Source organism: Eucalyptus grandis, chromosome 6, assembly GCF_016545825.1.
Source record: "Eucalyptus grandis isolate ANBG69807.140 chromosome 6, ASM1654582v1, whole genome shotgun sequence".
NCBI classification, from domain to species: Eukaryota; Viridiplantae; Streptophyta; class Magnoliopsida; order Myrtales; family Myrtaceae; genus Eucalyptus; species Eucalyptus grandis.
This window is the reverse complement of record NC_052617.1, coordinates 14,941,238-15,002,185: the sequence shown is the minus strand read 5'-3', so window position 1 is coordinate 15,002,185 and position 60,948 is coordinate 14,941,238. Positions and strand designations below refer to the sequence as shown.

The following is a 60,948-nucleotide window of genomic DNA, read 5'->3' as shown; positions in this document are numbered from 1 at the left end:
CACTAGAAATTTACATAGTTCTGGATGTTAGTATATACTTCACAAAAAGAGCCAATTGCCAAGAAATCCACTATGAATCCAAAGAGTAAAGAATTTACCATTGTTTGATTGCTCAAGTGTTTTCCAACCTTCAATCTCAATCAATACAAACCATTAATTGCTATCTCACATTTTTTTCACAAAGAGCTCATTCAGCAAACTCATAGACAAAACATTCAAATATCCCTCTTATTGCGTAATAATTGAGTAGAATTTCATCCGTTATATATGTAATATTTGTATCAACAAATAAAATATAAAAATCCATTACAGAAACCTACTCAATTTAGAAAACCAATAAAATTAAAAACTATTCAGATGGGGTAGCTCGGCTCAAACTCAAGACATTCTCGGCAATGACACTCATTTTCGAATTAATATCGATTTTCAAAAGAGCATGACATAAACAAATGGTAGCTGTTAGGTTCAAGATGACGATTGCTTGGTGACATCCAGTATGCTCTTGTAATCATATCTTGGAGGTGGAGCAAATCTGGAAGGAGATAAGTTTATAGACAGATCAATCTCCTATGATTTTGACAAAAACAAAAAAAAAAAAACTCCCATGATGAGTATGCAAAGGAAAAAAAAAGGTACATACAAAAGTCAAAGAAAGAGATGGAAGAACTCGAACTCGTCATATTTAAATTCTTCTACCCTTGGAAAAAAAACGTACAGGTGTGGCCTCACCTGATAAAAGAAAAATTAATGGTGCGCAATGATTTAATAGTCCATAAGATTTACCGACACTTGTCGACAAAAACTCTAAATGGAGTTGCTAGCCAGGAAAGAGATTGCGGGAGTCATTCCATTGACTCAATTACATGGAGAGGGTTTTGGTTTTAGTTAGGCCTAAAACTCTAATTGTAGATTAGCAATACATTACAATTTGTATTTGGAACTGTAATTTCAGAGAAAATATTCAAAGTAAAATATAGTCAGTAGGAAAATTGAAAATCATGAATTGGTCCAAAAAGTTAAAAAGAAGAAGAAGAAGAAGAAGAAGAAGAAGTAAAATTAGCTTTTGATTGAAATGTAATCTATAGTATTAAAGTATGACATAAGTTTCTCGAAAACAAAAAAATCCACTTACGGTGCATGTCGAAGTTTCTTATTGATATTAACAAACGCTAGCCACTTTTGATGATTCTTCAAGAACCTATACAAAAGGTTTTGTTACAGTGAGAAAGCGAAACACAAAATCCAGCAAAAATTATTCCTCTGATTATTTTGGAGATGTTGGTGCCGGTGGTGATATTCTAGATTTTTAGCTTAGGATTAACATGAGTTTTCATAGTCTATTTGGATTTTGAAAGGTCAAACCCACGCCCCAGCAATTGATCAAATCTAGTAGTGATTACCTTCTATTGAAATCACGAATAGATGCTAGTCGAAGTCTTGAAGGATGCCAAAGCAAATATAGATACTCTGCGAGTATACGACTTCCAATGAACGGGGGGAACTGAGCCTCAAAGGTACCACAGCTCATTACACCTTCATTCACTTTGTACAGGTCCGGATCAATGGAATATTTGACGACACCACTAACCTCCCTTCGGGGTTGAAACTCATGGTAGATTCTATCCCAATCCCTGGGCGATGAACTAGACCACCTGACTAAAATATCATCAAACTTTGCTGGAAGCTGCTCATAAACTAGATGAACACCACACTTTTCCACCTTTAACCCAGGGTTGGTGATCATAAATGAAATGACAATGTGGTTTGACATTGTCTCCCAATTTGTATCACGTGGAAATTGAGTACTTGACACAACCTAGCCAAAGGCAACCTTAATTGACAAATCTGATGGGAAACTTAAATAAAGGACCTAGCCAATTTCCATCAGCATAGAACCCAAATAATATGAAGTGGTCATTTTCCAGGCCCTGACGGGAGCTGCAATTGATTTGTTTAAAAGATGCACATATGGCAAATCCTCTCCAGCTATTGTCATCCCAAATAAGGGGCATTTCTATGCTCAACAAAGGTCCAATTGCTTGGTAGCTAAGCCACTCAGGTATTTCACATTGCAGACATGGAGACACCACATAATTCCCCTGAATCATTCTCATGGAATAGCAAATGATGTAACGAAGCGACGACAAGGAGTACTTCTGCTGCAAAGTTAAATCAAGATCTTGCGGAAGCAAATTGGAGCAATTAAGAAAGCAAAACCCTGAGTCAGGTATTGTGCATATAATGAATGGGTTTAATATCCTTTCCAATCTGAGGCACTTCTTAGTCGCCACAACGATTATGCTTTCTAGAAGTCTTGGTAACACTTCAAGATTTTTGCAATGGTTTAATATGAGAAATTCTAGGCCAGAGATATGTTCGATGCTTGCAGTTATTGTGGTAAAATTGTTTTTGGCTAGGTCTAAGGAACTCAAGGAGGGTAAGCAGTCAATATCACTGGGAATTTCTCCTTTCAGAAGATTGCAGCCACTCAAATCCAACTCTGTCAAAGAGGACAACCCTGAAAATGAAGGCAACCGTGGACGCCTAGAGTTCAGAGCTCTTCTCAGCGGACACGTTAGTGACCTCCAAAAATTTTGTGGCCTCCTTTTACTAACTTGAAAGCGTAATTTTTTCATATTGTGTAAGGATATCAAGCTGGATGGGGGTGTGTTATGGAACTTTCATTAATATCAAGCTCCTCTAAGCACTCTAAACCCCTAATGCTCTCAGGCAGTTCTTCAAGATTTGAACATCTAGACAGATTAAGAACTTTGAGAGATTTTAGATTACCTACACTATTAGGAAGTCCCATGAGGTTTTCACAGTCAGCCAAGTCAAGTAGACCAAGTCTTTCTAGATTTCCAATTGAAGGATGAACCTGAGATAATGCTTTGCAACCTTTGAGAATTAGCCTCTCTAAATTTGGGACATATATGAAGTTTGGAGTCTCCACGAATAATTTGGAACCATTGAGGTTGATAACTTTCAACTTCTCTAAGAACTGCATTTAGAAAAAATTGGTTGAACAATTTTATTAGCTTGTTAAATATAATAAAGCATCTAATGAAGCATACCCATGCATGAGTACTAATTCCAACCTTTTCCCCTCTCCAGATGCTGTGAAGGAGGTTATCCTGCATATGGAGTTCAACAAGGTTCTTTGGAAGAAAACTTGACGGAAATGATTTAAGGTTGTAGTTGTCCCATCTTAGCAGGCATAGTTCATTTGAAAGGCGCTTAAACCTAGAAGAGAGGTGGATGGCATGAATATTAAGCAATCTTAAGTTATTCATGTTTGTGAATGACTCTCCATTCAAGCGCACTGTTCTATGGTCCCCAGATTGCAAGACTATGGCTTTGACTTTTTCCAGTTCCTTGATAAACAACTCATATAGTGTCAATACATGACTAGCAAGTTTTTTTTTCCCCTATATCAAATAAGCATGCTTGAAAATTAATTTTGCAGATACTCACCGAGTTTTTTGACAGAATATGGCATACATTCTCAAAAAGCCAGACTCGACTTCGTTCTCCTGGCTCTTCAGGAGACTCTCGACGAACAATTTCCCAAGCTATTTCTTGTAGCAAATCATGCATCCATAGTTTGTTGCTCACGATTTGGATAAGAAATTTATTAACAAGGACTTGGATTCCAATATCTGCATACAAGCCGCAATTGTCCAGAACTTCTGCAACGTAAGGTTTCTCCTTTCCCTTGAAAAAACAGGCAATATCTAGGAAAATCTCCTTGTCTTTCTACTGTAGTCCATCATAACTTAACCTAAGCCGGTAAAATTTTTTCCCTTTTGGACATTCTTTGAGTCTGGCCAGTGCGCTCTTCCATTGCATCAAGCTCCTACAAGCCAAAAAGGAACCTAGGACATCAAGGGCTAGGGGAAGGCCATCAACGTATCCAATAACCTGCTTCATGAGCTCATTGAACTCTGCTGGAGGATGATTACTTCTAAAAGCTTTCAAACAAAATAGTTGGAGAGCCTCACCAAAGGATAGTTCCTCCACCTTATATATGGAATTTACTCCATATTGGAGAAGCAAATGTTCATCTCTGGTTGTTATAATGATCCTACTTCCATGTCCAAACCAATCAAAACCTCCTATTAATTTTTCCAACTGCTCCTTTTCATCCACATCATCAAGTATAACGAGAACTTTTTTATGTTGTAGTCATTCTTTTATCATGTTCGCTCCTCTATGATTATCCCTAATTCTTAGATTGTTGTCTTGGAGAATATCACCAAGAAACTGGTTTTGTAGATACACCAAACCATTCTTTTTTGAAATTTCTCTAAAATCTACAAGAAAACAATATCCATCGTCAAATTGGCTGTGGATTTTGTCATAAACTGCTCGTGCAACAGTTGTTTTGCGTATGCCACCCATCCCCCATATGCCAATACTGCATACATCACTCTTGTCCAAGCATAAAGATTCAACTACATTTGCAACACGGGAATGCATTCCCACAAGATCGCCTACAATGTAGGACAGCCGAGGACCCAATTTATTTTCGACTTCTCCAATGATTTGCTGAATAAACTTGGTCTCGTATCTGCAACGAAGAAATGCATATGATTAGTTCCCCAGCAAGCATTGAGGTTGTTTGATTCTAGAGTGTATTCTAGTTCAGATTAACCAATATAATGTAGAGTATGACGGTTATGACATTAGTGACATGCAAATATTAAGGAAAACAAATCATTCCAAGTTAGGGGAAGAGAGGCCTACCCATCTTTCAATTCCATTCCGGCGAGATTGGCTACTTTACTCACTACATCCTTCCACCTCTTTATATTTCTCTTGTCACCCGAATAAGCTTCCTCAGTTTTAGCAAAGGCTATCCCAAAGTTTCCCCTCAATTTCCTTATGTCGGATGGATTGACCTCATAGAAGATTGGTATCACTAATCCTTCGTCGATATCCTTACACTCCACAGCCTTAGCAACTTCTTCTAGGCATCAAGTAGAAGAAGCATAGTTTTTAGAGAATATCACAAGCACAAGTCTTGACTGCTCTATTGCCCTCAATATTTTTGGTTTAATACATTTTCCCCTCTGAAGATCTAAGTGGTGATCATCTCAAAAGGCCACGATTCCTCTTCACCGCAGATGATCGTGCAGATGGTCAACAAAGTTTTTGCGTATATCTTCACCTCGGAAACTCGGGAAAACATCATACTTATATTGACTATGTTTGTTTTCTGGCCTTGGGAAAGATGCCATATCTTCTTGGACAAATTTTGGAAAGATGAGAAATGAATGCACCTTGTCCTTATAGGAGTCCTTAGAAATAAATTGGGGTTGTGTCGACAATTCAACAAGATGAGGAGATTTTACGGGATTATATAGAGGCACTGCATCTGTTAAGGAAATCCCTTATGATGTTTCGAAGATGACAAAATAAATCAAAGGCTACTAACGTGTTTAATGGTTGAGTAACAGACTATGCAGATGATAGAATATGTAAAGGATATTATCCAAAGTCTATCCTGAAGATTTCCAGACTTCTGTGTCAAAGTTTGAAGATTGCCAGACTTTAGTGTCAAAGTCTGTTTTACATCAGAAGTCTGCTCATTCTGAGAAATTCAAGACTGAACGTGAATGAAGAACCAGAAGACAGACTTTATGCTGAAGCTGAACTTATTTAGACTCTGTTAAGACCTTAAAGCTAAATCTGTTTAAAAGCAGAATATGTTTAGACCCATATTATATAGTCTATTGCACTTAGACTCAGATTGTAAAGTCTATTACTCTCAGACTTTACATCTAGATTCGACAAAACGTAACACAAGCCCCAATCATATAACGGCTAGTGATCTGGTTTGGATTTGACATCAAGATTGATTTGATTGACTCAATCTAATAAATTGATGATTGGATCTTGAAGACAATATCATTCTATACGAATAAGCTCTACTTATGGAAACCAAGATTCTATTTGTATGGGCGATCGGAATCAATTTGAGATTCTACTTTTGTCACTCAACGGCTACCAAATCTTCTTGATACAGATTTGTCCAATGGGTAGATTGGAAGACGATCCTCGAGATACTGTCCAACAGCTAGTTTGGAAGTGGAGGGAGTATTTAAGGAGATGAAGGACCGATGAGTAAGTAAGAGACGGAGCGTAGAATTTATAATTCCAAAGTTTGAGTGACCTTCGATCATACACTTGTCTTTGTTGAGCTTAAACGTTTGTGATCGTGAGAGAAATACCAAAAGAGTGACTTAGTGAGATAGTGTGATCTACTATTAAGTGTTTGCACCCAAAGTTGTAATCTCTTGTTGATTGCATAGTGGAATCCAGCCAAGAAGGCTGTTAGCGTGGGAGAGTGGACGTAGGCTTGGATTAAGCCGAACCACTATAAACCTTGTGTTCTTATTCTCTTTCCTGAATCTCTTTATTTTGTTCGTAGTTCTATTTAACTGCTAAAGTCTGATCTCGCTCAAAATCTGCTGCTCTTCAGACTCAGTTTCAAAAGTCTGTTGTTATTTAGGTTTAGGTTAAAAGTAAAGATTTTCATTGCATTTTGCAGAATTTGTTTTTACACCTATTCACTCCCCTCTAGGTGTTCATACTAGCACTTTCAATTGGTATCAGAGTCAAGTGCTCGATTTATAAAAGTGTTTTTACTTTTGAGCTAAAGATCTTTTTTATGGCTAGTATCTTGGCACCAGGACTTATGGAGGGACAAAGCAACACAAGGCCACCATATTTTGATGGAAATGAATACAACGTGTGGAAGAACAAAATGAAACCATTCCTAAGATCCAGAGATCCCTTGCAATGGGATGTTGTGGAAAATGGAATCAATCCCACTGCTGCGTCTAAATCAAATAAGAATGTCAAAGGGAAAGAAAGCAAACCCCCCACTCCTATGTCTCGGACGGAGATGTCCAAAAGAGAAGCGCTTGATGCAAAATCTATTTATTTTTTATATTGTGCATTGTCTCATACTGAATATAACGGAATCTCTTCATGTGAAACAACAAAAGAAGTTTGGGATGCACTTCATGTTACATATGAAGGAACCGATCATGTAAAAGAGACAAAAGTAAACTTCCTACTTGGCAAATATGAATCCTTCAAGATGAAGCAAGGAGAGTTGATTGGAGATATGTTCAGCCGTTTTACAGAAATTGTAAATGGTTTAGCATATCAAGGTCAGCCAATTTCTTCCCCAATGAAGGTCAATAAACTCTTGCGAGGTCTTTCAAAAGATTGGAACCATGTAAAGACCTCAATAAGAGAAACTCAGAGGATTATGCCACTCTCCATTGATGAATTGATTAGCACTCTTCAATCCTACGAAGTGGAACAACTTAATGACGAAGATCCCGAAAGTAAAAAGTCCATTGCTTTAATATCTAATGCTAATTCTGATGATACAGACTCAGAAAATGACATGGACGATGAAGAACTTGCTTTTATGATCAAGAAATTCAAAAAGCTGAGTAGAGAAGGAATGAAATTCAGTGAAGAAGACAATATAAACAAAATGGCTAGAAAAGAACAATAAAAGAAAATGATGAGCAAGGAAATCTATGCTTGATGGCACATTCAAAATCTGAGTCTAACTCAAACACAGACTCAGAATCCGATGAGGAAATTGAGGTAAGCCATTCAAAAATTTCTATCAAAGTTTCAAAGTATATAAATGAGCTCTAGTTAAATATCAAATCTACTCTTAAAAGGATCTCCGAACTTAAAAAGGAGAATTCTCGGCTAAGGCAACAGGATCTTTTTCGAAAATAAAAGTTTGAAATTTTGCAAAAAGATTTTCTACAAATAAAAGAAAGTCAAGATTTACTTGTCAAAGAAAATGATTCTTTAAAAAAGGAATTTTCAAATATTTCGACAAGATTTTCAAATGGTTCAAAAACATTAGAGCATATCCTTTCTATACAAGTACCTTACTATAATAAGTCGGGACTTGGTTTCAATAAGGAAAGTGATTCTCTAATTGATTTTCCTAAAGTTAAAAAGAGACTTAGATAAAGACCTCCAAAGGCATTTTACAAAAATCATTTTCAAAAAGTGCTTGTAAAACCTGTTGGTGGAAATGCCCTCAAGTGTTCAAATTGTGGAGACTTGAAATACTTTGAGAAAGAATGTCCTAAAGTCTCAAGACCTATTAAGAAAAATTGGGTAAAAACAGCATATTCTACTAACTCTCATGGACTCAAGAAAATATGGGTACCAAAGAAAATGTGAGTTATTTTTGCAGGATATAAAGAAGAAAGAAGAAAGAGAATTTGGTAAGGAAGGTAAATTAGATTTGGGCACATAATTCTCATCTTCGACATATCCTTGGTTGATTGAGATTTTATAATGATCATATTTTGTTTTATTGAAGAAAGAATCGTGTGATTTATTTTTGTGATTCGTGAGTTGAGATTTGATTTAATACGTGTGATTATTTGAGATAATTCAGATTATTTTGTCTAATTTTATACTCTCAGATTTAGTCATATTTTGCAAAGTGAAAATCTGTTTTATGTGATGATGCAAGATATTCTTAGATATTCAAGAATTTTATTTTCTCTGTTTTTATCGTACTATAACTAAGTGAGAATTTATTTTTCTAAATATCATTGTGCATAATATTCTTTTTTTGAATACTTTGTTATGATGAATTAAGAAAGAGATTTCATATTTTACTCTAACGTCATGGAAGGATCCAAATTGATGGATACCAAAAAGGGAAATGAGTTGATTGCAGGAATATCTATAAGGGAAGAACGATCCTGAATCTACACAGATTTTGGTACAATCTGAAAAATATCTCCTGCGAAGATTGGTAATGATTTTTTTTTTTTTAATGATATATTTCAAACATATACCATGGGTAAGAGAATTTTTTTTTTATCATTTCGCCTTGCAAAATTCTACATGCATTTATCATGATTTGGATGATTACTTATCATATTGCAAATATCTCTTATCATAAATATAAGGCATTGCAATTTGTACTTAATTTGGCACGTGATAGAAATAACATCTTTCTTTTTGCGAAATGATTCAATAATATATATCTGAGATTTATGCTCAAGGAAATCTCTTTGATCTCAAAAGATATTATTACATATTCATGGATATTCTTGCTATATTCTTAGAAGATATATTATATCTAGCAAGTTTGATATGCAAATCAAAGGAAGATATTACGTGACTTTTTTTGCAAAGATTATTATCTAATATACAAGAAGTTGCAAGTGACAAAAGAATCTTCCGTATGGATTTTGAAAAGCTTGATCAGAAAATTGAGAAGATTCTATACTATCTTCTAGAGGTTCAAAGGTTCAAAAATTCCCTTCCTTGTGCAAAGTTTTTACAAATTGTTAAGGAAATCCCTAATGTGTCGTACGAAAGGTTGAGTAGTTCTAAATTTTAATCTTATAATTGTTATTCAATTTATTTATTTGAAGAAAGGGCATTATATATTACATAACAACTTCTTTATGCAAAAAGTTTGTTAAGTTTATGTAGGCTAAATTCGAGAAGAGCTTGATTGAAGAAAATAAATTTTTACCTCGAATTTCAAAATGCAAGTGATCGTTGCGGATGTTGTCGCTACAAAGGAAATACTGGAAAAATATTCTGCTCAACGTGCACAAGCAACAATTGTTTCTCTTTGCAAATATTGTCATGATCACAGGGGGAGAACGTGAATCTAAAAGAAAGGAAATAATCGTGATCATCTCAAAAAGACAACAAATTGAGGAGGAGCTTTGATCAATTATGGAAAAATCTTTTTGGATTGATCGTGATCTTATTATGGAAAGAAGGAAAAGGTAAATGCATCAGAATTTAAGTTCTACAAAATTCGGTTAGTGCATCTCTTATTACCTTTTGTCATTAATAAATCTTTTATTGATATTATCATTTTATTATAATAAAAAGGGTACGTGAATTTTATGATGCATCCGTGATTTTTATTGAATATTTGTTGATATATATGATTGAAGTGAGCTATATTGCATATCTTTAATATTCGATATACTTTATAAAAGCTGATTTTTTGGAAATTGTGTTTCATGCAAGACATATATTTATCATTTTATATTCTCTACGTGACTCATTGTTATCGCTTTTTGATTATGACAAAAAGGGGGAGAGAATATGAATATGCAAATCCTTTGATTGGTTAATATTATTTATTGCATAATATTGAGCTGCGATTATTTTTCTATATATTGTTATGCTCAATCTATTTGCTATCTTTTGATATCCTTTGATTTAAATTAATATCTTTAAAAGTATGTTTACAAATCTGCATATTTATAGATTGTTTTGTCATCATCAAAAAGTGGGAGATTGTTAACGAAATCCCTTATGATGTTTTGAAGATGACAAAATAAATCAAAGGCTACTAACGTGTTTAATGGTTGAGTAACAGACTATGCAGATGATAGAATATGTAAAGGATATTATCCAAAGTATATCATGAAGGTTTCCAGATTTCTGTGTCAAAGTTTGAAGATTGCCAGACTTTAGTGTCAAAGTCTGTTTTACATCAGAAGTCTGCTCATTCTGACAAATTCCAGATTGAACGTGAATGAAGAACCAGAAGACAGACTCTATGCTGAAGTGGAACTTATTCAGAAGAACCAGAAAACAGACTCTATGCTGAAGCTGAACTTATTCAGACTTTGTTCATACTTTAAAGCTAAATCTGTTCAAAAGCAGAATATGTTCAGACCCAGATTATAAAGTCTATTGTACTCAGACTCAGATTATAAAGTCTATTGCTCTCAGACTTTACATCTAGATTCGACAAAACGTAACACAAGCCCTAATCATATAACGGCTAGTGATCTAGTTTGGATTCCACATTAATATTGATTTGATTGACTCAATCTAATTGATTGACGATTACATCTTGAAGATAAAATTTTTCTATATGAAGAAGCTCTACTTATGGAAACCAAGATTCTATTTGTATGGGCGATCGGAATCAATTTGAGATTCTACTTTTGTCACTCAATGGCTACCAAATCTTTTTGATATAGATCTGTCCAATGGGTAGATTTAAAGACGATCCTCGAGATACTGTCCAACGGCTAGTTTAGAAGTGGAGGAGTATTTAAGGAGATGAAGGACCGATGAGCAAGTAAGAGACGGAGCGTAAAATTTATAATTCCAAAGTTTGAGCGACCTTCGATCATACACTTGTCTTTGTTGAGCTTAAACGTTCGTGATCGTGAGAGAAATACCAAAAAAGTGACTTAGTGAGATAGTGTGATCTACTGCTAAGTGTTTGCACTCAAAGTTGTAATCTCTTGTTGATTGTTTAGTGGAATCCAGCCAAGAAGGCTGTTAGCGTGAGAGAGTAGACGTAGGCTTGGATTAAGCCGAACTACTATAAACCTTGTGTTCTTATTCTCTTCCCTGAATATCTTTATTTTGTTTGTAGTTCTATTTAACTGCTAAAGTCTGATCTCGCTCAAAATTTGCTGCTCTTCAGACTCAGTTTCAAAAGTCTGTTGTTATTCAGGTTTAGGTTAAAAGTAAAGGTTTTCACTGCATTTTGCAGAATCTTGTTTTTAGACCTATTCACCCCCTCTAGGTGTTCATATTAGCACTTTCAGCGTCCAATCTAGTACTTCCATTCCAGGGTCAGAGGAGATGAATGAGTACAAGTGAATGCCCTTTGCCTATACGTCACACAAGAGAGAGAGAGAGAGAGAGCCAAAAGAGATTTTCAGACATCCCCTGGAAGATGAATGTAAAATTTAGCGAGGGCTAGAGGCTTAATCTCAATTAATTCCTTCTTTGGGAACTTCATGATGTTATGTTATGAGATGAACCATCGATTTGCAAAGATGTATGAGCCCAGAAAAGGGTAAAAAGATTAAAGTACAAAACAAAGATGAAAGAGACTCTAAAAAGTCGAACTTCCCAGGCAATTGGATTGTGTTAGGCCACTTCTAAGGGCAGAAAATGGTCAAATCAGCCCAAAATCGATGCGCATTTAACGTTTATGAAAATTTCTGGAAGATGATAACCAAAGGAAATGGCAGTTTACACATCTAGTGCTAAGAAACGGTGAAATACATACAACAATTGACAAACGAGGAACGGCTAGATTCAGAAACAAGCAGAGGACAGATAAAACCTTGAGAATGGAAGAAGCTGGAGTCTCAGCGAAGAGATATATGCAGAAGCTGATCGAAGCTGTCGAGACTCGACTTGAGAGACCACGATCAGCGGAAGCTATTCTTATGAAGGATTGCTCAAGTGAAACTCCCCAGAAAGATTGTTGGTGAGCGGCTATCCATATCGCAATCTAATTAATTTTGCCAATAAAAGCTGGAAACTTCAAAGACGTCAAGAAGTCGCAATAATAAATGTTAGATTCTACCAACCATGAATGCGATACTTTTCCTAACCTAGCAAGATAATAAAAAAAATTAATATGTGAATAAAATTAATTGGTGTCTTACCATGTAAATGTTGATACAATAATCAAATCAAGGCCGGCAATTGCTTTGTTAAATTAGTAACCTTCACGGCATTGGTAAGTTATAAAAAGAAACGTCAGTAGACTATTAAAATAAATGCAGGTGACAGCTATTCTATATTGTTCTAGCAAAAACTAATTCTAAGTAGGCATTTGATCGATTCTTTTCAAGATATCAACATCAATTTTATGTCAACCTAATTGAAAATAAATGCAGGTGACGGCTATTTTATAACCCGTCAATAGAAAGTATTCTCCATGGAAAAGTATGGCCAGATAACAAGGTGCCCATATTTTGATGAAGGGTTTTTCTTAACACTTCTTAAACATACTTTACAGGGACACTTATTAATCATTGCAAATAGCCACTACCTTATATAATCATTTACTCTCTCTTTTTCCTCAGTTTGGCCAACTAGAAAGGGTACACCTAGTTGCATATGACATCGAAGCAAAACCCTGGATGGACTTGGACTAAACCAATCTAATGAGGTCTAAGAGCGTGGCTCCTGACATGTCTCGAGGACGACGAATGATAGGAATTGATAACGTTGATAGAAATTGATAACGTTATGCATCAGATAGTGGGGAGAGTGTTGATGAGTGATATGAGCAAACCTCAATGAGAATGTGAGCTTTATATACTGGGTCATTAGGTTAACGTAACATGTATTAAGTGCGCATGAGTTAAACAAGTCCACAACACGTGACTAGTGTTACCGGACTCGTGTTAAATGAGACATAAATTAGTTCACATGCATAAATTGTTTTTTTTTTTTGTTCGATTAATAGTTAGATAGATATTAGATAAGAGGCCAAGGTGGATTTATTTCTTAGTGTCGTCGAATCATAACAACGAGTTCGTAATCGTTTTAAATTTTCATATGGATTCTCAGTGTGAAAAGTACAAAGAACCCGGTTTCTTTTCCAGATTGCTTTAATGCTTAGTGCGCAGTATAAAAGGCCCCCCACCCGAAATAATTCCCGGGACGCCGCCCAGAAATGGCGGGAAAATTGGATTGGGATTGAGCCCTACCGGGAAGGCGTTGTGCGAAATCATTGCTTAGAAGAGCAAGGCCTTCCCATATCGATCGGAGGTTTAGAGCGAAGATGTGTCGGGCTGAAATCCTAGGGATTGTCGATGACATCGCGGCCCTCGTTTCTGATGAGCTTCAAGTGGTACCGTTCAACTTCCTTTCCCTCTTTCGATTTTTGATCTTGTAATTGTTGCTCTTTCTTCGTCTTCGATCTCTCTCGTGTCAATACGTGAGTGTTTTGTTCACCTCCAATATCCCCCGATTTTTAGGAAGATACATGACACGCGTAGAAATTGACTTCTTGCTGTTGTAGATTCTAACACATATTGATCAATACTAGTTTCTTGCGATGCCTTCATGTTAGGGAAATCCCTTATGATCTTTTGAAGATGAAAAAATAAATCAAAGGCTACTAACGTGTTTAATTGTTGAGTAATAGACTATGCAAATGATAGAACATGTAAATGATATTGTTAAAGTCCGAAGACGGCCAAAAGACTGAACGTAACAGATGTTCAAAGTATATTCTGAAGATTTCCAGACTTCTGTGTCAAAGTCTGTTCTACATAAGGAATTTGTCAGACATAAGAAATTTGCTCACTCTGACAAATTCCAGACTAAACTTGAATGAAGAACCAGAAGACAGACTCTATGCTGAAGTTGAACTTATTCAGACTGTGTTAAGACCTTAAAGCTAAATCTGTTCAAAAGCAAAATATGTTCAAACTCAGATTATAAAGTCTATCGCACTCAGACTCAAATTGTAAAGTCTATTACTCTCAGACTTTACATCTAGATTCGATAGAACATAACACAAGCCCTAATCATATAACGGCTAGTGATTTGGTTTGGATTCCACATCAAGATTGATTTGATTGATTCAATCTAATTGATTGATGATTGGATATTGAAGACAAGAACTTTCTATATGAAAAAGCCCTACTTATGGAAACCAAGATTCTCTTTGTATGGGCGATCAGAATCAATTTTGGATTATACTTTTGTCACTCAACGGCTACCAAATCTTCTAGATACAAATCTGTCCAATAGGTAGATTGGAAGACGATCCTCGAGATTCTGTCCAACGGTTAGTTTGGAAGTGGAGGAGTATTTAAGGAGATGAAAGACCGATGAGCAAGTAAGAGACGGAGCATAGAATTTATAATTCCAAAGTCTAAGTAACCTTCGATCGTACACTTGTCTCTTGTGAGCTTAAACGTTTATGATCGTGAGAGAAATACCAAAAGAGTGACTTAGTGAAATAGTGTGATCTACTACTAAGTGTTTGCACTCAAAGTTGTAATCTCTTGTTGATTGCATAGTGGAATCCAGCCAAGAAGACTGTTAACGTGGGAGAGTGGACGTAGGCTTGGATTAAGTCGAACCACTATAAACCTTGTGTTATTATTCTCTTCCCTGAATCTCTTTATTTTGTTCGTAATTTTATTTAACTGCTAAAGTCTAATTTTGCTTAAAGTCTGTTGCTCTTCAGAATTAGTTTCAAAAATCTGTTTTAATTCAGACTCAGGTTAAAAGTAAAGGTTTTCACTGCATTTTGTGAAATCTGTTTTCACACCTATTCACCCCCCTCTAGGTGTTCATACTAGCACTTTCAATTGGTATCAGAGTCAAGTGCTCGATTTATAAAAGTGTTTTTACTTTTGAGCTAAAGATTTTTTTTATGGCTAGTATCTTGGCACCAGGACTTATGGAGGGACAAAGCAACACAAGGGCACCATATTTTGATGGAAATGAATACAACGTGTGGAAGAACAAAATGAAACCATTCCTAAGATCCAAAGATCCCTTGCAATGAGATGTTGTGGAAAAAGGAATCAATCCCACTGCTGCATCTACATCAAATAAGAATTGCAAAGACAAAGAAACAAAACCTCATGCTCCTATGTCTCAGATGGAGATGTTCAAAAGAGAAGCGCTTGATACAAAAGCCATTTATTCTTTATATTGCACATTATCTCCTGTTGAATATAATAGAATCTCTTCATGTGAAACGGCAAAAGAAGTTTGGGATAGATTTCATGTTACATATGAAGGGACTGATCGTGTAAAAGAGACAAAAGTAAACTTCCTGCTTAGTAAATATGTATCCTTCAAGATGAAGCAAGGAGAGTCGATTGGAGATATGTTTAGCTGTTTTACAGAAATTGTAAATGGTTTAGCATATCAAGGTCAGCCAATTTCTTCCCCAATGAAGGTCAACAAACTCTTGCAAGATCTCTCAAAAGATTGGAACCATGTCAAGACCTCAATCCGGGAGACTCAGAGGATTATGCCACTCTCCGTTGATGAATTGATTGGCACTCTTCAATCTTATGAAGTGGAACAACTCAACGACGAAGATCCCAAAGGTAAGAAATTCATCGCTTTAATATTTAACGCTAATTCTGACGATACAGACTCAGAAAATGACATGGACGATGAAGAACTTGTTTTTATGATCAAGAAATTCAAAAAGCTGAGTAGAAAAGAAAGCAAATTCAGTGGAAGAAGACAATACAAGTAGAATGGGTAGAAAAGAACAATGAAAGAAAATGATGAGCAATGAAATATATGTTTGATGGCACATTCAGAATCTGAGTCTGACTCAGATACAGACTCAGAATCCGTTAAGAAAATCGAGATAAGTCATTCAACAATTCCTATCAAAGTTCTTAAGTATATAAATGAGTTTTGCTTAAATCTCAAATCTTCTCTTAAAAGGATATCCGAACTTAAAAATGAGAATTCTTGGCTTAGGCAACAAGATCTTTTTTGAAAAGAAAAGTTTGAAATTTTGCAAAAAGATTTTCTACAAACAAAAGAAAGTCGAGATTTACTTGTCAAAGAAAATGATTCTTTAAAAAAGGAATTTTCAAATATTTCGACAAAATTTTCAAATGGTTCAAAAACATTAGAGTATATCCTTTCCATACAAGTACCTTACTGTAATAAGTCGGGACTTTGTTTCAATAAGGAAAGTGATTCTCTAATTGATTTTCCTAAAGTCAATGTAAAACTTAGACAAAGACCTCCAAAGGTATTTTACAAAAATCATTTTCGAAAAGTGTTTGTAAAACCTATTGGTCGAAATGCCCTCAAGTGTTCAAATTATAGAGATTCAGAACACTTTGAGAAAGAATATCCTAAAGTCTGGAGACCTATTAAGAAAGATTGGGTAAAAACAGCGTACTCTACTAACTCTTATGGACCCAAGAAAAAATGGGTACCAAAGAAAAGATGAGTTATTTTTGCAGGAAATAAAGGAAGAGAAGAATGAGAGTTTGGTAAGGAATGCATTTTTTTTTATTTGGGCACATAATTCTCATTATACTTGATATTCGACATATCCTTGATTGATTTAAATTTTATTACGACCGTATTTTGTGATTGGTTTGATTGAAGGAAGAATCGTGTGATTTGTTTTTGTGATTCGTAAAGCTGAGATTTGATTTAATACGTGTGATTATTTTTGATATTTTTCTTAGAGACAAATGGATTTATTTGTTTTGATTTTATATTCTCAGATTTTATCATATTTTACCAAGTAAAAATCTGTTTTACGTAATATTAATTTTTTATGCAAGATATTCTTAGATACTCAAGGATATTATTCTCTCTGTTTTTATCGTACTATGACTAAGTGAGAATTTATTTTTCAAAATATCATTGTGCATAATATTCTTTATTTGAATACTTTATTATGATGAATTAAGAAAGAATATTTGTTTATCTATGGAGATTATCTATTTTACTCTAATGAAATGGAAGGATCCAAATTGATGGATACCAAAAAACAGAAATGAGTTTATTGCAGGAAATTCAATAAGACAAGAATGATTGCAAATCTACGAAGATTTTGGTGCAATAAGAAAAGAATCTCAGGTGAAGATTGGTAATGATTTTTTTTTTAAAATCAATGGTATATTTTAAACATATACCATGGGTAAGAGAATATTTTTTTTATCATCCCGCCTTATAAATTTCTATGTGCATTTATCATAATTTTGGATGATTGTTTATTATATTGCAAATATATTTTGTCATAAATATAAGGCATTGCAATTTTGGCACGTGAGAAATATCTATTTTCTTTTTGCAAAATGCACAAATAATATATTTTTGAGTTTTACACTCAAGCAAATCCCTTTGATCTTGAAAAATGTTATTGTATATTCATGGATATTCTTGCTATATTCTTAAAAGATATATATATCTAGCAAGTTTGATCCGCAAATCAACGGAAGATATTGTTGGAGAAATCTCTCTAGAGTGTTTTGAAGCTGACAAAACGTTTCTATGAATCTAGTCTGGAAGCTGTGCAGACCCTTGTAGTTAGAGTATGAAGACTTTCAGATCACCAGACTCAGCACACAAGACTCAAGACTTAAGACTATTCTCATTGACAATTTCTAATCCAGTGACGAAGGCAATCCAGAGCTAAAGTGTTTGGTTAAGGATTTGGTCTTATCGACTGGAGAAGATCTCTTGGCTGGATTTGAAATAACGGATTATTTATTCGAAATCACGATCATTTGAAGATCCGATGATTGACGAAATATTCTTAGAAGGTTCTATTCTTGGAAACCAAGATCCTGATTGTATGGGCGAACATGATTGATGGGCTATCGACATGTTCCTTTAATAGCTCGAATGATCTTCTTAATTGATTCTGTCCAACAGGAAGATTGGAAGAATTCATTTGGTAAGTGCCAACGGGTATGATGGCATAAAGGAGTATAAAAGGAAGACGTTCCAGTTGTTCTAGTGTGTGCTTGATAGAGAAATTTCAGAGTCTAAAGCTCCTTGATTACTAGTCAATTCATATTGAGCGAAACTGTACACGCAAAGAGAATCTATACTTAGTGATACCTTGAGGGAGTGTGGTAGATCTTCTACACCGAGAAATCAAGGAAGAACAGTACTGTAATATCTCTTTGTTCATAGTGGAATCCAGCCAGTGGGCTGTCAATGCAGAAGAGTGGACGTAGGCTTGAAATAAGCCGAACCACTATAAACCTCGTGTTCAATTTTCTCTTCCTTACTTTCAGTCTTACTTTGATCGTTGTTTGTTTATTGACGAGAAATTGTCTCATTTCTATCAACTGTCTAGTATTGTGCGATTATCGTAAGAAATTACTCTTTATACCTATTCACCCCCCTCTAGGTACTTATACTAGCCATATCAATTGGTTTCAGAGCTCGTGTACTCACTTTATTTGGAGTGTTTTACTTCAGAGTAAAAGATCCATGGCTAGTATGCTAGCTCCAGGGCTGGTGGAAGGTCAAAGCAATACCAGACCTCCTTACTTTGATGGAGAGGATTATAACATCTGGAAAAACAAAATGAAAGCATTTCTTCGATCAAAGGATCCTCTGGAATGGGACGTTGTAGAAAAAGGAATCACTCCTAAAGTTGCATCTGTCTCAGAAAGAGGGAAAGAAACTGTTGAGACTAGCGGAATGTCTCAGGAAGAGATAATCAAGAGACAAACTCTTGATGCAAAAGCTATATATTTTTTGTATTGTGCCTTGTCATCTACTGAATATAACAGAATATCTTATTGTGTTACAGCAAAAGAAGTCTGGGATAGGTTACATATCACCTATGAAGGAAATGATCGAGTAAAAGAGACCAGAATCAACATCCTTCTCGGTCAATATGAAGCCTTCAAAATGAGACCTGGAGAATCTATAATTGACATGTTTAGCCATTTTACATGAATTGTAAATGGTCTTGAAAATCAAGGACAACCAATTTCTGATCCCATGAAGGTAAACAAGCTACTGCGTGGACTCTCCAAGGATTGGAATCACATAAAGACTTCAATAAGAGAGACACAAAGAATCATGCCACTATCTGTTGACGAGCTGGTTGGAACTCTTCAGTCTTATGAAGTGGAACGAATTAACGAAGACGAAGATCCAAAAGCTAAGAAATCCATTGCATTAAAATCAAATGATGATTCTGATGTTATAGATTCTGAAGATGATATGGACGATGAGGAGCTTGCTCTCATGATAAGAAGATTCAGAAAGCTGAATAGAAAAGGAAGAAGATTCAACTCAAAGAAACAAAGCTTTCAAAGACAACAGACCAAGTCTGTTGATGATGATGAATCAAACAAAGATGTAGTTTGCTTTGAATTTAAGAAAAAGGGACACATCAAACCCAACTGTCCTCTTCTAAAGAAGAAGAAAGGAAAAGCTGAAAAGTCTTGAAAGGCTCTCAAAGCCGAAACCTGGAGTGATACAGAATGTGAAGAAAGTGATAATGAATATGCCAATTTGTGTCTGATGGCGCAATCAGACTCAGACTCAAACTCTGAATCAGACTTAGACAGTGAATTTGAGGTAAGTAATTTTAAAATTCCTATCAAGGTTTCTAAGTATATTGATGAGCTATGTTTTAGTCTTAAGACTTCTCTTAAAAGGATTTCCGAACTTAAAAAGGAAAACTCTGTTCTAAAACAACAGGAAAACGTGTTGAAAGAAAGAGTTAAATGTTTAGACATGAATGTTTCTACTCTTAAAGAAAGTGAAGAAAATCTTTTTGAAAGAAAATGCTCTTTTAAAAATTGACTCATAAAATATTTCAAAGAAATTTTCAATAGGGTCCGAGAAACTTGAAAAAATTCTTTCAGCTCAAAGACCTTATTTCAATAAGTCTGGTTTAGGTATGACAATGGAAACTATTCCCTTGATTGATTTTCCTAAAGTAAAAGAAAGAATTAAGCAAAGACCCTCAAGAGAGGCCTACAAAAATCATTTCAAGAAGGTTTTTGTAAAGTCTGTGGGTCGAAATTCCCTCAGGTGTTCAAAGTGCAATAGCCCGGATCACTTTGAAAAAGAGTGTCCTATGGTTTGGAAACCTGTTAAGAAAACATGGGCTAATACTGTTTATCTTACTAACACCAATGGACCCAAGAAAATATGGGTACCAAAGAAAGCTTGAGACTCTCTTTTAAATGCAGGTCTCCATCAAAGAAAAGGTAAAGTGGTATCTGGACAATGGATGCTCAAGACATATGACAGGAGACTCAAATTGCTTTATAAAGCTCGTTCAAGTAAATGGTGGAAAAATCTCATTTGGAGGAAACAACAAAGGAAGAATTGTGGGATTTGGAACTGTGAAAATTGGAAATCTCACAATAAGTAATGTTTCCCTAGTAGAAGGACTCAATTACAATCTTCTCAGCATCAGCCAACTATGTGATACTGGTTTTAAGATCTTCTTTCAAGAAGGAATATGTTCTGGAACCAGTAAAGACTCTACTAAGTCTTTCATGGGTCGAAGGCATGGAAATATCTATCTTCTGAATATGAAACCGGATGAATCGCAATGCTTAATTTCAATTCAAGACAAAGCAAGCTTGTGGCACAGAAAGCTTGGTCACATCAATATGAAGCAGCTAGCCAAAATCTCATCAAAGCAGCTTGTTCGTGGTCTACCCAATTTATCATACCAAAAGTCTGATCTATGCACTCCATGTATATTGGGAAAACGGGTAAGAAATTCATTTAAGCCAATAAATCATGTCTCTACTAATCATGTACTGCAGCTGCTGCATATGGATCTCTTCGGACCAACCAGAACCCAGAGCATTGGAGGTAAGAAATATTGCCTAGTAATCGTGGACGATTACTCCCGATTTACTTGGGTATATTTCCTTGCAAGTAAGTATGAAACCTTCTCGTATTTTGAAAAATTTGCTAAAAAGGTTCAAAATGAAAAAGGATATGTTATTTCAAGTATAAGAACAGACTATGGAGGTGAATTTGAAAATCAAGATTTTACAAAATTTTGTGATGAATCTGGCTTTAAGCATGTGTTCTCCTCTCCATACACTCCTCAGCAAAATGGAGTTGTGGAAAGAAAGAATAGATCTCTTCAAGAAATGGCTAGAACTCTTTTAATTGAAAGTAAGATTTCTTCACGATTTTGGGCTGAAGTCTGTTTCAACAAATGCTATATCATAAATAGAGTCTTTTTAAGACCTATTTTAGAGAAAACCCCTAATGAGTTATTCAAAGGTAAGAAGCCTATTGTTTCGTACTTTCATGTATTCGGTTGCAAATGCTTTATATTGAAAAATGCAAAAGATCGAGTTGGTAAGTTTGAAAAAGATCGATGAAGGCATCTTCCTTGGATATTCTACATCGTGCAAAGCCTACAGAGTCTACAACAAGAAGAGTCAATCAATGGAGGAATCAATGAATGTCAAATTTCAAGATTCAATGCAAAATGAATCCAGTCAGACTCAACATGAAGAGTTTGAACCTGCTCTAGACTCTCCAAAGCTTACAACTCAAGAAGCATCTCAGACTCTAGAAGACCAGCATCAAGTTGTTCGTGAATATTCAAGTAAAGAAAGAGATCATCAACCAGACAAGCCAACCAGTAACTGGAAGCATAAGTTCAGTCATCTCAAAGATCTCATTATCGGCGAAATTAATGAAGGAATTCGCACCAGATCCAAAAGGCGCAAAGAGTCTAGTGTTGTGGCTCTCATCTCTGAAATTGAACCAAAAAGCATAGAAGAAGCTTTATCTGATGAAAGCTGGATCGAAGCTATGCAAGAAGAGCTTAGACAGTTCAACATTAATGATGTCTGGGAATTGACATCTAAACCAAAAGGTAGAACTGTTATTGGAGCTAAATGGGTGTTCAGGAACAAGATGAATGAGAAAGGAAAAGTCGTAAGAAACAAAGCAAGACTCATGGCCAAGGGATACACACAAGAAGAATGGATAGACTATGACGAGACTTATGCACCAGTAGCAAGGTTAGAAGCTATTCGATTATTGCTTGCTTTTGCTTGTTATACAAATTTCAGGCTATTCCAAATGGACATCAAAAGTGCCTTCCTAAATGGATTTATCCATGAGGAAGTTTATGTGGAACAACCACCAGGGTTTGAAGACCCAAAGAAGCCAAACTCAGTCTTCAGATTGAAAAAAGCCTTGTATGGTTTAAAGCAAGCACCTCGAGCTTGGTACGACAGACTAAGTAAGTTTTTAATACAAAATGGTTTTGTCAAAGGTAAAGTAGATACTACTCTATTTATCAAAAAGGAAAACAAAAGCTTTCTACTTGTTCAAATATATGTGGATGATATTATTTTTGGATCCTCTAATGAAAGTCTCGTGTAAGAAATTCTCTAAGTCTATGCGGATGAGTTTGAAATGAGTATGATGGGACAGCTTAACCTTCTTTCTTGGACTTCAAATAAAACAATTGAAGGAAGGAACTTTTATTCATCAAGAAAAATATGCTAATGATCTTGTCAAAAGGTTTGGACTGGAAAAGTGCAAAAAGACCGACATACCGATGTCAAGTTCTTTGAAGATAGACAAAGATGAAGAAGGGAAGAAAGTTGATCAAAAGCTGTACAGAGTATCATCGGTTCACTTCTTTATCTTACCCTCTAGACCTGACATTTTGTTGAGTGTGTGCATTTGTGCTAGGTTTCAATCGGACCTAGAGAATCTCATCTCAGTGCTGCGAAACGTATTATTAAATACGTTGCTTCATCTTCAAGCATCAGTCTTTGGTATCCTAAGAAGGGAGACTTTAATCTTCTTGGATATTTAGACGCAGATCTAGCCGGTTGCAAAGTTGATAGAAAGAGCACCTCGAGAACTTGCCAATTGCTTGGGAACAGGACAGTGTCTTGGTTTTCAAGGAAACAAAACACCGTGGCTCTCTCTACAACAGAAGCAGAGTATGTAGCTCTTGGAAGTTGTTGTTCGCAAATTCTGTGGATAAAACAACAGCTACAAGACTTTGGAATTGAAGACTCATGCACTGAAATTAGATGTGACAACACCAGCGCAATCAATCTTACTAAAAATCCAATCCTTCACTCAAGGGCAAAGCATATAGAGATTCGTCATTACTTCATTAGAGATCATGTTCAAAATGGAGAAATCTCGATTCAATTTGTTGAGTCAAAGAGCCAACTAGTGGATATATTCACAAAGCCTTTGGAGAAGAATCAATTCGATATCATCCGTTCCAGACTCAACATTTTGAAGCTTGAGGAAATCAAAGTCTAGAGACTCTTAGACTCTCAGACTCAAACATTCATGGCTATAGACTGTAAGTTGTTTTAATATTCAATCTCGAAAAGGTACGATCATTCGTTCAGTTATATTTGATTTATCTTTAATTTCCAAGAAAAACGAAATCTTGTCTTTTAAAAAAGATAACCTCTATTTAAAAACGGCAGTTATCGTTTTTAAAAAGGGACGACTGTTCACTTTCCTTTATGTCGATTGATTTTTTGTTATATACAGTCAGTTGTTTTCTTCGCTTAACTCCAAAACCCTAAAAAGGCATTCTCCTCCCAATCCTGTCCCGACTTCGTGTTCATCTTCGAGAAAGTTGTCATCTTTTCTTGGGAAAACGAGTCAAGGAATCTTTCAACGACAAGAAATGATGTCTTCTTTGAGAAAGTCTTCAAGAATCGCGAGCAGGGGACCACAAAAAATGAGGGAGGGTCCTACCCATTTCGATCTCACTGAGGAAGAAGAGTTACCGAGACAGCAACAGAGCCCAATTCACTCTCATGCACGTCAATCTCCATTATCTACCCCACAGAGTGTGGAACAACTACCACAGGAAGAAATAATCGAGGAAGCAGACCCTGTAAGAGTCCAAAAACCCTCTTTTATTTACAAGCTCTATCGTGCTTTGAAAAGCATAGGTACACCACTGAACTATGTAGATGCCTTCCTTAAAGACAAAGGGTATGGAAATGAGTATGTCTTTTTGCGACGGATGGAGGATTTGGGAATTGCTTCCAAAGGAAAGGCTGAGGAAGCACTTGCGAACATTCCAAGTGACCCTCGTGTAGGTTTAATCCAACTGACGGGAATGACGATGATAAACTGTTTAGAGAATTCCAACCCAGGATGGGTGTTGCTGCGAAGGTGAAGGGAAAAAGAACGGAGTTGTTCAAATCGAAGGAACAGGAGGATCTGTTCTTCAAATTGTTGAAACGGGGGGTAATAAACCCCAGGAGCGTTGATTTTGATTTTTTGGATGCCATCAATGTGAACTTGAAGGAGAAGTTCAATCTGCTTCAACTAGAGCAATTTTGCTCCGACACCACAGACGGCTATGCACAATTGACAGCATATTTCTATTCGAATCTCAGCTTTTTAGATGCAAATAGAATATCCTTCAGTGTTCGAGACCAAGACTATAAGGTAGATGTGGACATGTTGGCAGACATAATTGGAGTTGAAAGAGGACGATATCAACCAATCAAGGTTTCAATCGCTCGTACCACACTAGAACTTGTCAAAGACAGGAGTACAGAAGGAAGAGTTAACTACACAAGAATGCATGCCATCAACATCTTACTACACAAAATCGTGATCAAACGTCTCAGGCCAAAATCAACATCCAAGACAGACGTGTCTAATTCTGAGGCGAAATTGATGTACGTGATCAATTCAGGAAAGAAGTTCTCTCTTCCTCACACCATTCTCTTCCACATGTACAGAGCGATGGTGAAGGACAAGGGTCAGTTGCCTTACTCAGGTCTTGTGACTAAGATTTTCAGACACTTGAACATTGAACCTCCACAGACTCTTTGTGTTCGACCATGCGACAAAATGGTGGTGGGTTTGAAAATGCTGACAAAAATGTGTCTGAAAGAGCTTGATAAGGCAATGGAGAAGTTCAAAGTGAAAACTCCAGTTAAATCTCATCCAGTCTCTTCGGTCGAAAGGAAAGGGAAGGAGCCCATGGGTGCTCCATCCAAAAAGAAAAGAGCTCTAATCTTAGAGGATGAAGATGAAGAGGATGAACTCACTATCTCTGCCTTGGCATTAAAAAAACTCAGTCGCTCTGTATCCGAATCAACGGAACGACAGGAGAAAGGAAAAGAAGCAGAGGAACAAGAACAGAGAGAAGTAGAGGAGAAAGAAGAGAAAGAAAAAGAAGAAGAAGAGAAAGAAGTTGGAGAAGAAGAAGAAGCAGTCAAAGAAAAGTCTACAGATGAAGCTGGAGAGAAAGGCAATCAAGATGCTGCCAAGCATGACCATCACTCTTCCCCAATTGAGGCCTTAGAAATATGGGGAGATGACGAGCAAGGAAGGACTACACCATATCCTGTTCACAGTGAAGGTGTGAGTCGCTCGCAAGCAAATCCAGAAGATATTCAGGCTTCTCAAATGCCTGAGGAAGGACATGACACCTCAACGCCTCACTTGGGCAATTATACCGAAGTTCCATCGTCTGCCTTTACTCCATCTGATAGAGCAAATGCCAGCACGCAGACGGACAATACCACAGATTTTCGTCGCATCCTTGATCTTCTTCTGGAAATGCAAGGTCAAATATATGCTTTGGAATGTGAACTTCAAGTCCTGAAGAATGCTGGACAAACGTCTTCCGTTACCCTGTTGAATAAAATGCAAGACCTCGCTCATCAAATTCAAGCAAATGCCAAAGGAGTAGAGGTGGCACGTCTACGGGAAGACTTGAAGAGGCTGGAAGGCGTCGTACAGTTGATGGGAGATTTCCAGCTTGTGCGCGTTCCCAAGCAGATTTGACTCTTTCTCACTTTTTTTTTCTAATGATGACAAAAAGGGGGAGAATTGCCAGCTTTGAACTGAACTGAACTTTGACTTTGAATCTGTTTTTAATTTCAGTTTGTTTGGATATTTATTTTGAGTATGACTTGGGTGTGGTGGACTTGGTGAATTTGACTAACTTGAGTGTGGATTTGAAATTGACTGTTGCATTTATATCAAGTGTTATTGTATGGCTTTACTCATGAAAGACTAACCTATTTTCTGTGGATGCAGAGTCTAGTTGAGTTATTAATCTTTATGAGATATCCATATTGCTTGAGTAATGTTTTTGCAGGTCAAAGTTGTTCAAATCTACAGGAAAGTTTTGTCACCATAAAAAATGGGGAGATTGTTGGAGAAATCTCTCTAGAGTGTTTAGAAGCTGACAAAATGTTTCTATCAATCTAGTCTGGAAGCTGTGCAGACCCTTGTACTTAGAGTCTGAAGTCAGATCACCAGACTCAGCACACAAGGCTCAAGACTCAAGACTATTCTCATTGACAGTTTCTAATCCAGTGATGAAGGCGATCCAGAGCTAAAGTGTTTGGTTAAGGATTTGGTCTTATCGACTGGAGAAGATCTCTTGGCTGGATTTGAAATAACGGATTATTTATTCGAAATCAAGATCGTTTGAAGATTCGATGATTGATGAGATATTCTTGGAAGGTTCTATTCTTGGAAACTAAGATCCTGATTGTATGGGCGAACATGATTGATGGGCTATCGACATGTTCCTTTAATAGCTCGAATGATCTTCTTAATTGATTCTGTCCAACGGGAAGATTGGAAGAATTCCTTTGGTAAGTGCCAACGGGTATGATGGCATAAAGGAGTATAAAAGGAAGACGTTCCAGTTGTTCTAGTGTGTGCTCGATAGAGAAATTCCAGAGTCTGAAACTCCTTGATTACTAGTCGATTCATATTGAGCGAAACTGTACACGCAAAGAGAGTCTATACTTAGTGATACCTTGAGGGAGTGTGGTAGATCTTCTACACCGAGAAATCAAGGAAGAACAATACTGTAATATCTCTTTGTTCATAGTGGAATCCAGCCAGTGGGCTGTCAGTGCAGAAGAGTGGACGAATGCTTTAAATAAGCTGAACCACTATAAACCTCGTGTTCAATTTTCTCTTCCCTACTTTCAGTCTTACTTTGATCGTTGTTTGTTTATTGACGAGAAATTGTCTCATTTCTATCAACTGTCTAGTATTGTGCGATTATTGTAAGAAATTACTCTTTATACTTATTCACCCCCCCTCTAGGTACTTATACTAGCCATATCAGATATTATGTGACTTTTTTTGCAAAGATTATTATCTATTATACAAGAATTTGCAGGTGACAATAGAATTTTTTATATGAATTTTGGAACGCTCGATCTGAAAATTATGAAAATTCTATACTATTTTCTGGAGGCTCACAGATTCTCTTTATTGTGCAAAGTTTTTTTTTTTTTTTTTTCAAATTATTGAGGAAATCCCTTATGTATCATACAAAATGTTGAGTAGTTCTAAATTTCAATAATTGACAATTTTATATATGCTATTCAATTTATTTATTTTAAGAAAGGGCATTATATATTACGTGGATATTATTACAGCTTATTTGTGGAAAAAGTTTGTTAAGTTGATGCAGGTTAAATTCGAGACGAGCTTGATTGAAGAAAATAAATTTTTTCCTTGAATTTAAAAATGCAAGTGGTCGTTGCGGATGTTGTTGCTACAAAGGGAATAATAGAAACATATTTTGTTCAACGTGCACAAGCAATAATTGTTTCTTTTCGCAAATATTGTCATGATGACAGGGGGAGAAAGCAAATCTAAGAGAAAGGAAAGAATCATGATCATCTCAAAAAGGCAACAAATTGAGGGGGAGCATTGATCAATTATGATAAAATATTTTTGAATCGATCATGATCTTGATTATTATGGAAGGAAGGAAAATATAAACGTGTTAGAATTTGTTCTACAAAATCCGGTTAGTGCATCTTTTATTACCTTTTGTCATTAATAAATTTATTATTGATATTATCATTTTATTATGACAAAAACGGTAAGCAAATTTTATAATGCATCTGTAATTTTTAATGGATATTTGCTGATATGTATGATCGAAGTAAGTTATATTGCATATCTTTAATATTTAATTTACTTTATAAAAGCTGATTTCTTGAAAATTGTGTTTCATGCAAGATATTTTATATTCTCTACGTGATACTATTTTCATTGTTATCGCTTTTTGATTATGACAAAAAGGGGAAGAGAATATAAATATGCATATGTGTTGATTGGTTAATATTATAATATTAAGCTGCGATTATTTTTCTATATATTGTTATGCTTAATCTATTTGCTGTCTTTTGATTCAAATCACATTTTTTTGAAAATCTAAAATTTGATGATTGATTTATTAATATTTTAGAAAGTGAGATTATACATCTGCATATTCAGAGATTGTTTTGTCATTATCAAAAATGGGGAGATTGTTAGGGAAATCCCTTATGATGTTTTGAAGATGACAAAATAAATCAAAAGCTACTAACGTGTTTAATTGTTGAGTAATAAACTATGCAAATGATAGAACATGTAAATGATATTGTCAAAGTCCGAAGACGGCCAGAAGACTGAACGTAACATATGCCCAAAATATATTTTGAAGATTTCCAGACTTCCGTGTCAAAGTCTGTTCTACATCAGAAGTCTGCTCACTCTAACAAATTCCAGACCGAACGTGAATGAAGAACCAGAAGATAAACTCTATGCTGAAGCTGAACTTATTTAGACTATGTTTAGACCTTAAAGCTAAATCTGTTCAGAAGCAGAATATATTCAGACTCAGATTATAAAGTCTATCGCACTCAGACTCAGATTGTAAAGTCTATTGCTCTAAGACTTTATGTCCAGATTCGACAGAACGTAACACAAGCCCCAATCATATAACGGCTAGTGATCTGGTTTGGATTCTACATCAAGATTGATTTGATTGACTCAATCTAATTAATTGACGATTGGCTATTGAAGACAAGAACTTTCTATACGATGAAGCTCTACTTATGGAAACCAAGATTCTGTTTGTATGGACGATCAGAATCAATTTAAGGTTCCTACTTTTGTCAATCTATGGCTACCAAATATTCTAGATACAGATCTGTCCAACGGGTAGATTGGAATACGATCCTCGAGATATTGTCCAGCGGTTAGTTTGGAAGTGGAGGAGTATTTAAGGAGATGAATGACCAATGAGCAAGTAAGAGACGGAGCGTAGAATTTATAATTCCAAAGTCTGAGCGACCTTCGATCATACACTTGTCTCTTGTGAGCTTAAATGTTTGTGATCATGAGAGAAATACCAAAATAATGACTTAGTGAAATAATGTGATCTACTACTAAGTGTTTGCACTCAAAGTTGTAAGCTCTTGTTGATTGCATAGTTGAATCCAACCAAAAAGGCTGTTAGCGTGGGAGAGTGGACGTAGTTTTGGATTAAGCCGAACCACTATAAACCTTGTGTTATTATTCTCTTTCCTGAATCTCTTTATTTTGTTCATAATTCTATTTAACTGCTAAAGTCTAATTCGCTTAAAGTTTGTTGCTCTTCAAAATCAGTTTAAAAAATCTATTATTATTCAGACTCAGGTTAAAAGTAAAGGTTTTCGCTGCATTTTGCATAATCTATTTTCACACCTATTCACCCCTTCTAGGTGTTCATACTAGCACTTTCACTCCTGATTTTGTGGTTTTTGATTTCTTCAGTGGAGCTTGTGGCACAGCTTGCCCAAGTCTTGCAGTATCGATTAGGCAAAATGTGAAGACTAGGCAATTTGAGTTTATCATGTTATAGAGGACATGATCCTTTTTTTTTTCTTTTTATATGGCTTTGACCTAGACATGATTCATTTGCTTAAATTATCATAAGGAGCTAAATCGGTGATTGTTCTTGGGATCATATTTTCCAACTCTCCATGTTTGTGAAGTATGTTTAGACTTACTCCCTTGAGGTTAACTTATATGGCTTTCTCAATATTGTGCAGAACAATGCTTTTGAATGGGGTTTCTGACATCCTGATTTTTCATTTATGTTTTTAATTAAATAAATCGGGCATTTTATCGATGTGCCTATTGTATTATTTTCTGGGTCGATCACTCGTGAGATAATTAGACTATTTGGGAAAGCCATTAAGGGATTTTAATGCAATGGATTTGAGAATTTGACCAGGAATCAACTGCTCGACCGTGTTAATCTGCAAGGGTCATTATGGCATTGTCAAAAATCGATCAGAGACCGGAGATAGGTCGATTTGATAAAGATATGTGATTAGTGTGTGGGTGATTCCACCTAATTGCAAAATTTTCGTCGAACGACACTAGCGATTTTTCTGTCATTTCTGTACCCGATGTCCGTATTTGAAATCTCGAGATTTTCACGACAACCGAGAGTCGCCAATAAGTCGAAAATGTACATTGTGACTCAAGATGAATCGATCATGGGTCAATTGCACCAAAAATTCCTAAAAGCTACCTAGTGGACTAGGTCACATTGGAATCACGCTAGATTGAAATTAACCGTGATTTTGAACCGGATTTCAGAAATTGAAAGTTCTGTCATGGCACGATCTATTTTAGGAATGTCGACTCACCTTTCGAAGAATTTTCGGAGATTCTGGGATTTTTATGAAAAATCGATTCGAACGTTACAGAAAAATAACGGAAATTCAGATGAGCCAAATTAAAGGAAATTTGGACTTCCAAGCCGAACCTTTAAGTGTCAGGGATTTACAAAAATTGTTTGGGATTTTTCTTCAGCAAAATCGGACCTCGATTTGGATAATCGGAGAGAAAATTGAAGCGTATATGGTGAAATTCATATGCCATTTTGGAGGCTGTATTTTAGACTTTATTTTTAGCCATTTTTGGAAATTTTGGCTAGAAAGTATTAGGGGGACGTTGCATTAAATTGAATGGATAGAGATGTTGGACTTAAGCTTCCAATCTTGCCGAACACACCACCAGCTGCTCATCCCGTCACACGCCTTAGCTCTTCTTCATCATCATTGGTTCCTGCTTCTGCTTTCATTTTCAATTTTCTTTCCTCTCCATCTTCGCATCTCTCTGTCCACCGTCTGCCCATTCACCACTCACCGAAGCTGCACGATTTCTTCAACCCACTCCCACGATCATCTTTTTCAGCCTCTGCCGATTTGCCAGCAGCCCACCTCCACCAGAAATTGTTCCCCTCGGTCAACTAACCTCACGCCAGCTCTTCTTTGTTGACTCTGTGGACGTCAGCAGCTGCTGCCTCCATCGAAGACATCCCGCAAAGCAGCATCGTCGTCCACGAAGCCGCAAGCCCACGCGTCCAAATCTTCAGCTTCTTCAGTCAAGATTTCCCCAGCTAAAGACCGCCGAATCTCCACTGAATTGCTTCAACTCCTACAACTCCGTGTCCTGTGTTGCCTTCGTCCGCGATACCCTCAAATCGACGTCAGCTCAGCCATTCATTAGCTCGTGTCTCTTGCTCGGTCAATTGCGCGTCTTCAATGTGATTCGGCCCAGGAGTTGGGCCTGTCTTCAGCCCAGGCGTTTCTTTTCCTCAGCCTTGTTCGGCCCATCTTCAGCAACCGAAGCTCAGTTCAGCGAAGCCCAACACGTCTCAGCTTGGTCCACCCAAGTCCTGCAACCCAAGAAGCCAGCAATTCGGCCCGGCTCACAATTGTTCAGCCTAGTTTCAAGCTTGTCTTCAATTGCACTTCAGCAACCCAGTCTTGAAGCCCAAGCCCGCGAAGCAAGCCTAAGTCCAGACCAAGCCCAGCAATTTGCTGTGGGCTTGCAAGGCTTTTGGCACGGTCCGAGTGTCTGTTGACGCCGCCGAAAATTCGGATTTCGGCCACCGTTGCGGTGATCCAGTCTTCGCATTTTACCAGTGAGTTTAACTCACTAATCATCGCTTAGTATGTTAATTATGTTTAGGGGTTGATTAGTTTATGCTAAGATGGATTAAGTGGTTAGATTATATTAAATTAGTGAATTTAATTATTTACCGATGCATGTTAGGTGGATAGTTAATGCAATTAGCAAGTGAATAGACTCTAGTATTTATTTAATGAGTCTCGAAAATTTTCCGGATCCATTTCGGCATCCAATTAGGCATTATGGGCCTAAGTTTGATTTATTAGTATTTATTTATTATTTTTTCGTAATTAATTAATTAATTAATTATTTTTCCAGAAATTAGGTTGGGATAGTCAACGATCAGAATTTTGTGCTGATTGCAGTAATGCTCTTTGTTTATTTATTTGAGTACCTGATTGTGAAAATTGAGTTAAATTGATGATTATGGGGATTTATCCCAAAAATTAGATAATGCGGGTACTTGAATAGAAAATTGCCCGATGGGGCCGTGATTACCACCAAGTCTAGAAAATTGCCCAATGGGGCCATGATTACCATCAAATATAGAAAATTGCCCGGTGGGGCTATGATTACCACCAAATATAGAAGATTGCCCGATGGGGCCGTGATTACCACAAAGTCTAAAAAATTGTCCGGTGGGATTGTGATTACCACCAAATATAGAAAATTGCTCGGTGAGGCCGTGATTACCACCAAGTCTAGAAAATTGCTAGGTGGGGCCGTGATTACCACCAAGTTTAAATTATGCTGGTGGGGCCGTGATTACCACTTAATCTAGGTTGTGCCTATTGGGCCGTGACTAAGAGTTGAGAATGAATAATCGAAATGACGGTGTGATGGTAAACATGTAATCGACTAAGTCGATTGATTAATGATTCAATATGATTGGATTGAGTGATATAATTGTCAGTGTTTATTTATTGAACTGACCTGCAGGAGGGAACTGAGGCCAAGGTAAGTCCTTTGATGCCTAATTGTGCTTAGGCAGCCCTTAGGGCGTAATTTTCTTCCTAATCAGGTCTTAGAACATGCTGAGACGTAATCTCACCCCGTTGTGGGATCACATTTTCAGGTCCCTAGGTGACGGCCATGGAGAGCTGGGAGTCCCGAAGTTTGGGAAGGTGGAAGAAGCATAATTGGCGAACCTGTATGGCTAGTTAGTCATAGGACAGTTCCTTTTTTATAAGCCAACATTTTTGTAACCAGCCTGGTCTTGTGTATAAACCCGTTTGTTTATAAAAGACTTGTGGTTTTAAAAAGTTGCCCTGCTTTTCTATCCCATTGTTTTATTGTCTGGGAATTATTTATCTGCTTCCGCATGCGTACTAAAACAAATAGGGTCGGCGATGTGTCCTGGGACATCGCTATCATATCAACCAAGTGTTGGAAAAAGTTTAGAATACATAAAAAATAATAATAACTGTTAATACATTGCGAAGATTAGAAAATAGAAAAACAAATGTCTGAGGCGTGCAAGCACTGTCCTTAAGGATAATTCCGCCCTTCGGAGTACAAAACTCGGTGCGTAAGGCTTCAGCGGCTATCCTCCCAAGATACAACAGACCTTCCTCTATAATCCGCACTGAATATTAGAAGGAAACATAACAACTTTTGTGTATAACCCAGCTGAAAGAAAAGGAAAGATATGTATGAGAATATATTGTGTCTTATGAGATCTTATTTTTATATTTAGACAAAATAGAGCCGTTAAAAGAGCCGTTGTAAAATAATGGAGGATTTATTTGAGAAATAAATTAAATGTTACAAAACGATTAAAAAAGCCATTATATGACCGTTAAGAAACCGTTATGTGACCATTAAAAATAATGATGGTTTTCAATGCGATCATAACTTTTATTGAAGCTATTATTGTAAATATTTCAAAACTACTGAAATATTCAACAATCCCCCACATATTTCAGAAAGTTTTGACAAGAAAATAGAATAATGCTGAGTTATTGGAGAGTAATGCATCGGAATTCGTGCTTGTTAGGCTATGAACCAACCCTAGAAAGAATGAAATATAATTGACGAAATCATTGGTGAAGTTTGAAACTTCTATGAACCAAAAATTTCTTTTGTGAATTATAATTCTCACCAATCACATTACACTCCCACAAACTTTGTTGTTCAACGCGGTTTTGCGCTAATAGGCCATGCACATGCTTGGTTTATTCATAAGTGCTTTAGAGATTTTCGCCAAAAAATCTCATAGGAGCGGCCCCACTCCACACTTATATAGGTGATTCCATCAAGTGTATTCTGCAGTTTAATACACCATCAATAATGGCTATGAAATTTCATTAAGAGCTTAACTCAACCTTCTTTTCCTTGGAATTTTGCACTATTTTCACCTTAGAAGGGACAATAAATTTTAATAGTGCACTAGATCAACAAATGACTTGTTATTACCCATATGAACCTAATTCATGGGATCGCCAATCACATAGGTTGGGTTACCATCACTATTGATTTTCTTCAATTGGCTTGTCCCATTCCCCTCGATGTGTAATCAAAGGATTGGCCAAAATCATTTCTGACTTAACATAATCGATCGATATAAATCCCTTTTATAAGGAAATATTTTACCACATCACGTCTCAACCAAACGTCTCTTTTTGCCATTGAAAGTTTCATTCTTTGCAATAACTATTGCCTTTTGGCAATCATAATATCTAGACATAAGTGTCATTTCATTTCCATAGGAACATACAGTAAGAAATTTCTCAACAACTCAGCCTCAATTTTAATATGAGTTTGAGAAATTTTTCTTCTTCCCAAGAACTTGAGTAGTTCTTCAATCATCAAGATAAATTTTTTCTTCTCCTTCCTTATTAGAGGTTAGGAGGATAAAGCATTATGTTTTTAACATATATGCTCGGTAGTGCCTGAGTCTACCTCCAATTCTTTTACATTTGCCAAAATATTGGCTTGGAAAATGACTACAATAATTACATAATCAGATCATCTACTTCAACCAAGTCAAATTTTGGTTGAGTAGGATTGTCATTTCCCCCACAATTTCATTCGACTGTTTTTTATATTGCGACACCTCCAAAAGGTGGACACATAGTCATTAGTGGATTTTGTCTCATATGAATCCGAGATCCACTTAACATCACTGTATTATTCTAATACAGTGGAAAATCCACTATGTAAAATATCATAGTTTATATTCACATGGCCGCAAAATCCACATAAATTCTATTGTTGTGAAAATTGATCTCACCTGAGGCGTTCATTAGTTGTCATGGAGTCTTTGACTTCTCTGTCTCTTCACGCTAATCTCTACTCAAATCAACTAGACATACGAGTACGTTGATGATGGCATATTCATTCAAAGAAAATTCTGCACTAGGAGCTGCTCTTATTCTAATAAAAAGAAGCTTGAAGAAGTGAGTATTTATAAGGACAAATTTGGCCTCCACCAAACCCAATACCAGACACTCGTCAACACTAAATGGTATATCAGCGGTAGAAAATTTGTTGCTTTGCTAAACATTTATGAAAGCAGCATCATGAAATCATCATAAATCCCATTTGAGAGTGTTGTATCCTAATCAGCAGTTTTACATACACATGTGGGAGCACAAAAATGCTAATTAAGGCTCGATTCTAAATCCTACCACAAAAAGTCCTGTCTTAAGATCAACAGCAATATGATTACCACTCCCAACACAAGTGAAACTATTCATGCTAAAATGAATAATATAGTTCGCATTCTAAAAAGGAACATTAGCTACAATCCTTAGATTGGCTATGCATTTAACGTTATTTATTGTCCTTGACCCACATATTAGATAATGGAAAGTAAGCAGTACGCACTAGGTCAAATGAATATATCAAGGTAAAGGATATCTAAAGTTATTATAAGATATACAAATACCTCGGTCTTGCACTACCACAAGAGTGATGGCTCTTTAATACAAACATCATAAAATCTTCTATTTCAGTTTACCTTTTCACCTGCAACTTCTAGAAGGTAACAAAATAAGGTGACAATAAGTTTTAACAAATCTTGAATGACACTAATAGTGTCCTGTCTCCTAGATAAGTTCTCATCATGCTCTGTTAAAGAGGCAATAAAATGTCACAAATTGAAACGATACATGAAAACACCACCACTTTCACTTTACAAGCACCAGACTAAAAATGAACTGGCTAAATCTCTTCCACTAGCACTCAGAGTTTATTCAAAATCTCAAACTGAGAAAGAAACAACTACCGGCATGCATCCATCAATGGTGCTCATCCAATATCCCTAAAATATAAAGCAGGGCAAAGACAAAACGCAAAAATATATATAGCTTGATTTCGTATGTTGTACCTCCTCTATTCTTAATGAGCATAAAGAAGGCCAATATGAGACTCATAATTCTCAGCTCGCATTATTAACAATTGCACCAGATAGAAAGGTCAAAGCCAAGCAATAGTCAAATAAAGCCTACTAATATAACAGTTCAAAGTTAAATCAAATACACCACCCAATCACAATCACTATTGCTCTCTCCTAATGGAAGTGCAACTGACGCCTTAATGAATTTTCCAAAAAATTAAACAACAAGAAGAACATGGTTCTACTAACAACAACATCATTACGGTGGTTCTCAAGCTTGGAGACATACTTCTTGTCCTATTGACACAAAAATTCATTGACGGATACTAAAAGTCATTAACATTCAAATGGTAAGAATTTGAAACCATTTTGTAAAGTAAAATTTACTCACAAAAATCCAAAGTTTCCATTTTTTTTTTATTTCTAAAATGTGAAATGGGTCACTACAAAATGGTTAATATCAAGCGGTCAACCAATTAAAACAATAGGAGCAATGAAGTCACAATGAATAAACAATCTCTAATCCTAAAATTACAACTTCTAGATCATGAACATAATTAAAATAGGAAACCCCAATGTGGATTGAAGCTTACGAATAATCACGAATTTGAGTGAGCAAATAATTACAAGCACCCAACTTCCTCTCGAAACAAATTTAGGTATTAAAGCCTCAAAGTACGATTTTACCTGACATTCAATAACCTTACCAAAACGACCAAGAGACCTTTTGATGATGCTCAGTAATTTCCCACGAGATCCGCCCACGATTATGTGATACTTGTCCTTCACCATCTCAATCATTCTTTCAATTCCAATTGCGGTGGTAGCGATAGCAACAACTTCAACTTGGAAATCCATAGGACTTATCCTTAAGATTGTTGGAAAAAGTTTAGAATACATAAAAGATAATAATAACTGTTAATACATTGCGAAGGATTAGAAAATAGAAAAACAAATGTCTGAGGCGTGCAAGCACTGCCCTTAAGGATAATTCCGCCATTCGGAGTACGAAATTTGGTGCGTAAGGCTTTAGCGGCTATCCTCCCAAGATACAACAGACATTCCTCTATACTCCGCACTGAATATTAGAAGGAAACAGAACAACTTTTTTGTATAACCCAGCTGAAAGAAAAGGAAAGATATATATGAGAATATATTGTGTCTTATGAGATCTTATTTTTATATTTAGACAAAATAGAGCCGTTAAAAGAGCCGTTGTAAAATAATAGAGGATTTATTTGAGAAATAAATTAAACGTTACAAAACGATTTAAAAAGCCATTATATGACCGTTAAGAAACCGTTATGTGACCGTTAAAAATAATGATGGTTTTCAATGCGATCATAACTTTTATCAAAGCTATTATTGTAAATATTTCAAAACTACTGAAATATCCAACACCGAGTAGGAATGGGCACGGGCTTGTAGGGTCGGGACATGACGGGGTTTGTCCATGGTACCACACTCAGATGATGCCATTGAAGTCACACAGCATGTAGTGAACTTCTTTGTCAGGTCAGCATTTGTTCAGTAATTTTATGCTACAAAGCAAGTTGCATTTGAAATTTCCTTGTCGAAGTTCTTAAAATATCATATATCATACACGATCATGGTTATATGATCTGCGCTTTTGGTTAAACTTCACTCACTTTTAAGGGAAAAAAACTTCTAATCCGAACTAGTCATCCTGTAGTGAGGCTAGGAAATCCGTAAACCAAGCTTCTGCTCGAAGAGTGCTCAACAATCTGATATACAATCGCAGTCCCGCCTATTGTAGGAAAGCAGGGTAAGCCCTGATGCTATCTATTCAGTGCATTTTTCATCAGTTTTGCTTATGATTCGTGATTTATTGACTGAAAGTGTTACATTTGAATGATTTTAGGAGGGGATATGATGAGGTTTGTATCTTTACGTGACTGTGAAGTCCAAATTTTCACGGGAATCAAGTCTCTCACACGAAAGAAGGCGTTGTACTGAATTGCTCAAGATCAGAAATTTGCTCTTAATATAAATGAGATTATTAGATGTATGGACATTACTTTAGTAGAAACTAATGGCAAACGTTGAACATTTTCTTTAGTTTATCTGAACTTGAACTGTGCTTGGTTTGTTGCCTGTAAATTAATTGATGACTTCATGTCTTGATAAGACAATTAATGGAGGATCTAGGACGTCCATCTGTGTGCTTATGCTTGAAAGCTTTAGTCATGTGTGGGCACTTCATAGTTTGTATGTAGTCAAGATGGGATTCAGTAATTGGTTTTCTTGGTAATAGAGGGAAACGAGTTAAAAGAGTGAGGATTCGATTAAGAACATGTGAAGATTTTTATCAGTTCAATGCGGCACTCAGGCCACCATTAACTTGAGGTTGGAGATCTTAAACGCAGCATCAACATGGCTCGACATTGCCTGCCCATTTATGTCATCTGCGGAGATCAATGTCACTATAGGTAGCTTGACCAAAGGCAAACTGTAGCTTAACAAAAAATGCAGAACCCATAGCTTAACAAGCTAGTTCTAAAGACCACAAGAAGGAAAAGCAGCCAATATCACTGGGAATTTCTCCTTCCAGAAGATTGTAGCCACTAATATTCAACTCTGTCATAGAGGATAACCCTGAAAATGAAGGCAACCATGGACGTCTAGAGTCAAGAGCTCTTCTCAGCATTTGCATCAGTGTCCTTCAAAAATTTTGTGGCCTTCTTTTACTAATATAAAAGCGTAAGTTCCCTTCGTTTTCGGCGCGGGGGAAAACCTTCGAGTCGGGAAGATGTCGCCGAAGCTCCGAATCATCGTTGATTCCCCCATCACCTTCAGCCCTCTAAGGAGCTCCTAGGTCGAGCGCCACGGCCTAATTTCGCCTCCACCAACCGCCTTTCTCCCCCGCGCTCTCAGCCCGGTTCTTCTCTCGCCTTGCTGCTGCCTTGGTTGAGTTCGGAGCTTCTTTGGGACTCGGCGTTTCATTGCTGCGGCGATCTTCTCAAGCTTTGTTCGTGTGGATTGCCGGAGCTCGTTCGTGGGGCTTTGCGGTGGTTTTTCAAATCTTCAGTATACCTCTTCAGCCCGGTTCTTCCCTTTCCCTAGTATGGTCCCATTCTCTACAATGCCTGTACTATAGAAGGGTTGGACTGTGTAAAGGACTGCTGGTGAGTTATGGCTTCTTCATATGTGTGATGGGTGGAGTGAGTTTTGAGGCTCAGCCTGGTTCTGGTTTTGAGGAGGGGCTTAGCCCTTCTTCCCGTATTTGTTTGGGCCAGCCTTCCTTGGCCATGGGTAAGGCCCATGTTGTTGCTTTGAAAGAGAAGCAAGATCCCCCGAAGACTTTGGCCCGTGCTAGACGATCCAGAGGACATAGTCGTGCGAGGTCTGCTTCTAAGAGACCTCAGGCCCCTCATAGCCATCCGACCAACTCGAAGCCCCCCCTTGCCTGTTCTTGGGTGAGCGTTGCTAGGCTTGCTACCAAGGGGTATGATCTCACCTATGTACCCCCTTTCTTCAAGGAGGATGGCCCGACCGTTAATATCTCGGAAGAGGTGCTTAATGCAGTGGATCCTAAGTGGCATGAATGCTTAGTTGGTTATTTCGTGGGGAGAAGGCTCTCGTTTTAGCTCACAAAGCAATCTCTCAAACACACTTGGGGGCCAAAGTTAGTTGAGGTCTTGGCCAACGATGAGGGGTTTTTCTTCTTCCATATTCCCGATCTGTTATTCCAGAGGAAAATTTTTGAGGATGGACCTCTAACGGTTGCAAGGGTGCCACTCATTTTGCAACAATGGAAGCCTCTTTTAGAGTTGAAAAGAGCCAAGCAAACTTCGGTGTCGCTTTGGGTTAGATTGAAGAATCTCCCCTTTGATTTGTGGACCGTGTCGGCGATTAGTGCTATCACAAGTGCCGTTAGAAAACTCCTCTATGTGGATCAATGTACGGAACAAATGAGGATGATTTTTACTTTGCAAGGCTGTGCGTGGAGATTCAAGCCAACCAACAGAGTGTCTTCGGTGAATGTAACCTTAAATGGGGTGACTCGATCAGTTGCTACTGAATATGAATGGAGATCAGTTGAATGCTCTAGGTGTGGAACTTTTGGACACAATTGTGCCGCTGCTCCTGCAGTCCCAAAGCTGGTAGAGGTCTTGCAGCAAGATCAAGCTCGTCCCACCTCCCCTGTCGTAGCCCACCCTCCCGATCTTGCTCCGGTAATGGTGGATGGGCCTCTAAGGCCAACGGCCTCCTCACCTCAAGGTCAGGCCAACCCCTCCCCCCCCTCCCCGGTTGCTTCCCAGGTGCCCGAACCTGCTCCAGTTGGGATGGATGGACCTAGTGACGTCGACCTGGCTTGGAAACAAGTCAAGGGGAAGAAGAAAAAGCCTCCTCCTCCTATAGAGTTAGTCTCGTCCTTACCAATTGCTTCGAGTGAGGAAGGGCGCTTGCTAAAGATGAAGGCTGCTGCTATTGAAAGGAGTTTGCCCTCCACATAAACTCGCAGGGCCCAGAGTGGTTTGCAGATCATCACAAAGACGGATGTCTCCTTCCCTGCCGCAGTGGATGATCCCATCAGCCTTGTGGATGGCTCGACACGTCCGTCCAGCGCTAATGAGGAGTCTGAAATTGTATCCAGACATGTTGGCAGTTTAGATGATGACCTGCTCTCCCCTTGTTTGTCACCGAAGGCCCCTCCATCTAGCTTGATGGTTGTGACCATGCAGGACAAGCTTTTGGCTCTGTCTCCAGACTCGCCTCCTCCTCCGTCCCGTGTGGCACCGCCTCCTTCTCGACGCAAGATGCCCCTGAAAAGGAGACAACCCTTAGTCCTTCTCCTTTCTTATGTGTGTGTGTGTGTGTGTGTGGTTGTTGGAATGTTAGGGGCCTTGTTAACCTCGTTAGATAGGCAGAGGTCCGTGGTCTAGTTGTTTCAAATCAATTGTTGTTGGTTGGTCTTTTGGAAACAAAGGTGCCGCAGACTTTTTTCAATTCCATTTCTAGGAGACTATTGAGGGGCTGGTGCTGGATTGCCAATTATGAATTCTCCCCTAGGGATAGGATTTGGGTTGGTTGGGAACCCTCAAGGATTAACTTTGACGTTCTCGCTATGTCCAGTCAGGCAGTTCATGGGTTTCTTAAGCTGTTGGACTCGAGAGTGTCCCGCTGTGTGTCAGTTGTTTATAAGGAGCACTCTTTTACACTCCGGAGACAACTTTGGGGGGATATTACCTCTAGAAGTAGTGCCCTACAGAATTCAGCTTGGCTAGTGATGGGGGATTTCAATGCTATTAAGGACCTCCGACATGATTGGTGGGTTTGATGCTTGGATCCTGTGCTTCGATGATTTCGAATAGTGCTTGGCACATGCAAAGTTGGAAGATCTTAGGTATGTTGGCTTTAGATACACGTGGACAACCTCCTCAAGTTCTACTGGAAAGACTAGGAAGATTGATCGAGTTATTGTGAACTCTAGATGGTGCTTAGATTTCTTGTACTCGAAAGCTTTCTTTCTACCCTAGGTATTTTGGATCATACACCTATGGTGGTTAAAGTCCTTAACCCGATTCTTCAGAGGAAACCCTTCAAATTTTTTTTATTTTTGGATGAAGCATTCTGAGTTCAATGCAATTGTTACTCGAATTTGGGAGAACTCGAGGGAGGGAGTACCTATGTTTAAGCTTGTGCATAAGCTCAAGGCTCTCAAAAGTCGTCTCAAGTAGCTTAATAGAGAATCTTTCTCCAATATATCTGCTAGGACATTAGAAGCGAGGGTTGCCTTGGAGAACACGCAAGCCGGTCTTCAAAGGGATCCCTTCTCGGTTGTTCTTGAGGAGTTAGAGAAGGACCGGTGGCGTATCTTTGCTAACCTTCAATCTAGTGAAGAGTCTTTCTTCAAACATAAATCAAGAATCAGGTGGCTTAAGAAGGAAGATCGCAACACCAAGTTCTTCCATTAGTACATAAAAAAGAGACAATTGCGGAATAGAGTTCTTTATGTTCTAGATTCCTCGGGTAACCAAATTATTGAGCCGCAGCTGGTTCGGTAGTGTTTTATGGAGAATTTTCAAGACATTCTGGCGCTACGAGTGGAGCAGGGAGGGCCTTCGATCGGGGAGATCCGGAGACTATCCAGCATCCTCTTTCGGACGACCAGGTTAGCTTTCTTGCTCGACCGGTCACTGAGGTGGAGATCTGGGATACTTTCTTCTCTCTAGCTAGGGGTAAGGCCTCTAGGCCGGATGGCTTTATGGTTGAATTTTACAAGGAAAATTGGGAGAGTTGGAAAATTGGTCATAGCAGCAGTGATGGATTTCTTCGTCACGGGGAAGCTCTTGAGGGAGATAAATTACACCATTCTAGTGCGTGTGCCTAAAGTGCCCAATGTGACTTCTGTTGATGATTACAGGCCCATCGCCTGCTGCAACATCATTTTATAAATGTATCACAAAGGTACTGGCTAATCGAGTCGTAGCTGTTCTAAAGAGTGTTATTAGCCCTTTTCAAAGTGCATTTGTAAAAGGCAAGCAGATCAAAGACAGATGGCTCATGAACTCTTTTCTAATTACCACCTTGAACCATACCTTCCCAATTGTGTGGTTAAGGTAGACTTCAGGAAAGCTTTTGACACAGTTGATTGGGGTTTCCTTGAGAGAGAGTCCTCATTGCTTTTGAATTCCCCGACTTTGTGACTCGGCTTATTATGATATGTGTATGCACTCCCATGTTTTCCATCGCTTTGAATGGGGAACTTCATGGTTACTTTGCAAATGGACGCGGCCTTCGCCAAGGTGATCCTATCTCTCCATACTTGTTTACGTTGGTTATGGAGGTGTTATATGAAATTCTGTGTTAGGTGCTCTTCCAAGCCAGAGTTTAAGTTCTTCTGGAGATGCAATACAATGAATCTCTCATATTTATTCTTTGCAGAAGATGTTTTCCTATTTTGTGAGGCAGACTTAGCTTTGGTTAATCTCCTCAAAGAGGACCTCCAAACCTTCTCAACGTGGAGTGGATTGAGTCCAAATCCTTCCAAAAGTGAGATCTTTTTGGCTGGTGGTTTGCCTTCTTTAAGGAATTAGATCCTCCTCGATCTTGGTTTTCAAGAAGGCAAATTACCGGTACACTACCTGGGAGTTCCTATCATCACCTTGAGGCTCAGCAAGGTAGATTGTTGCGTTCTCGTCAGCCGTATTACTGTGAGGGTTCAAGTTTGGACTCACCGCTTTCTCTCTTTTGTTGGCCGGCTTTAGCTTATCAGGTTAGTCCTTCATGCTATCCAAGCCTACTGGTGAGTGTTTTTATTTTACCTATAGCTGTGCTGGACCAGATTGAGAAAGTCCTTAGGTAATTCTTGTGAAAAGGACCGGAATTGGATAGAGGGGGAGCTAAGGTTGCCTGGGAGGATGTGTGTCTCCCAAAAGTGGAAGGAGGCCTTAGTATCCAGAGGCTTTGGGATTGTAACAAGGTCGCCATGTTGAAGTATATCTGGCTCCTATTTTCAAACAAGGAGAATTTATGGTGCAAGTGGATTCATTCCATGTTTTTAAAATCAAGGAACTTTTGGGTTGCTAAAAAACCCACTTTCTGTTCTTGGGCTTAGAAGAAAATCTTATCTTTCAAAAGTGAGGTCCGAAATTCTTTCTTTTGGAGGATTGGGGACGATCTCTCTACCTTTCTTTGGTTTGACAAGTGGCACCTTAGGGGTCCCCTGAACTTAATCTTTTCGAACTCAATCATCTATAGCTTCAGACTATCTAGGCAGGCAATAGTGGCAGATCTTTTCTCTAATGCTGGGCAACCTCTTAGGTTGGTGCTTGAGTCGTGGGATCACCCTTTCCCGAGCCTCACTCAGAACTCGCATTGCTTTTGTTGGAGGGAGAGTTCGTCAAGCCAGTTCACTATTGCTATGGCTTAGGAGATCTTTAGGCGAAAGAGGACTCGGGTCCAATGGCATACGTTCGTCCAAAACAATGCAATGGCACCGCGATATCAACTAAACCTGTGGCTTATGGCTAAGCGCAGGCTTCCCACACAAGCACTTTTATTGTCTCATGGCAAGATAGATAGTGGTGCTTGTGCCTTTGCAATGAAGTATTTGATTCTATTGACCACTTGTTTTTTGGTTGTCATGTTACGGCCGAGGTTGCTTTTTTTTTGGGCGGCCAGATGCAATCTACCTTGGTGTAACAGGTCATGGGAGGAGAATCTCCGCTGGGTCACTACCTTGCTGATGGGAAAGGATTTTTATAAGTGCATAGCTCGTTTCTCATTTGGAGCGCTTTGTCATATTATTTGGAAAAACAGGAACAACATCATTTTTAAAGAACAACCTCTTGCTATTCCGGCTATGAAGAACCATCTTTTTAAAGTGGTCAAAGATAAGGCAATCATTTTTAGGAATGTTGAAGATAACTTCAAGAATAGAAGGTTGCAGAAGAGCTGGGGCATTGACCCGATCATCTTCTCTGGGGATCCTTAGTTGCTTCCTTTTCAGCTGGTGCGTGTTTGTTCTAGCCTTGTGAGCAGCGGCTTGCTTTTTTGGGCGATTGTTCTCTTCCCTAGCTGAGGGTTTTTGTGTTTATGGGGGCCGATTGTTCATGTCGTGCTTTCCGTGTCCCTTTGTGTTTGCTTTTTTGGTTGCCACTTGTGGCTTTTACATCCGGGCATTCTTCCACTCGTAATGTTTTATCGTCTTAAGTGTAAATTTTGATGTTGTGATCTTTTGTACACTTGGTCAATGCTCTATATATTCATTACCTTTCACCAATATGCTCTATAAATTTTGATGTTTTATCGCTTATATATATATATAAGCGTAAGTTTTCTAGATTTTGTAAGAATCAAGCTGCCTTCTATCGGTTTTGTAATGGGGTTCCGGACTTTGTTAATCATTTAATCATCATTTATTTTTTGGGTGCCATGTTACTTCGGGCATTGCCTTCTTTTGGGCGACTCGGTGTGGTCTTCCCTGGAGAAACAAGACTTGGGAGGACACCCTTACCTGGGCCTCAACCTTGCTTTCGGGTAAGGACTTTCATATTTGTATCGGCCGGTTCTCTTTTGGCACTCTATGACACATTATGTGGAAGAATATGAATGATATGCTCTTCAGGGGGTGCAAAGCTCTACATTCGGCATGAAGAAGCATCTTATGAAGGTAGTCCAAGACAAGGCTTGCACTTTCAAGAATGTGGAGGATTCCCCAAAGAATAAAAGATTGCAACGATCCTGGGAGTTAGACCCTTCTATTTTTGTTTAGGGTTGGTGCCATGGGCGTTGTGTCTAGGCATTGATGCTTTATTCCGCCTGGTTTTGTCCGGGTTCCTTCCACTCTTTTGAGCCTGTTCATTAGAGTGTAAGTTTTTGAAGCCGATTCTTTGTACTTTTTGACCTCCCCTTATATTACTTACCTTTCACCAAAAAAAAAGAAAAAAGAAAAAAAAAAGATGGATGGGAGGTGCTTGATGGCACTTTCACTAATATCAAGCTTCTCTAAGCACTCTTAAGCCCTTGATGCTCCCAGGCTGTTCTTCAGGATTTAATCATTTAATCATTCAGATAGATTAAGAACTCTGAAACATCTAAGATTACCTACATTATTTAGAAGTCCTGTGAGGATTTCACAGTCACTCAAGTCAAGTAGACCAAGTCTTTCTAGATTTCCAATTGAATGATGAATCTGAGATAATGCTTTGCAACCTTTGAAAATTAGCCTCTCTAGATTTGGGACTTATATGAAGTTTGGAATCTCCATGAATTATTCGGAACCTTTACGGTTGATAACATTTATCTACTCTAAGACCTGGATCTAGAAAAAATCGGTTGAACAATTTTATTAGTTTGTTAAAAATAACGACAAGTCTAATGAAGCATACGCATGCTTGAGTATTAATTCCAACATTTTCCCCTCTCCAGAGGCTGCAAAGGAGGCTATCCTACATATGAGTTCGACAAGATTCTTTGGAAGAAAACTTGGTGAAAATGATTTAAGACTGCAACTATCCCATCTTAGTAGGCATAGTTCATTTGAAAGGTACTTGAACCAAGAAGAGAGGTGGATGGCACGAATATCAAGCAATCTTAAGTTAGTTTTGTTTGTAAAGGACTCTCCATTAAAATGCACGGTTCTATGGTTCCTAGATTATAAGACTATGGCTTTGACTTTCCCAATTCCTTGATAAACAACTCATATAGTGGCAATACATGACTAGCAAGTTTTTCTTTTCTTTTCTTTTCTTTTTCCCCATATCAAATGAACGTGCTTGCAAATTAATTTTGTAGAGTACCCATTGAGTTTTTTTTTTGACAGGGTATGACACACACCCTCAAAAAGCCAGACCCAACTTCATTCTCCAAGCTCTTCAAGAGACTCTAGATGAACAATTTTCCAAATCATCTCTTGTAGCAAATCATGCATCCACAGTTTGTTGTCCACGATTTCGATAATAGATCTATGAACAAGGACATTCATTCCCATATTTGCATAGAAACCGCAATTGTTAGAACTTCTGTAATGTAAGGTTTCTCCTTTCCCTTGAAGAAGCAAGCAATATCTTGGAAAAATCTTCCATTCCAACAAATTTTGTTCAGCCGAAAAGAAACCTAAGACATCACGGACTAGAGGAAGGCCATTAGCATGTCTAATAACTTGCTTCGTGAGCTCTTGTTACTCTGCTAGAGGATGGTTACTTCTAAAAGCTTTCAAACAAAATAGCTGGAGAGCCTCATCAATGGATAATTCTTCTGCCTTGTATATGACATGTACTCCATATTGGAGAAGCAAATGCTTATCTCTAGTTGTTATAATGATCCTACTCCTAGGTGCAAAACATTCAAGATCTCTCGCTATTTTTTCCAACTACTCCTTTTTATCTAGTCAGCAAGGATAAGAAGAATTTTTTTTGTCTCACACCAGTTTTTTTTGAACTTTCTCCGACATTGCCAAGAAAACTATAGCCATCAAATTGGCTATAGATTTCAACACAAATTGCTCGTGCAACAATTGTTTTGCTTGAACAAGCCATTCCCTATATGCCAATACTACATACGCCACTCACATCCAAGCGTAAACATTCAACTACATTTGCAACATAGGAATTCATTCACACAAGATTGCCTATGACATAGGACAGCCGACGACCCAATTTATCTTCGATTTCTACAATTGTTTGCTGAATGAATTGTGATAGCCTGATTTTCTAATTCTATTTTCAATTGAATAAGTCGGGCTTTTCGTCGACGCGCCTATAGTCTTTTTCTCTAAGCTATTCAATTATTAAATAACAAGTCTATCTGATGAAGCCGTTAAAGGATTTTAATGCAATGGACTTGAGATTTCGATCAGAAATCGACTGCTTAATCGTGCTAATCGACAAGGGTCATTACGGCATCATCAAAATCGATCAGAGATCGGAGATAGGTCAATTCGACAGAGGTATGTGATTAAAGTGTGGGTGATTCCACGTAATTGCAAAGTTTCTATCGAACGACACTAGAACGATTTTTCTGTCATTTCTGTACCATGTTCTTGTATTTGAAACCTTGAGATTTTCACAACAACCGAAGATGTTGCCAATGTGTCGAAGATGCACAACGTGGCTTGAAAACAATCGTTCACTGGTCAATTGTACCTAAAATTCCTCAAACCTACTCGGTAGGCTAGGTCATGCTAAAATCGCACTCGGTTGAAATTAACCGTGAAATTTAACCCGATTTCAGAAATTGAAAGTTCTGTTATATCATGATTTATTTTTGGAACGTCGATTCATCTTCTGAAGAATTTTTGGTGAACCTGAATTATTGGCGGAAAATTCAAATTTAGTCATTTGAGTCGAGAAAATTCAAAGGACCACTTTTAAGTGGGTTTCTGGCTTTCAAAGTGGAGCAATCGGTAAGGGGAATACAAGAAATAATTTTTGGCCTTACCATTGGTATGTGAGGCCATCAAATTTGCAATTTCCTAAGGTGAAATTCAGTGTAAGGGGTTGCAAATTCGGAGAATAGGGCAATATGGAAATTTCTACCTTTAATGGGGTCTTGGTTGTGGAAATTGAGGATTATTTTGATTGGTGGGGCACTTGACCACAAGGTGGGCCAAGAATTCCATGGCCATAAAGACTAAGAAGATTGGCATTGAAGGAATATGACCCCTTGGCCTTGACTTCTCCTCCTTCCCCCTTGTGCGTGCCCCCTTCTCCCCCTTCCCCCGACTTATCTCTCTCTCTCTTTCCTTTTTCTTTTCCTTTCCTTTTATTTTTCTTCCTGACAGCTTTCTTGTCTTCGTCTCCTTGCTGCCGCTTCAACGCTGCCCCTGTTTTGCGGGATAAGTACACTATTGGTGTCATAAGTTGTGTACGGCGCTCACTTTGGTGCCAAAAGTTTCAGTCGGATCACTTAAATGCCAAAATTTTTGAAAAATGCTCACTTTGGTGCCAACTCCGATTTGGTTGACCGGAAATCTGACTTGACATTTTTTTATCAATATTTGAAGCCGACGTAGATCGCCGAAGAATACAATCAGCATGCAAACAACAAAATGACACCGTTTAGTGTTTTTTCCCCCAAATAAGAAACCCTAAATCCCCAAATTTGAGTAGAATCGGAAATTGAAAACCCTAAATCCCCAATTTGACCAATTCGAGTGCATACTTCGATTTTCTCTCAAAGTTATTAGCTGCTCTTGCGAATGGAGGGCAAAAGTTTCAACAGCGGCTCACATTCCTATAAAAAAAAAAAGCAAATTAGATGGTGAGTGTTACTATTATTGTAGGTTAACGAGTTCGAGAAGAACATTTTGGACTTGGTTAAATCCCGGGAGAAGATTCCATGGGTGCGGCAGATATAGAGAAGGCTCGAAGTGCAAATATTTCAAATGGGTTGATAGGAAATTCTCTAATCAAGTGACAAAGGTGATCTTGGAGTTACTTGAAGGCCGAAATCAACCTCCACTTGCATTAATGGACGAGTTGGAGAATGTCGACTCAATGCAAGCTCAAATGAAGGGTTTAACATCTCTGGTCGACCATTTGAAGAGAGAGGTTTCAAGGCTGAAAATTGAAAGAAACTTTTATCGAGCGTTGATTATGTTCTTATTCTCTTGTGTAGTTTATTCAAATGTGAAGTGTGTAATGAGAAGAAGTTTGTATGTCTACCATAGTCGAAGTTTGTATGTCTACTATTTTTGTGTGAAGCAGAAGGTTTTATTGTAATCCATGGTAGAAATGCAAGGTTGGAGTTGGAATGCATTAATTATGAGCACTTCATAAATGCAATGTTTGCTTGCTGCATTTTTTATTTGCCCTCCTGATTTGTTGGTTTGTTGGTTTGCTGCAACTGCAAACCATGGTGAAATGGAAGGTTGGAGTTGGAATGCATTGATTATGAGCACTTTTTATTGTTTAGTTGTGTATTGGCAATGTTTGTTTTGGTTAGGTTTTGCTTCAAATAGAATGGTTGCTGCATTTTTATCATTGTAATGATTTGCTGGTTTTGCAGCAAACTACAAACCATGGCAAAATTAAGGGATGGTGGCAAATTAACGATTGACCATTTCAGTGCCAAAAGTTGTAAATAGTGATCGCTTGAGTGCCAAGTTTTTATAAAAGTAATCATTTAAATGCCAGTCGCGATTACAAAGTGATCACTTATGTTGCACAAGTTGTAAAAAGTGATCACTTGTGTGCCAATTTCAAACTTGCACCAGTCGTGGTGCATATTGCATCTTGTTCTTACACCAGTTGGCTTGCTGGTGCATCTTCTTGCAACACAACTGCCCTGCAACGAGATGCACCAGGACCCAAAACTGTATCTCATTCCAGCACATACAACCAGAACCTCATAGATAGCATCAACGTATCAACAACTTCAACCAACAACACTATATGCACACATTTAAATCTAAAAATAATAGCAACCTCATAAGAACATTGCACCAACAGTAAAAAAATATACAGCATAACTGATAACTATCTTGCTAGCTATTAGCCGAAACCAAGCCAAGAGAAAATAACAGAACAGCTATTGTCATTGACATTGATTGATTGTTTACAAAAGAAAAGAAAAACATGAACTTCACTCCCAATCACTGAAGGTTCAGCACCCTCTTAAAAAAAAATCAATGGCAATATGGAGGCAACAACTACCATCAGTGATATAATATCCAGCACCCTCCAAAAAAAAGAAAACATAAAAAGAGAGACCATGTCCAGCACTACATAAAAATAAACTATGTCCAACACCCTCCCATCAGTAGCACCACATAAAAAGAGACCAAGTCTAGCACCCTCCCATCAGTCAATAGGACAACACCCTGATCTCTTTTTCGTCTTGGGGCTTTGAATTGATTCATAATCCAAGCACTCTTTCGAACTGGATGTGCAGGTTCTTTAACTGAGTGTTTAGTCACCTCATTTTCCTTATTTTTGATGGTGGCTATTCTTGTTCTAGCATGTGTCATGTGTTGGTCCATATCATCACTATCACACCCAATCGTTGGTTGAGATGGAACTGGTGCTGGGTTCTGTTTAGATGGTTGTTTTGCAGCTATACCCACTATTTTCTTCTTTGGAGTACTCTTCTTTGGCTGCGCTCTTGATTCTTGAGTTGGCCCACCTTGAGAGAGAAGTACCTCTGAGGACATAAACAAATAGTAGCTGCCAGGTTCAAGATGACGGTTGCTTGGCGACATCCAGTGTGCTCTTGTAATCATATCTTGGAGCAAATCTGGAAAGAGATGATTTTATAGACAGATTAGTCTCCCATGATTTTGACCAAAAAAAAAAAAATCTCCCTTGTGGGGTATGCAAAGGAAAAAAAAAGGTAAATAAAAAGTTCTTAGGAAAGTAAGGCCTAAAACTCTAATTGTAGATTAGCAATACATTACAATTTGTATTCGAACTGTAATTTCAGAGAAAATAGTCAAAGTAAAATATAGTCAATAAGAAAATTGAAAATCATGAGTTGGTCCAAAAATTTAAAAAAGTGAAATTAGCATTTGATTGAAATATACGTAATAGTATAAAAGTATGACATAAGTTTCTCGAAAACAAGGAATCCACTTACGGTGCATGTCGAAGTTTCTTCCTGACATTAACGAATGCTAACCACATTTGACCGTTCTTCCAGAATCTATAAGAAAGATTTCGTTATGGTGAGAAAGCGAAACACAAAAGCCATCAAAACTTATTCCCCTGATTATTTTGGAGATGTTGGTGCTGGTGGCGATATTCTAGATTTTTAGGTTAGGATTAACATGAGTTTTCTTAGTCTATTTGGATTTCAAAAGGTCTAACCCAAACCCTAGCAATTGATCAAATCTAGTAGTGATTACCTCATATTGAAATCATGAGGAGACACTAGTCGAAGTCTTGAAGGATGCCATAGCAAATATAGATGCTCCACGAGTAAACGACTTCCAATGAACGGGGAGTACTCAACCTCAAGGACCCCACAGCTCATTACACCTTCATTCACTTTGTACAGGTCCGGATCAATGGAATGTTTGAAGACACTATTGACCTCCCTTTGGGGTTGAAACTCATGGTAGATTCTGTCCCAATCCCTGGGCAATGAACTAGACCACCTGACTAAAATATCATCAAACTTTCTTGGATGTTGCTCGTAAACCAGATGAACACCACACTTTTCCACCTTTAACTTAGGGTTGGTGATCGAAAATGATATGACAAAGTGATTTGACATTGTCTCCCAATTTGTACCATGTGGAAATTGAATACCCGACACATAACCTAGCCAAAGGCAACTTGAATCGACAAATCTGATGGGAAACTTAAATAAGGGACCTAGCTGATTTCCATTAGCATAGAACCCACAGAAAATGAAGTGGTCATTTTTCAAGTCTTGAGAGGAGCTGCAATTGATTCGTTTAAAAGATGCGCATATGGCAAATCCTCTCCAGCTATTGTCATGCCAATTAGGGGGCATTTCTATGCTCAACAAAGATCCAACTACTTGGAAGCTAAACCACTCGGGTATTTCACATTGCAAACATGGAGACACCACATAATTTCTCGGAATCATTCTCGTGGAACAACAAACGATGTAACGAAGCAACGACAAGGAGTACTTCTGTTGCAAAGTTAAATCAAGATCTTGTGGAAGCAAACTGGAGCAATTAAGGAAGCAAAAACCTAAGTCAGGTACTGTGCATATAATGAATGGGTTTGATATCCTTTCCAATCTAAGGCATTTCTCAGCCGCCACAACAATTATGCTTTCTGGAAGTCTTGGTAACACTTCGAGATTTCTGCAATGATTTAACATGAGAAATTCTAGGCCAGAGATATGTTCGATGCGTGTAGTTATTGTGGTAAAACTATTTTTGGCCAGGTCTAAAGACCTCAAGGAGGGTAAGCAGTCAATATCATTAGGAATTTCTCCTTCTAGGAGATTGCAGCCACTCAGATCCAACTCTGTCAGAGAGGACAACCCTGAAAATGAAGGCAATCGTGGACGTCTAAAGTTCAGAGCTCTTCTCAACGTACACATCAGTGTCCTCCAAAAATTTTGTGGCCTCCTTTTACAAACTTGAAAGCGTAATTTTTTCAGATTTTGTAAGAATGTCAAGCTGGATGGGAGGTGTGTTACGGCAGATTCACTAATATCAAGCTCCTCTAAGCACTCTAAGCCCCCGATGCTCTCAGGTAGTTCTTCAAGATTTAAACATCCATGCAGACTAAGAACTCTAAGAGATTTTAGATTACCTACACTATCTGGAAGTCCCGTGAGATTTTCACAATCACCCAAGTCAAGTAGACTGAGTCTTTCTAGATTTCCAATTGAAGAATGAACTTGAGATAATGCTTTGCAACCTTTGAGAATTAGCCGCTCTAGATTTGGGACATATATGAAGTTTGGAGTCTCCACGAATAATTTGGAACCATTGAGGTTGATAACTTTCAACTTCTCAAAGACCTGCATCTAGAAAAATTTGGTTGAACAATTTTATTAGCTTGTTGAACATAATAAAGTGTCTGATGAAGCCTACACATGCATGAGTACTAATTCCAACCTTTTCCCCTCTCCAGATGTTGCAAAGGAGGCTATCCTGCATATGGAGTTCAATAAGATTCTTAGGACAAAAACTTGGTGGAAATGATTTAAGACTATAGTTGTCCCATCTTAGTAGGCGTAGTTCATTTGAAAGGTGCTTAAACCCAGAAGAGAGGTATATGGCACGAACATCAAGCAATCTTAAGTTAGTCATGTTTGTGAATGACTCTCCATTCAAGCGCACTGTTCTATGGTCCTCAGATTGCAAGGCTATGGCTTTGACTTTTCCTGTTCCCTGATAAACAAATCACATAGTGTCAATACATGACTAGCAAGTTTTTCTTTCCTATATCAAATAAGCATGCTTGCAAATTAATTTTGCAGATACTCACTGAGTTTTTTGACAAAATATGGAATACATCCTCAAAAAGCCAGACTCGACTTCGCTCTCCCGGCTCTTCAGGAGACTCTCGACGAACGATTTCCCAAGCCATCTCTTGTAGCAAATCATGCATCCACAGTTTGTTGCTCACGATTTGGATAAGAGATTTATCAACAAGCACCGCGATTCCAATATCTGCATAGAACCCACAATTGTCCAAAACTTCTGTAACGTAAGGTTTCTCCTTTCCCTTGAAAAAACATGCAATATCTAGGAAAATCTCTTTCTCTTTCTGTTGTAGTCCATCATAACTTAACCTAAGCCGGTCAAAAATTTTCCCTTCTGGACATTCTTTGAGTCTGGCCAGTGCACTCTTTCATTGCATCAAGCTCCTACAAGCCAAAAACGAACCCAAGACATCAAGGGCTAGAGGAAGGCCACTAGCGTATCCAATAACCTGCTCCACGAGCTCATCAAACTCTGCTGGAGGATGGTTACTTCTAAAAGCTTTCAAACAAAATAGCTTAAGAGCCTCACTAAAGGATAGTTCCTCCACCTTATATATGGAGTTTACTCCATATTGAAGAAGCAAATGTTCATCTCTAGTTGTTATAATGATCCTACTTCCATGTCCAAACCAATCAAAACCTCCCGCTAATTTTTCCAACTGCTCCTTTTCATCCACGTCATCAAGTACAATGAGAACCTTTTTATGTTGTAGTCGTTCTTTTATCATGTTCGCTCCTCTATGATCATCCCTAATTCTCAAATTGTCGTCTTGGAGAATATCGCCGAGAAACTGGTTTTGTAGATACATCAAACCATTCTTTTTAGAAATTTCTCTAACATTGGCAAGAAAACAACATCCATCGTTAAATTGGCCATGGATTTTGTCATGAACTGCTCGTGCAACAGTTGTTTTACCTATGCCACCCATACCTCATATGCCAATACTACGTACATCACTCTCGTCCAAGCATAAAGATTCAACTACATTTGCAACACGGGAATGCATTCCCACAAGATCACCTACAACGTAAGACAGCTGTGGACCCTGTTTTTTTTCGACTTCTCCAATGATTTGCTGAATAAACTCGGTCTCATATCTGCAACAAAGAAATGCAGGTGATTAGTTCCCCAGCAAGCATTGAGACTTTTTAGTTCTGGAGTGTATTCTACTTTAGATGAACTAACATAATGCAGAGTATGACAGTCATGACATGAGTGGCGTGCCAAAATTAAGGAAAACAAACCATTCCAAGCTAGTGGAAGAGAGGCCTACCCATCTTTCAATTCAATTCCAGCGAGACCAGCTACTTTACTCATTGCATCCTTCCACCTCTTTATATCTCTCTTGTCGCCCGAATAAGCTTCCTCAGTTTTAGCAAAGCCTATCCCAAAGTTTCCCCTCAGTTTTCGTAGGTCAGATGGGTCGACCTTGTAGAAGATCGGTATCACTGATCCTTCATCGATATCCTTGCACTCCACAGCCTTAGCAACTTCTTCCAGGCACCAAGTTGAAGAAGCGTAGTTTTTAGAGAATATCACAAGTACAAGTCTTGATTGCTCTATTGCCCTCAATATTTCTGCTTTAATACATTTTCCCCTTTGAAGATCTTGGTGGTGATCGTCTCGAAAGGCCACAATTCCTCTTCGCCATAGATGATTGTGTAGATGGTCAACAAAGTTTTTGCGCATATCTTCACCTCGGAAACTTAGGAAAACATCATATTTATATTGACTATGTTTGTTTTCTGGCCTTGGGAAAGATGCCATGTCGTCTTGGACAAATTTTGCAAAGACGAGAAATGAATGCACCTTGTCCTTATAGGAGTCCTCAGAAATAAATCGGGGTTGTGTTGACGATTCAACAAAGATAAGGAGAATTTATGCGGTTATATAGAGCTCTGTGTCCAATCTCGTACTTCCGTTTCAAGGCTGAGAGATGAATGAGTACAAGTAAATGCCCTTTGCATGTACATTACCAAAAATTAATAAAAATGAAAGAGAGCAAGAAGAGAGTTTCAAACATCCCCTGGAAAATGAATGTACGATTTAGCGAGGGTTAGAGGTTTAATCTCGACTAATTCCTTGTCACGCCTCGATCATCGGGCACGCACCCATCCGTCACCTTGGTCGATTAATAGCGACATCCCATGACGCATCGCTGACCTTTTCATTTTAATATGCATGCGGAAGCATATAATAATAATCCCCAGACAATAAAGTAATGGGATAGACGAGTAGGACTAAAAGCTTGAACTTGAAAACCAACACACTTATATAAATATATAACAACTCAGTCATATATATACATATATGAGCCATGGTAAAAGGTTGGTTTCTACTCAAACAGGTTTAACAGCAAAAGTCATCAGACAGGAGTGGAGTCTCAATCCTCATTAGGATCCTACTCTGTATCATCCTCGGGGTCCTCCTCCAGGTACTCCTCTTTAGGTTCTGCCATCTAGAGACTTAAAATGTTGTCCCACAACCGGAATGAGACTACGTCTCAGCAAGTTCTACTCCCGAAGACTCGATTAGGAAGCCAATACACCTTAGGGTTGCCTAAGCACAACACAACTCGGAGGACTTACCATAGCCTCAGTTCCCTCTTGCAAGTCAGTATATATCAGACGTACATGAAACACATCAATTCGCAGCACCAGATCAAATCATTGATCAATCGACTTGGTCAATTCCATGTCATCATGACCTTCCCTTGGTCGATACATTCAATACTATCTATAAAGTCTTACCTTAGTTTAGGACTGCTCACCTAAAGCTGAAAATAGATAGTATAGCTCACCTAAAGCTGAATGATTAGGGCCCCCAGGCCATTATATATATGTATATATATGCTCGCCCAAAATTGATAATATGTGCTCACCCAAAGCCGATACTATGGTATACTATTTATATGCTCGCCCAAAACTAATAATAAATTGCTCATCCAAAGCTAATAGATTAGGGCCCCAAGCCAAGATAGTATACAATTTTCATCATTTTTATCATATTCGATAAGAATAGCCGTGTGTGGGTACACGGTTGACCTTAGCCAAAATACCATAATTACACTTCCACAATTTCCACCATTTTATATGGTCCACCAAAATATTTTTGGCGTTGTAAACCAATGCTCGGTTAAATTTCCAATCAATTACCAAAATTGATTAATTTAGGAATAAAATCCTAAAAACAGAATTAATTCAGCACAAGCCAATGCTCAAATAAATAAATGAATTGCACCACAATGATCAGTTTAAAATTCCAGTCATCGACTATCCATGCCTAATCTCCGAAAAATAAAATTAATTAATTACAAGAATTAATTAATAAATACTAATAAATCCAATTTTAGGCCTGTAATGCCTAATTGAAGCTCGGATGGGTTGGGAAAAATCCCGAGAGACATTCAATAAATACTATAGCATTTCTACTCCCTAATGACTATGTCTAATCACCTAACATACATTGCAATTAACTAATAATCACTAATCTATTCTAATCTAACCAACTAATCCTACTTAATTAACAATAATCAACCCTTAAGCATCATTAGCAAACTAAGCAAGGATTAGTGAGCAAAACTCACAAGATTAACGATCCGTTTGGATCAATTTGACGGGGATGCAACGAGGCTCGATTCTTCTCAAAGCAGCGACACCAATGGGGCACAAATCGGGCCCAAACTTGGCCCGCAAAGCCTCACGAGCTGCTGGATTTCCTCGGTTATTGGGCTGATTTCAGCGGCTGATTCGGTGAGGGTAACACAGCCGAGCTTGCTGCCTCAAGCGAGCTGCTTCGGCGCGACAAAATTGCGGAGCCGGCCACGGAGAGAGACGGAGATGGGCGTCGTCGAAGGTGGGGCGAAGGAAATGAAGAAGCCGAAGGAGTTGGGGGCGGTCCGAAAGATAGAACAAAAGAAAAAGGGGAAGGGGATGTCGACAACGTAGGGGAGAAGTCAGGGAAAGAGAACTTGGACACGGCAAAGAGAAGGGAAAAATGGGACGTCGGTGGGGCCTTCGCTCGCGAGAGAGAGAAAGAGAGAAAAGAAAAAGGGAGAGGAAAGGAAACGTTCGCGGCCAGGGGGGAAAGAATAAAAGAAAAGGAAATTAAAAAGGAAAATCCTATAACCGAAATTCTTGGTCCCACTTGCTCTTGTTTAGTCCAATTTGGTCCCAAAAAATCTTCATGCTAAAGTACTTGATTTCCACTTGCTTTCTTGCACAAAATTTCCCTTAAACAACAAGTTTTGGGCAACAACAATGGCAGTTTCCTTCAACTCCGAATTTTAATTCATTTTCTTTTCGGAATCCAATTTTCTGAACAAACAAATCCCGTTAAGGTCCAATTTGAATTCAGAAAAAGCCCAAGCAACTTCCATTCACCCATTCACTCATACCAAATGCCAAAAATCTCTTCCATTTGGCAAATTCGAATTTTCGTTCGTTTTCCGAATCGTCCGCAACGATTTTCTGTAAAAATCCCGAACTCACCAAAAATTCCTCGAAAGATGAGTCGATATTCTTAGAATTTATTGTGACATGACGGAATCTTCAATTTCTAAAATCGAACTCGAATTCGCAGTTAATTTCCATTCGGCGCATTTTGAGCATAATCTAGACTATCGGGTAGTCTTCAGAGATTTTTATTGCAAATGACTCGTGGTCGATTTTCTTCGAGCCACGATGAACCCACTCGAGACATTGGAAACTCTCGATTATCGTGAAAATCTAAAAAATTTAAATACGGACACAAGGCACCAAAACGACAGAAGAATTAGTTTATGGCCGGTCGACGAGAACTTTCCAATTTAGTGTTGTCACCCACGATTGGCACACATCTCAGTTGAACAGACCTATCTCTGATTTCAAATCGATTTTATATTGTGCCATAATGGCCTCTAAAGATAAGCACGGTCGAGAAGTCGATTCTTGATCGAATTCTCAAGTCTATTGCCTTAAAATTTCTTAATAGCTTCCCTGAATAGCCTAGTTATCTCGAGAGTGATCAGCTCTGAGAACAGCTCTATAGGCACGTCGATGAAATGCACAATTCATTCAATTGAAAACAGGATTGAAAATCCAGGATGTCACATTCCTTCTTTGGGAACTTCATGATGCTATGTTATGACATGAACCATCAATTTGCAAAGATGTATGAGCCAAGAAAAGTAGAAAAGAACAAAGTACAAAACAAAGATGAAAGAGACTCTAAAAACTCCAACTTCTCAAGCAATTGGATTGGGTTAGGCCACTTCTAAGGGTAGAAAACGGTCAAATCAGCAAAAAATCGACCCGCATTTAACGTTACGGAAGATAACCAAAGGAAATGGCAGTTTACACATCTGGTGCTAAGAAACGGTGAAATACATACAACAATTGATGAACGAGGAATGGCTAGATTCAGAAACAAGCAGAGACAGATAAAACCTGGAGAATGGAAGAAGCTGGAGTCCGAGCGAAGAGATGAATGCAAAAGCCAATTGAAGTTGTCGAGACTCGACTTGAGAGACCACGATCAGCGGAAGCTGTTCTTATGAAGGATTGCTCAAGTGAAACTCCCCAGAAAGATGACTGTTTTTTGTGTTGGTGATTATTGAATTTGCAATGTTACTTTATACTCTTTTCCCGCCATGTGGAGCTAGGTGTTGTTCTACAAAGTTTTTTCTTCTAAAATCAGCGATCGAACGTCATTGAAATCATTGGTGAGCAACTAAAATTAGTTGATATCTCAATCTAATTAATGTTGAATAAATTCCAATAAAAGCCGGAAACTCCAAAGGTGTCCGGAAGTTGCAATAATAGATGTTGTTAGATTCTACCAAATGTCATAACAGATGTTGTTGGATTGTGAAATCAATCGGTGACCCTGGGATGTATAACGAATTGGCGATACTTTTCCAAACCTGGCAAGATGAAAATAAAAAAAAGTTGGCGTGTGACTAATATTAATTGGTATCTTACCAGGTCAAAATGTTGATACAATAATCGAATCAAGGCCCGCAATTGCTTTGAAAAATTAGTAACTGTCACAGCATAAACGTTGATTCAATAATCAAATCAAGGCCGGAAATTGCTTTGAAAAATTAGTAACTATCACGGCATTGATAAGTTGTAAAAATAAATATCAATAGACTATTAAAGTCAGTTGACAATTTTTAAAGCATATATAGGTCTTGGTACTTGTCAAAAACCTGTCAATAAGTTACAAACGCCTGATCAGGCGGAGCAAACTTACCGGTTATTTATGGTTTATCGGAGTTATTTGACACTTACCAGTATCATATACCAAATTGCCAACGCCGCACTGAATTAGATCCCGTTGCTCAGGGCGCGGAATGCTGACATCTGGGAGGGGGATTGGTCGTGATTATAGGCCTGAAATTATCCTAAATGGAACTATGATATGTCCATGACGACGCCTATAAGGGGCCCGGATCGTCTGCTTTGTCTGCTAATGGATGATGGGTACAATTTTTTTCCACGAAGCAGACGATGGCAGGGCAATTCATCTGTCACGAGCATAATCCAGCATGGCAATGCAGATCCTCGAAAGGTAAAGACCCATGTCAACTCATCGTTTACTTCCATGGCGGAGTCACCTGTCAAAGCGTTTGGTCCGTAGAACCCGCAGGTGAGATGAAAGCAGTTCACTGTCGTGGACGCTTCTTCTTCTTTCCTCTCCTTTTTGGCTGAAGACTTAGAAGGATTTCTATGTTGAAGCCGAGCCTATCGCGGTAGCTCCAGCTGTTCGGAACCTGGACCTGCTTTGATCCCCTCCGTTCCAGGTCTGTTCCGTGAAGGAATGACAGCTCAGGGATCGCTCTGAGTCAACTCCCAAGCAGCATTCTTCATCTATGTTAAGGCTATTATTTCAAGAAGATATACATATGTGGACTGTTTGGGAGAATCGGGGGACAATAATTTACCACGAACTAAACCCAATTCAGGGTCAATTTCTCACCCAAAACTAAATTGACTGAAATCAACTTAGCTCCATCAACAACTAGCCATATATATATCGTTGGAATATGCAAATATAATGCCAATTTGATATGAGAATGAAGCCAACAGCACTACTAAGGATTTAACGTGAAAATTCAATGTCGGAAAAATCACAGACCACTCAAAAACTCCCGCTAATCACTAAAATAGTAGGATACACAAAATAAGTTTATCTATTCACATACTAGAGGCTCAACATAAACATTACAATCACA

At 38.0% G+C, this 60,948-nt stretch overlaps 2 pseudogenes; both read right to left on the bottom strand.

Annotated features, from left to right (window-relative positions):
* Positions 1-2,650: 2,650 nt before the first annotated feature.
* On the bottom strand, positions 2,651-37,207 carry LOC104451544 (annotated as a pseudogene).
* Positions 37,208-50,991: 13,784 nt separating this feature from the next.
* On the bottom strand, positions 50,992-55,646 carry LOC104451543 (annotated as a pseudogene).
* Between the last annotated feature and the right edge of the window lie 5,302 nt (positions 55,647-60,948).